Source organism: Pseudonaja textilis, chromosome 2 (genome assembly GCF_049901715.1).
Source record: "Pseudonaja textilis isolate UNSWEBS1 chromosome 2, rPseTex1.2, whole genome shotgun sequence".
NCBI classification, from domain to species: Eukaryota; Metazoa; Chordata; class Lepidosauria; order Squamata; family Elapidae; genus Pseudonaja; species Pseudonaja textilis.
In genome coordinates, this window is record NC_141991.1 from 201,386,324 (window position 1) to 201,458,412 (window position 72,089).

Consider the following 72,089-nt stretch of genomic DNA (forward strand, 5'->3'; position numbering starts at 1 on the left):
CTATACAAAAATTAGAGGAACAAGGTATAAAGATGAATTGGTTTTCATATGTGCAAATACATTCAAGGTATGATAAAGACTCTAAAACAGAAGGTTTCTATGATAAACTGACTGATTTAGATAAGATTTTGACAGGTACTGATGAAAAGGTGATTAAAAAATTGTATGGATATTTATTAGAAATTAAACTAGAAGAAGAACAAGTTAAAGAAACAATGATTGCTTGGGGGAAGAATTTTAGTTATGGGATTGATCTAGAGAAATGGCAAAAACTGTGGTTTCAAAAGTATAAAATGGCAATGTCAACAGCATATAAAGAAAGTTTGTATAAGATGTTTTACAGGTGGCATTTTCCCCGACAAGAATAGCAAGTATGTTCAAAAACAAATCGGAAAAATGTTTGAAATGTCATCAGACACCTGGCTCATTACCATATGTGGTGGACTTGTGTGGATGCTAAAAAATATTGGGCTAAAATCCACACATGGTTGGAAAAAATGACAAAAAAGCATATAGATTTGAAACCAGAGATATTTTTATTGGGAATTTTACCTGAAATATATAGTAAAGAATTGAAATACCTGATTGTAAATGTATTAACAGAAGCTAGGATTGTATTTGCTAAAAATTGGAAAAATGAGAAAATACCATCACAGGAGGAAATCATTAAGAAAATATTGGAATGTGCTGAAATGAGTAGATTGACATTTGAAATCAGAGAACAAGATGATAAACAATTTTATAAAATCTGGGATCTATTCTATCAATGGTTAGAAAATAAAACATGGTAATGAAATATGTAGATTCTTAGAAAATAATAAATATATAAAGATGTATTCTTTTCTTATTACATCTACAAAATGATTGTAGGATAGATTTGAGATGATAATATGAACTGTCACAAAACAATTTGATTATTATTAAATATGATTATTTCCTAAAACATGAATGAATAAAAGTATAGTCAAATGATTAACAATGATATTAATGTATTTAATACTTGATTGAAAATATGAGTATACAATGTAATTGTAATTGATGACTACGAAATGGAAGCACAAAACAATTTGTAAACCAACCGGCACACTGTATGTATATATATATGGAAGATGGCTTGATGTTTTTATGTTTTGTTTGTCTATGTTCGTCTTAAAAATCAATAAAAATTAAAAAAAGGCAGTTTTCTTAGTTGAAGCCACCACTTTCATTTTAGACAATGCCCCCATCTTATTTGGGCACAGGGGGAGAAATATTCTCTCCCCTTGGTCACTGCTCTCCACAGCCATGCTCCCATGGACGGTTGAGTTACTGCCTGCTTCTGAAGGGACATTGACTAAGACTTTTTTACCCCTTTGTCAAATTCACTGATAGAACAGTGAAAGTTTGGGGGTGGGGGGGGTTTCTTTTCTTTTTTTTAAAAAAAATACCCACCCTCCAGATACACTAAGTAGGACAAAGTCAAGTATGAAGAAGGGGCTCACACAAAAACCCTATCAATGGAAACCACATGTTGAAACATGTTGAAACTCCACCCCCATGAAAAAAAAGTGATAGGTGCTTGCTTTTCCATTGCAGATGGGATAAGTAAATCAGCAGCAGAATCCCCCCTCAGGGCCTGTGGTAACCATGTTTAAACAAGCCATTGTACTGAAGACTGGGAAAAGTGGGGGGGGGGGGAATTTCCGTATGTGCACACACATGCTGTTCTTCTCTAAATTAAAGGTATATTTACTGTTACAGTGTTTGAGGTAAATAATCTCTTATTTCCAATGTAAATAAGAGTGGTCTTATCTTAGCAAACTATTCTTTTATATATAAAGCTCTTTAACTGTCCCTTCACTATCTTGCTCCTTCCATTCCTGACCTCTAATCACAAGCTGAAAATGCTCATTTTGTTAGCTACTTTTGTATTTATACTTCTCCACTTACTTTTAGCACAACAAGTAGAAAGAGAAGAAAATAATTCTTTCCCAAATGGTTAGGAATTCCATTATTATCTAGCCTCAATGACATCTGATTTGTCCAGCTGTAGATTTTTTTTTTTTTTTGTTATGCAGACCTCTCCTTCTGATTCCTCTTGCTGGTTGCTCTTCTGCAGATTCCTTCTCCATTTTTGTTCATGCATCACCTCCAGATCCCACATCACAAATATATATCTTCTGTGGCCTGTGAAGTCTGTCCTTTATATCTTTTCATTAAAAGGCAGAGAGCCTGTTCATACAAGATTAGTTTCTTATTAGTTTCTATGTGACCCTTTGCATGTCTTTGGCAGGTAGAAATTATTCTTGCGACCATTTTACAACATTGTCCTGATCCAGACACCTCCCCTGCCTTCTATCACCATGGCCAAAGAGAAGAAAAGAGTTAGAACCAGAAAGAATGTCCTAAACCAGCTTTATTTCCAGCCAGTTTACAAATGGAAGAACAAGCAGTTTAAGGCTGCAGTGCAGAAAAGTCTGAAGTGTTGTTCAACTGAGCCTTGGCACAGAAGTGATAGTTAAAGCTGCAAACAGAAAATGAGGAAGTGAGTGTTCTACTCATTCTTAACTGATTTTCATACAGGGGGGAGAGGGAGGGAGAGCTTTTGGAGCCAAAAAAAATGCAAATTTTAGACTGGACACAAATCCGTTTGAATGATCAGGGTTACCTTCATAACATGCCCTTCTAACAAATACTGGGACCTGCAAGGAAAGGCTTCCTAGGGATTTTCTAATTTTTTTTCTCTCCCTCAGGGAACTAATATCCTGGACTGGAGGAGAGAGCAGGCCGACAGAACTAAGGGAAGAAATGTCCACTTCAATTTATGTCTCAAATGATTTAAAGCTTTGGGAGAGGGAGTCATTAATATTAATCTGGAAATGCAGGAATAGCAAAGGCTAATTTTGGAAAGAGGAGGAAACAAGACATCTAAGAAGGAAGATGAAGAGTTTGAGGAAATAAATATATATTAAGCATAGAACAGATGAAAAAGCAGCTTCATCTTTGTGGCAGGAAGGGGTGCCACTTTTAAAAGAAGACTTTAAAGAATTGCCATTGTGTTTGATTTACTGCTACAATCATTTTTCACCAAGATGTTTGTAGTTACAGGCCAACACAACTAGGGGTCACTAGGCTGGAAGGCTGATAAGTGTTTTTCTCTGTCTGTGAATATTGGGAAAATTGGTGTCTTCCAATTCCATTAATAGGTTGCCCTCTTGAGAACTGAGTGAGATTAAAATTAAACTATTCCTAATTAAAACAAGCAGAAGTATAGGAAACCAAAAAATAACCAAGAAGCAAAAAACTTGCATCTTACATACTCATCTCTGATTAGTCATTACAAGATTTAAAGGCATCTTTACTACTAGAATAGCTCTCTCTCCCAAGTTACAAGATGAGCCACATATTTGACAAAGACATTGTAGAATCCACCTGTCAGAATTCCTTGTTACAGAAAATTGGCAAAATCTGCTGGAGAAGACCCAATTGATCTGTTTTTAGTACTGTGACTATTGAATAGGCAAGAAAAAACAAAAGTACACATATAAACTGGGTGAAACCAGGTTCAATAGCAGTTAACTGTGAGAGGGATCTTGGAGTCTTAGTAGACAACCAGCTAAATATAAGCCAGCAGTGTGCAGCAGCAGCCAAAAAGTTAATGCAATCCTAAATTGTATTAACAGAGGGATACAATCAAGATCAAGGGAAGTACTAATACCACTCTATAAAGCCTTAGTAAGACCACACCTAGAGTACTGCATCCAGTTTTGGTCACCACATTATAAAAAAAGATGTTTAGACTCTAGAAAAAGTGCAGAGAAGAGCAACCAGGATGATTAGGGTACTAGAGACTAAGGCATATGAAGAACAGTTGCAGGAACTGGGCTTGGCTAATCTAGTGAAGAAAAGGACCAGGGGAGACATGATAGCAGTCTTCCAATATTTGAGGGGCTGCCACAGAGAGGAACTGGTCAATCTATTTTCTAAAGTGCCTGTAGGCCAGACAAGGAATAATGGATGGAAGCTGAACAAGGAGAGATTTAACCTGGAAATAAAGAGAAACTTTCTGACAGTGAGAACAATCAACCAATGGATAATCAACCAACCTTTGTAGCATTCCCTTGATCACGTGATCAAAATTCAGATCAGTGGTGCTCTTCAGCAGATTCTGACCAGTTCTGGAGAACTGGTATGGGAAATTTTGAGTAGTTTGGAGAACTGGTAAATACCTGACTGGCCCCACCCCTATCTATTCTCTTTCTCCTGAGTCGCAGCTGATTGGCTGGGTCTTCTTTTGTTGCCCTGCACAGGAGAACGGTGGGATGGGGAGGGAATGGGCATTTTGCAGTATCCTTCCCCTGCCATGCCCACCAAGCCACGGCCACAGAACTGGTAGTAAAAAAATTTGAAGCCCACCACTGATTCAGATGCTCAGCAACTGGTTCTTACTTATTGTGTCTCCTCAAAAATACGACCTACCCTGAAAACAAACCCTAACCTGATTTTCATGCCTGTGCCTAATATAAGCCCTATCCCCAAAACAAGCCCCAGTTAAGCCACACTGCTGCCTCTCTTGCATACAACACAACACACAGTGCCTGTTAATACTATTAATACTACATAATATCTGGAAGAAACTGACTTAACCCGCTGGTTGGGAATCTTGCATAACTTTTTCCCCATTCACATCTTTGCATAGGAGTGGCTGCGAATGTCTTGGCGTTCTAGGAATTCCCTTCAGGCAAAATAAAATAAAAAATGTTCCTATACACAATTTCAAAAGAAGTACAGTAGAAAGCTTTCAATGTATTATATGATACTGCTGTATTTGTTAACTGGAATATATGGAATTGAGTGTCAAATATAGACAATACATGTAGTCCTTGACGTACGACCACAATTAAACCCAACATTTCCATTGCTAACCAGGACAGTTGTTAAGTGAGTTTTGTCCCATTTTACGAACTTTCTTGCACAGGCGTTAAGTGATTCAATGCGGTTGTTAAATTAGTAACACAATTGTTAAGTGAAGCTGGCTTCTGCATTATCTTTGCTTGTCAGAAAAGATATCACATGACCCCGGGACACTGCAACCATCAGATACAGACCAGTTGCCAAGCATCCAAACATTTTGATCATGTGACCATGGGGAGATCCTGCAATGTTTATAAGAGTGAAAAACAGCCATAAGTCATTTTTTTCCAATGCTGTTGTAAATTTGAACAGTCACTAAACGAATAGTTGTAAGTGGAAGATTATATGTAAAGGCTAAGGACTTTCTTTTTCTTTTCTTTTTTTGAAAGCCTTGGTATTTCCTGCTCCCTTCCCTGGACTCATTTAACCCAAACCTAAGCAATTTGATATAGATAATTCAGGTACCTTTTCAAGGTAACAGCTAAATACGTCTAAAAATGTATTGCAGTGTCTAAATAAATGCATAACTCCACTGAATCAGGATCTCCTCTACCCAACACTGAAGTTTAACAGACAGATTGTACCCATTGCCTGGTTTTTGGAGAGGATCAACAAAAGCAAGGAAACAGAAGATATTTCTCTTGGTCCTTCCGTTTTTCTGAATGGCACAGCAGACAACCTTTGGCATACCAATGTATTGCCTGGAGGAAAAATCCAGGTCTGCAGATGAGAAGGCTGTTTCCATGCTGAATGTGCGTGTTGAATAATCAAAGGAAAAACTGAGTAGCAAAAGACTCATTATTATATTCTTTCTTAGGCCTTGGAACAGTGTAAAAGTTCAGTAAGAACGAAGGATGACAATTGGTCTCTCTTCTTTAGCACCCTTATCTACTCCATCCACACTCCCAAAAACAGTGAAAGGAAGCAGTAGCTACTTCTTGCCTCTGTGTTGTACTTTTCCTTCCCTCCAAGGAGTAATGGTTTCCTTTACAAAGGGCTATATTCTTGCACTTCTTGTTTCAATTCTCTCATTGGTTGATATGTAAATATGGGCTATTTTGGCTCAGTTCTCATTAGGAAGCCATGGAGAAGGGGAGAGCACCAGCAAGTGAGCGAATGAAGTGGTTTCTCATCTGTTCACCAATTTTCTAACCCCCATGGAGTAAGATGAACTGTTTGTGCTCATGTCCGAGGTTACCAATATGATCTGACAATCTTCTCTGAGAGAATAAGCAAGAAGGTGCCTTTTCTTGCATCCTACAAATTGGGGCAGAAGCATAAGGGACCCTAGCAGCTGGGCAGCTTCCCCTGGAGACCTTCTTCCATGTACCCTAAAGTTATGCTGAAGAAGTAAAAGAACAATGGAGAGCTAGTTTTCTTCTTCGATCACTTCTCATGTCAGATTTTTTTTTCTTCATAGCAGGCAATCTGAGGAACAAAATCAAGCCAATCTTATTAAATCAAGTATCCCCTATTTGTGGTTTTAGGCATTTTGTTTTCAGTTTAAGGGTCTATTGAAGGGAACGCTCTAATAAAACAAGTGGAAGTAATCCACAAAGTCCATGCCAAGCCACACAGATGATAACAAAGATACCTACAGTCAGTCTGCTGGTTTTGTAGCCGCAGACTAACGAAGTTATCCCTCTGGAAAGTTTTAAACATAAACCAAGGTCCTGCGGGTCACAAGTCTTAGAAGCAGGCGGTGGACTGTGACCGCCAATGTTAATTGCCCAAACTTTTCTGCCAGACTTGCAGGCGAAAGCTCGACGTCTGCAGGTGCCACGTTCCCGCGGAAGTCCTGGATTGCCCGATTTGAACAGCCGTTGCCCGATTTGAACAGGTTACTTGCCCAAAGCTGTCTCTTTTTGCTCCTTCCCTAATCGGCTCTTAAGCAAATGAAGACAGCTGCGTCCTTCGTCCGACGAGGAAGTGTTGCTCAGCTGAGCCTCAGCGCTGAGGAAATAGTTGGGGCTGCAAGGGAGAAAATGAGGAAGCGAGCGCTCCACTCATCCTGAACCGACCCGGGGCTACAGCCGAAGTGCCCAGCAGGCGTGGGCAGTAAAGAGCCGAGGCGGCGGGAAAGAAGCGCGCCGATCTGGGAACTGGAGCTGAGGGAGGGCGGGGGCGAAGTCTCGCCGCCGAGATCCTGAAGGTGCAAACCGACGAAGATTCTACTTGCGAGCGCATTTTTCCGCAAATTCCCTCCCGCCGCTGCAGGGGCTGGTGAGGAGAGGCCCCTGTCGGAGATTCCCACCACCCGTCGGTTTCTCAAGTAAGAGGCGTTCCTTCCCAAATTTCGAAAGAGGGAAGGGGGTGACAGAAAAGGGCTTCAGGATTCCCCTCTTCTAGATTAATGTCAGCCAGGATTTGGAGTTGGATAACTGCGCGAGACGGACGGAGGAGGAGGAGGAGGAAATTCGAGGTTCGACTTAAGGTTTCCCTACTGCTTTCAAGTTTGGGGAAACGAGAGTGACCTGAGGAAGCAAAAAAAAAAAAAAAAGTACCAAAAAAGGCCGTTTGGAAGGCGGGACGTGGGGATGCGAGGTCGGGTTCAGCAGAAGCAAGGCAAGGAATGAGTCATTTCGGGGAAAGAGGCGTGTCCAGTGTGAAAGAGGATGAAAAGGAAGCAGGTTAGTCTGGGCGAACTCTTTGAAAAACTCCTGGAAAAATCGTGGCTGCGTTAGGTTACAGTTCTCGGCTGTTCTCTCGAAATGGTTGGTCGAATGCAACTGGACGAAACTGGTCGAAATGGTTGGTGATTAGGTCCAACGAAACTGGAGTTTCAGAAGGCTGTGACAGGCTGGTGTAGATCTATGGGTAGTTATGGATGTTAGTTACGTGGATATACAGCTAAATATAGGGTTTTTTTGAATATATATTTTTTGTTATTTGACATTAGTTGCCCTTACAGGCGTGATGTTTGGCAGATGAATCTTAAGACAGTGAGTTGTGCTTCAAAAAAAAAGTAAAAATGTGTTTTGGGCTACACAAGATAGGGAAGTAAAAGAAGCTGCTTGACAATAAGTGCAGAAATAAGGTGGCTTGGTGCAGATGGCAGGAGGGGAAACCAAGAATCAGAATAACATGTTCAGAACTATTGATAATAAACCATCTGCCTACAGGAGGAGAGAATGAAATGGGATTGGAAGTTGAGATCCTTCATGAACAACTTTAACAGGTTTCATTTGCTTTTGTCTCATACTTGATTGGTAGGTGTTGTTTTTTTAAGGTTGTAATTTTTAACTTCTTAGGATTTGTTTTGGATGTTTTGTGCCTTTGAGTCAGTGTTGATTCCTGATATCAGTCCCTGCAATTTTCTTGGCCACTGCCTCCTTCCCAGAATCCAAGGCAGGACTAGAATTCCCAGTTTCTGGCCCGATATCTTAACTACTGACACCTGACTGGCTCTCGTATCAACCTTCAATTTCTATTGCAGTCTGTATGTCACTGTTATTTAAGAACAGTCCCTTGGGATCTTTGTCTTTCCTTGTTTTATCCCCTTAGAATTATTCTGCAGAGAAACATCAAGACTTTGAAAGGGTACTGTTGACAAATTCTGAAGATGTGAAACTGATAGGCTAAATTACAGGTTAATTTCCCTTTTGATAACTGAGAAATCTGTAGGCCCTTATCAGAGTAAGATTCAAGATAGAGTTGCCATCTTTACAGATGGGGTAGTACTTTCCTGCTGCTGCCATCAGGGCAGCAAGTAAAGAGAGATTCTCTTTCTGTCTGGCCCCACCCCTGCCCAACAAGTCCAAATCTTCTTCCTTTTCTGTAAGCTTTCCCCTTTCCCTCTGCAATTGGTGGGCAGCATGTTACCACTGGACCTAAACAAAGATTGTGAATTTTTCAATTTAGCTGCAGTTGAGAGCAGTGATGGTCCTTTCCAAAAGTCAATAAGAGAAGAGGCAGAAAATGCAAAGGGTCTGTATTTGGTCAGGATGGGAGAAGGTTAGGCAGGTAGGAAAAGAATGAAACAGATATAGTAAGGTAGGCCAGGTAGAAAGAATATTAGGGTGGGATGTAGTGACAGTTTTTGTGGATGTTACTAATGAAAATAGTGGCCTTGTGCAATGCATTCCAAGTCAATACAGTATTCTTCTGTCCATGGGAGAAAAAAAGAACTAAGGTTTTGGTCTCTTGGGCAGATGGATAGGAAATAGAAATACAGAGTCCCATGACTGGATGGAGGTCCTAGCCATGGGGTGATGGGCCATTTATCAATTCATTTACAATATTTGCCCATCTCAAATATATAACTCTGGGGAGCTCACAACAATGAAAAAAACAGAACTAAAAACAATAAAAATACAGTGTAAAACCATATAATTTTATGCATAAAATCAACATCAGTGTTCCAGAAACACTTCAGCAAAATTCAGTGTAGCCATTGGCAGGTTCTACCACACATCTGTATCCCCAAGTCCAGAGACAAAGCTGCATCTTCAAAACTTTGCAATCCAAAGGCCAGGCACCACAATAAAGAAGTTCTCTTCCTAGGCCTGAACAGATGACACACCTTAGTAGATGAGACCTTGAACATGCCTCTCCTACTGGGCAAAATGGAATAGTTAGGTACTGTACAACTAGGGAGAGGTGGTTCATCCATTAATCTGATCTAATTGTAACACCACAGATTGCTGACCTTTCTTAGTGTAATGGATTGTAGAATTTATCTTGGGGAAAGACTGATTGAATCATTAAGGGAGAAAAAATTACAACAGTCCTGAGAAAGTATGAGAAAGAAATTCAGAATAACCCTGCCTTACCATAGGTAACCAGGCAACATGAATGCAGACCATAAATAACCAGGACTGTTGATGACATGCAAAGGTTTAGATTACTTCAGTCTGCATAATGAACATGGTGCTGGTAATTCTTTTCCATGCCTAATATAATCCTTTAAACCTTATGTATTTCAATTCATTTAACAACCTTGTAACACATGAAATTTTGCCGCAAAACTACAAATGTGTACATTTTTTCCTCAAAGTAATTTTACTGAATTTCATAAGACTACCTAAACTTAGTGTATGAAAATATTGGGTGTGTGTGCACCTGCATGTTTTTCAGTCAGTCATGGCTCGTGGCAATTGCCTGGACAAGTCTCTGCAGTTTTCTTGCTACCGTTTTTTTGCAAGTGGTTTGCCATTGCTTCCTTGTTAAGGCTGAGAGAGAGAGTGTGTGAGTGGCCCAAAATTAACCAGCTGGCTTTGTGCTTGACAATACTGTATGCAAGTATATTGGGTATATTGAGACCCAATAAAGTGTCTCAAAAAGGTATCTAAAACTTTTTCAGTAAATTATGAGAAGAGGGAAGGGATTTAGACCTAATTCCTAATTTTACCAATGGGATATAAACCTCACCTTTCATTTTTCTGTGAGGCCTGAGTTTCAGACCCCAATCAATGTTTTTCAGGGTACCAGTAATGGTCATGTGGCAAATCTCCTTATCTCCCTGTAAATATTTACTCATTATGTGTTTGGCTGTTTTCCAGACCAGTACAAGAATACATAGGGATGAAAGAACATTTTGTCTAGTTAAGATCTTTCAGTAAAAAGCAAAAATTACAGATTTATTTACATATGGGAGGGACCAAATCTGAGATAAAAGACTAGTGAAGAAAAAGTCAAAACAAACAGGCCTCTATTTTTGCTGAGGGATACCAATCTTATTTATTGGTTTTATTTTATTTTATTTTTATTTTATGAATCAGTGTGGATTGCATTTTATCAGTCATTACTTATATAAGCATAATTTTAAATTTAAAAAGTTGCTGCTCATTTTTTCCTGAAATTTGTAATTAAGTATCTGATGCCACTGTTTTGAAGGCTAATAGGTTATCAGGCAAGACAAAAAGACATTTGTGTCCTTTACTAGACTAAGCCAGCAGCATAGGCCTGAATTGCATACAGTACTTCGGCTCCATTGTGGCTGAATTTTAAATAGAAGTACTGTATCATGTAACTGGATCTGCAAGACAATATTGTAAGTTGAATTTTAGACTGTGCTGCCTTTACCTCAAGGTTTTCAACATCATAGTTATGTTTAGTTCTGTTACATTTAGTTATGTTTAATAAGGTTTAATAAGATTTATGTTAAAACCATCTCAGGATGTCACAGAAGCAGACACATTTTGCCAGATTTTTGCCTTCAGGAATGGAAAGAGAGTACTGATTACAAAGACATTCAATCTTGGAAACTCCCCTGTCAGACCATATGAAGCTTGCTGGGACCAATAGGAAGAGGCATTGGACATTATGTTGAAAGAGGCCTAAGATGCACTGAAGGACCTTCCCCAAAGTAGTTTCTAATCTAATCCAGTCAAGGTATTAACCTAAAATGAAACCAGCTGAAAGGGAAGTATTCAGAAGATATTTGTTTAGGAAGAATTTAAAAAGAAATAAACATTGCTCCTTCCTCAATTTACCCTGCCATCTAGAGGCTCTATAAAGCATTTAAATTCAGTAATTTTAATTTTCAACCACACAGATAGTTAAAAATACTGTGCTTGAGAATTATTTACGTGCGCAATTTATGCATAGCCTCTGTGCTAGGGGTATAGAAGATTCTTGTCCTCAGTTCATGGGTCAGCAAAAATAAATACCCAAGTTGTTAAACTGATGGAGAGCTTTTAATTTGAAATTGCAAAGTATTTCTGGGTACTTGTTATCATAATTTTGCATCTGCATACATGTACTGTATATACTGTATAGTAATTCTGTTATAAAACCTCTATTTTTTTAACACTGTATTTCAATTTGATTAGTTTGCTTAACTTTTTTTAAATAGATGTAGTAATCTTTTGGTGACATTTATATTGGGTAGAAATGCCAGAGTTTTGTAAGTAATTAGGGGGCAGTAGTATTTGTTAATGTAGCTCATCTCTTATTGTAGGTTTCTGCTTGTGTCCGCTTTGATTTTTTTTATGTTTGATTAATCCCATGGGAATATTTCTGAAGGAAACATTTCAGACCAAGAAATGTGGGAGATTTCAGAATGATAGAGTGATACGTAACAAGAATAAATCAAATCCTCTGTAACTTTGCACCATTAAAGTAAGCTCAAAATTCATCATGTGTTATTGCTATATATAATCCATGATTATGAAGGTTGAAGTGGGTGGACTTTAGCTGTTGTGTTATACTGACATGCTTAATAGGAATATTTTCATTTAAATTGAGGAACATTTAGATCATTACATATATAATTTTAAGATCACTTTATTCCACTTGATTTTCTTGATTTTCTTGAGTAATTTTTTTTTTTTGCTTATTGCTGTATTAGCTCTGACATTAGGTATACCTTTTAATGGTCATGTATTGATTTCCTGAGATGCTGGCTCTATATTTTCATATATATGCAAATTATTACAGTTTTCTTTCCTTATGGTATGCTTGATGAAAGTTGTTGTTTTTTGTCAGTTTATTCACAGAATTGGCAGGTAATTGATGCTTGTATTTATAGTAAAATAAAAAGTCCAGGTTTTAAAGTTAAGATATAGAATATTGCTTTTACATAAAATAAGCTCAGTCAGGATCCACCACCCATAATCCGATTTAATAATTTATATGTCTATATATATTCATTCTGGTTATAATCTGTTGTGTGAATATGACAGATCTGTCATTTGATTACCTTTGAGATCATTATATGAAAACCAGTTAAGGCACCTAGCTAGAAACCAAGAAACCATGAGTTCTTGTATACCTTAGACTCAAAGTCAGCTGATTTTCACAGGATGCATTCAAGCAGAGCCTGGACAACCATTTGTTTTGGAATGAATCTCCCCCCCCTTTTCACTTTCTGCATTCTGCTTTACACATTTAGATGTTTGGTAGACAGAGCCATTGCTTGTTCTTGTCTGTACTATAAACTTCATAAATAGAATCTTATTTTCAATATTATATATTATTTTCAGGAGAATGAAATCTAGCTAACACATTTGGGAAAGTGTTGGCTTTTTCATGTAGTGTTGGATTGCTAGCATTAACAAATTACTTATAAAAATAGATGAAAGCAGATGGGCTATTAAAATTATCAGGGGATTTTTGTCTTATTTTACTGGTGGACATATTTTGCTAACTAACTACAATCCTGACTCTTCGGTTACTAAAATACTTCTGGTTTTTGACAGAAAACACTTTTTCCTTTCAAAGTTTTTGTTTTAAAAAAATATTTGAAAAATAGAGTTTTCTTCAAAAAAAATCTAACTGGCTTTCTTAATTTGGTATTTGAAATTTGGGCTATCTTATTGATATCAACTTCTATTAAATATGCATAAGACTCCCAATAAGTAGAAAAAACCCTATTATTTATTATTAACAATTATTTATTATTTTAGCTTGTGCAAGACAGGATATTATGTCTATGCAAGAATTTTAATTTAATCAGATTTATTTTCAATTGAAATGCAATTATTGTCATGCTGCATATTTTCTTTCTCTATATATATATACCTGGAAACACTTCCAAAATCTGCAGGTAAATTTTTTGAGGATGATTGCACATAACATTTTATTAAAAAGGCATACCATATTTTTGTTGTATTCAACTAAGGATTGATGTGTTGTATTAGTTTTTTTTGGGGGGGGTTGAAAATTGCAATGAGAACAGTGGAAAAAAAATTGTACTAATTGCCTAATTTAGGACAAATCTGTTCTCTGATGTTCACATTTATAAAAGACATCCTCATTCTGTCCCATTTCAACTTCAGTTTGTAAGAGGTCTTGCCTGTTCCTATTTTTTTGCCTTTTTATACAGTAAATACATTTATAAAATACTTGTATATTAATGTGTACATATGTGTATAATTCCTCTCACTCCATCCTTAGATTTCTTGCTTTCTAGCTAATCTAAAAGCAGAGCCAAACCTTTCTTAGGACTGAAGCTTTTCAGTGCAGACTCAGGTAGCCATTTGTAGATAAATAGAACTCTAAGTTAATCTGTGATTCTGTGACCAACTCAATCTGCCTGCCTGCTTTGGGGTAAAAGTTTCTCTTTTTTTAAATAAAAAAATCAATATTTACACACATGGTTTGTTGTGAGTTAATTTTGTGAATTTACTTGCAAGCAAATTTTATGTGACAGATTCAGATAGTCGATTGCAGATAGATAGATCTCTAAGTGAATCTGTGATTCTGTGAGCAACTCAATCTGCCTGCTTTGCTGCTTTTGGGTAAAAGTTGCTCTTTTTTATAAAAAAAATCAATATTTACATAAATATTTATAATATCTATATACAAACCGTGCCCACCCAGTCACATGACCACCAAGCCATGCCCAGTCAGCAAGCCATGCCCACCCAGTCACATGGCCACCAAGCCACACCCACAAATTAGGTCACATCCACAGAACCACATGTTAAGAAATTTGAATCCCACCCTGATGCTCATCAGTTATTATTAATATTGTCAGTTCACAAGTTAATTTAAAAACTATGAATTTTTAATTTAAAATGAAATTAAACTGAGCAAGGCTAAAATAATTTTAGAAGAATAATCCAAGAGCCCTCAGCCCATCTTAGCAAGACGGGTGGCACACTTGATTTTATATATATATATATATATATATATATATACACATACATACATGTGTGTGTATAATAATACACACACACACACACACACACACACACACATATATATATATATATATATATATATATATATATATATATATTCTAAGGAATAGTCCAAAGTACAGTCATAACTGAAGAATACTAAGCAAACACATTTTTTATATGATTCCGCAACTCTTAGAATAAAAGAGCAATTGGGTTTTTAGAAGGCTTAGTACATCAATGGTATATATGTTTGAGTTATGTGCACCAGTACAAACTTTTTGCTTGGATTCATATGCAAACAATTCACACTTTGGTGAATAAAGCTAAGCTAGGAAGTTCTTGATTCAGAACTGATGTGCAGTTTTGTACATGTACCTATAAACTTTTAAGGAAGGTGCACTATTTCAGCCTGTAGGCAATAGAACGATGAAGTAATATCTAAATTATTGGCATAATTCTATATGGATAGTCATTTTAGTTGAAATGCTTCTTTTACCTGAGTTAACCTAGGGTAAGACCAAAGTTATTAAAGCAACATTATTTTTGGATTTTCACTCTATAGGGAATTAATTTGATGATCCAAAACATGTCAACAATTTTTAAAAATGATTTCCAGTTCAATGGAATGCTAAAAAGAAAAAATAAAGGACTTTGGGAAACTTTCACCTAAATAAATATTGTTAAAAAACTGAAGCAATGTGGGCAAAGAAGTTTGCAAAGAAGCATTGAGAGAAGAAGTGGGACAGAGATAGCCAGTAGTTTCAGTTAAAAAGAGAAATTTAGTAATATTTTCCCGAATGCTTTTTCTGAGGAGATAGAAGAGCTGAAGGAAACTTCATGTTATGTATTTGAACATATAGTCTATGTTAGGAATAACATAGGTTACCTAATGTAGTTTGGGTAAAATAATATATATAAACTATGATTGTATGTTTAAGTGTGTGTCACTTTTAAACTGCAAAGCATGTAATTTTGGGTGTGGTGTGAAACCACCATAAGAGGGAGCAAGAGAACCTGATTGATTGCTGGCAATTACTGACAATTACTGGATTGCATGGTTTGTTAGCTGCGTTTTTCCCTCTACTGCTGAGTTGCTGAAGGAAGAGAGGAGTTTTTGAGTTCTTCATATCTCTCTACTGCGAGGAGATATATTACCGGACTGACATTTGTAAGTTTACTGACCTCTCTTTTTCGACACTGGAATTTGCAACTGAATAATCCCTGGACGGACTGACTAGTGAATGATATATGGACTGTTTTTGACTATGATATAAATCTTACTGGAATAAACTATTTAATTAGCACTGTGTATCTGTTTTACTGAGTGTAAGCTACAAAAACGTTTATCTCACATATTTTGCCTGACTGCCCTGCAGATCCTGCTAGGGTGTATCCCTAACAGTCTAGATATAGCCATTTGAATGATAAGCAGATGATGGAAAAAATGCACAAATGTTGCAATGTTTAATATTTTTAATTGACTTGACAAAAACAGAATTCAGCTGGACACCTAAGAATGGAAAGGATTCTCCTATCTCCTAACCTCCTGACAGGTTACACTTAAGCTGCTGGCATCTGTTTTTGCTCATATGTGGATACTTGCTCTACTCTAAATCCCTTCCCACTTTTGACCAAGAGTGAAGATATTATTAAAGGGTTAGAAGGCATTTCAGAAGCCACAGAATGCTTTCTCTTTCATGTTTATTTTCTGGCACTACATTGCTTACTCCTATAGGAGAGCGTTATGTGAATATTGTTGGCAGTGAAAATATTGTTTCCCTTTGATTTTTTATTATTAGGATTCGTTGATTATCTCTCAGCTCATGATTGCATTGTGTATATTTCCATTGCTGGTTTCAATAAGATCATTAAGGTAGCATACAAAATAACATACATTCATACAAAAGTGTCACTAACTGGGTGTTTTTTAAAAATTCTTTCTAGGTGTAATACAACTTCTAAAGCAGACAAGTAAAGAGAAATAGTTGGAGAAAAATGGCAAGTTCTGATCCTGTTAGCCACCTATCCTATTTTTTTGGCAACATCACACGTGAAGAAGCTGAAGATTATTTGCTGCAAGGAGGATTAAACAATGGACTGTATTTACTGCGACAGAGCCGAAACTATCTGGGTGGTTTTGCGTTGTCTCTGGCACACAATGGAAAGGTTTATCATTATACCATTGAGAGGGAAATTAATGGTACTTATGCTATTACTGGAGGGAAATCCCACCGGAGTCCTCTAGAACTTATTGACTACCACTCAGATGAAGTCGATGGTCTCGTGTGTTTACTCAGGAAACCATGTAATCGACCACCAGGAGTGGAACCAAAAACAAGTCAATTTGAGGACTTAAAGGAAAATCTAATCAAAGAATATGTTAAACAAACCTGGAATTTATATGTAAGATTATATTTTTGTCCTTTTCTGTATGTCTATGGAGATTCTCAGTGATCCAGATCATGGTTATCCCAAAGGTGCTTTTTCTGTTTTTTCTTTGAAGATGTTTCACTTCTCATCCAAGAAGCTTCCTCAGCTCCGGAAGTTTCTTCTTCCTCAGAGCTGAAGAAGCTTCTTGAATGAGAAGGGAAACATCTTCAAAGAAAAACCAGAATGTCCAATTGCCTCCCGAAAAAGCACCTTTGAGATTCCTTTTCTGTAGTTTTTCCTCTTTTGGTTTTGGGACAGTAGTGACTATGGCTGGCCAAGTAGCCAAGACCATGTCATATATGGGGACAAAGCCAGAATGTCCAAATTTTCTTCAGTTTTGGAATGGAAATTGAAGTTAGTTCTTATAGTATACGATGTTTGTTCAGTATAGACATCCACAGCTTAAAACCATCCATTTAGCAACCTTTCGAAGTTACAACAACACTGAAAAAAGTACTTATAACCAGTCCTCACATCAATGACTGTCACAGCATCCCACAATCATATGATCAAAATTTGGGTGCTTGACAACCAGCATATATTTATGACAAATTGCAGTATTCTGGGTCATGTGATCATCATTTATGACATTTCTACCCAGCATCTGACAAGTCAATGATGGAAACTGGATTCTTAATGACTGCATGATTCACTTAACAACTGCATCAATTCACTTAACAACATGGCAAAAGGTCATAAAATCAGCCATGTCTCACATAACAACCATCTTGCTTATCAGTGGAAATTCCAGTCTCAGTGTGGGTTTAAGTGGAGGACTACCTTTACTCGAACCAATTTTAGGTCTTAAACTACATTTGATGTATTTTTCCACTATTTTAACTACATAGCATTTTAATTTCCACCATAAACTACACGCCATAGTTCTCTACTATTTTAAAGTGGTACATGTATTTATTCCTTTAAAATGGTGGGGAAGTCTGGCATGTATTTAATCCATTTTGTTCTGAGCATTTTCTGTGAACTGCAAAACTACCCTCCTCCTGCCATGTTGCTGTCCTTGTTTAACAAATAAATACAGTGATGCTTAAAAGTTTGTGAACAACTTTGGATTTTCAGTATTTTTTGTATAAGTATGACCTAAAATGTTATCTGATTTTCACGCAAGTACTAAAAATAGATAAAGGGAACCCAATTAAATGAGTTGAAAACACTTTATTTAATTGTTTGTTTCTTTATTAAAATGATCCAAAGCTACATGTTTAAGTGTGGCAAAAGTAGGTAAACCTAATTTTGGAATGCGTGCAGAACATACTATATTTTAGACCATACTTGTGGAGAAATATTAAAAATTCAAAAGGTTTACAAACTTTAAAGCACCATTGAATGTAAAAGAATAAGAAAAAAAGAGGTGAACCAAAACCACAACTTGTAATAGCATACTTGTTGTACTCCATAATTAACATGCTATTATTGCTGGGTGCAACATTTTTTCTCTTAATTTGAGAATGTATTTCAGAATACCTGGGATTTTCCAGTTATACATACATGTAACTAGGCAACATTTATTCTCATACATATATATAAATGAATGAATGAATAAATGAATGAATATATATGAATACATACATACATAAATACATACATACATATGTGTGTTTTCTTAAGTTTTCGCGGATACTTACATGTATGGTATTCAGCTTTGTTCCCACGTCATTATAGTTGTGTTTTTAAAGTTGTAGCAACGTTTCGGCAGAATCTCATCTGCCATCTGCCCTGAAGCCTGATGATGGCAGATGAGATTCTGCCGAAACGTTGCTACAACTTTAAAAACACAACTATAATGACGTGGGAAAATACCCAAACAAAGCTGAATACCACATATATATATATGCAGCTGCAATCTCACATCACTCTGAGAAGCACAGAGCCGAAGACAGAAGCCTGAAGATGATGAATGAGACTTCATCGAAACGTTGCCTAGATACTTCGAATCTTACGCGGGAGAAAACCTGAACAACCAAAGATCCATACATACATACATACATATATATATATGTTTGTTTTCTGAGGTTCTCGCGGGTATTTGTATGTGGATCTTTGGTTGTTCGGGTTTTCTCCCGCGTAAGATTCGAAGTATCTAGGCAACGTTTCGATGAAGTCTCATTCATCATCTTCAGGCTTCTGTCTTCAGCTCTGTGCTTCTCAGAGTGAATCCAAACAACCAAAGATCCATATACAAATATGGATCTAAGTGTTGTGGCTCCGGGCTTGGATTCAGCTTCTGTGATTGATATGAGTTCAAGTGAAGAGGTCATGGCAGAACGATATGAGCCAGCCTGGCTTACTGATTCGACTGATGACCAGGATGAGGAGATGGACGTGACAAAGGACGACAGACCTGATGTATTAGAATTGTCAGGACCTTTGACCTCCTCTGGTTCCTTATCTGATCAACAGCCGGGAATGGCTGACAGGGAAGTTTTGAGAGAGTCTTCTAGTGGAGATGAGAACTTGGAAAATTTGTGGTTAAATGTAAAAAATAGAAGACGGTTGAAAAGGCAAAATCAGCTGGAGCGAATGAGAAGAGCAAGTCAGTAAATTAGCACGTTGCCTTAATGAGTATAAAAGGACACAGCTGGGCTGGTACATTTCGCCAGGAACAAAATAACTATTTGAGTGAGGACGTTACAGCAAAGAGCTCTGAGGCTGAGGATTTATTGCCAGGACTGGTTTGCCGGACAGAGTAAAGATTTATGCTGTGGTTTCTGCCAGCCGTTATCTTGTAAGACTTCTTTCCGTTTGATTTAATTGTGAAACGGCTGTTTTCTGTTTTGTTCGTTTGAATTTTGAAGGGGAGTCATAACATATATATATATATATACACACACACACACATACATACATACATACACACACACACACACACACATACATACATACATACTTTCAGATATATTATATTATTTTCCATGTTTCAAATTTGTTCTCATAAAAACATTCCTGTTGGAGCTGACTAAGATCTATCTTAGTCCAGCATTTCCTTTTTTACTTTGTTCAACCAGATGCCTCTGGGCTTCTCACAAGATGGAGCCATTCTCCTGTGTTACTGGTGTTTCTGTGCAGCTGCTATTTGGGACATGATAAAATTCGTAACCCTTGGTAGACTCTAATCTTCAGGATGTGCTAGAACATCTTCTGATAATACAATGTGCTGGGAAGTCAGTACAGGTTCAGGTATTTGTCCAACAAATAGTAGTTAATAGATAGTAGAAAATAAGTAGTTCTCAACTTATGACCACAATTGGGACCAGAACTTCCATTACTAAGTGATGTAATTGTTAAGTAAGTCATACCCAACTGTACAATTTTTTTTTTGCTGCAGTCATTAACTGTATCACCACAGTTGTTAAATGAATCCAAATTCCCCCATTGATTTTGCTTGTTGGAGGCCCCCTATGAAGGTTGCAAATGGTGATCATATGACAATGGGAAATTCCAACTTTCATAAATATATGTCAGTTGCCAAGTGCCCAAATTTTGATCATGCAATCACAGAGATGCTGCAATGTCATAAATATGAGGACTGGCTGTAAGTCAATTTTTTCAGCCCATCATAACTTTCAGTTGATCAATAAATGACTTACAAATTGTTGTAAGTCAAAGATTACCTCTATATCTTCTCCAGGAAAGGCAGGTACAAAGTATTAATTCAGCTTTTTTTGCAAACTCCATATTCTCTAGTATTCATTTCACTGCTTTATCATCTAATCACCTAAACTGGTGAAGTTGGCTAATGCCAACTTTAAATATGAATTTCAAAATTGTTATTTAATGATTTTTGTATTTCATTTGTCACTTATTTTAAATTTTATTTGTATTGTTTATTATGACTTTACACCTTCTCTTCCAGGGTTTATTTCACAATCATTTCACAGTTGTGAAGGCGAAAACACCACTTTTGATAAGGGACAAGAAAAAAAATGGTCAGACTGCTCTTGCAGTGAGCCCATGATAGTTGAGAGTAATATCATATTTTCAGAAAAGGATTAGTGAAATAAATTTCTCTCAGGGCAATCTAGACATTCAGATGAACTCTACAAGTTATGCTAAAAGTTCTACACTCAGAATGTTTATACTTTAAAATCTTAGTAAACGGCTCTGTTTAGATCAAAGCCACTCATACATCAACTTTCATAGTTAACTATATTCTTACCTTTTGCCCTCCTGTCAATTATACAGGGACATGCCCTTGAGCAAGCAATTATTAGTCAAAAACCACAACTGGAGAAACTGATTGCTACAACTGCACACTTGAAAATGCCCTGGTTTCATGGGATGATATCTCGGGAGGATTCAGAGCGACGCCTACTTCTGGGTACAAAGACTAATGGGAAATTTTTGTAAGTATACATGTTTTTTTCCTACAGGTCCCATAATTTATTGCTAAAAAAAGCCAGAAGAATAGGAAAAATATTCAAAACAATATTTTTAACCATTCCAAAGTTTCTTTTTAATGTCAGTCATTGCAGTTCCATTTACTTAAAACAGCATTCATGATTTCTTTACAGTGGCATGATCAGTTCTTTATAGTATAAAGCAGGGGTGTCAAACTGGATCCAGCCCATGGAGTGTTTAGATTTGGCCCGCGGGGAAGGAAACAGCAAAGGACCAACCCATGGCACCTCTGCCAGCAAAAATGGAGCTTGGGGGGTCAACGTGGCCTTCCCCAGCTCTGTTTTCGTGACAAAGAGTTGCAGGAGGCCGTCGCAGCTGAAAATGGAGCTCGGGAGCCCATTTTTGCTGGCAGAGTGCTGAGGCAACCGCAGGTTTCCCCAACACTAATGATGTCATGTTAGCCATGCCCACCCTAGTCATGGCCATTCCAGCCCCCAAGATCAAACACAACCCTCAATTCAGCCTTCAATGAAATTGAGTTTGATACCCTGGTATAAAGAATGTCCACTGATTGTGGAGCTGAAAAAAAACTTTTCATACACTATCACCTTCTATAAAAATAAAATGGACAAATCAATGTAGGGTGGTGGTTATAATCTCTGTAGCTAAATAGAAGGCCCATAGTTCAGTTAGTTCATAGTTCATTTGGTCATTGAATGTCAGAATCTGGATGAACAACTAAAAAACAATATTGCCTTCATGCTCTCCTTTTGTGCATCCAGAGGATTGGTTTGAAAAAGTAGACCCTGAAAAAGTAGACTATGGCCTGGCTTAATTTTTGCATGAAAATGATACATTCTTCATTCTGCTCAATGGAAGGAACTATTGTGAGATCAAAACTCGAACAACACTAATACTATTTCTCCCTCTGTCACTCATTTTACATTGAAAGATACTGAATTTGAAAGATATTTCCAGATTCTTTTCTCTAAAACTATAGTTTGCTATGATTTCTGACCATGTTTATACTATTTATACAATTTTTCAAAGTAGGTATTGTCCCATACATTATCATGTACTCTTTAAATTTTTTTCATTCTGCAGTATTACTTTTATATTAGTATTACATACTTTAAACTCAGATCTAAAAGCATTTTCTTTCTTTTCTCTGTTTTTTTATAAAGTTACTCTAAGCTTGACCTAAGAAAGGTCCTTTTGTGCCTAGAATTCTATAGCTAGCCTGACTGTTGCTGAAAACTCTTGAAGTCTACAGACATAGAAGCTATGCAGGTTGAAAAAAACAAAAATAGAGCAGTCTTCAGGAAAAGAAGAAAGAAGACTTAACTCAAAATGCTACACCACGATCTCCCTTATCAATTATTACCAGTATTCTGGCTTGAAAGGAAAAATAATAAATTACCTAATAACCCTGAAGAAAATCTTACTTGTTGAGGATAATCAAGTGAAAAGTTACAGCTCATAGGTTTCATCTACCATTTAGAAAGCAGATTGTAGTAGCCCCAAGAGATAGGCAACTATACCTACTGTGATCTTAATAATAGATCTCTAATAATTTACTAAACAAATAATAGACCAAGATAATAAATCAGATGAGCTACATAATAAGTAATTTTATTATAAAACTCCTTTCTAGTATCCTGAAAACTAGAACTAGATTATGTGGAAGTATAAATTCTTAAATACAGAAAAATGCTGTAATTTGCAGATAAAAATATTCTGATCTATTTGTAATTCCTGCCTTTTTTATTAGAACTAAACTATAGGTCAATCAAAAATATACAGAATGATCATAAATCAGGAACTGGAATATACTAATCATTCATGGAAGCTTGGAAATAATGTATTAAGATTGCATCAGTTATATTTTTTTAACAGATTGTGGTCACAGAATGAACATAAAACAGTAGGTTTTTTTTTTTACTGGCCTTCATGTTTTTTTTACAACTTTGAAAATATAACCTTCTCAGAACGTGACTTAGGGGAAGAGGATAAGTAAAAATGAAACCAACTTGTATGATAGTCATCCTTATCACATGTCATTCGGGTATATTAAGCTGCAATTTTGCCCAAAGCATTTGGAAGGCATCAGATTGAGATACAGTAGATTGCTATAAAATATCATGGTGTTACAGTCAGGATAAGACGCTTTGTAGATATTAATATCTTTTCTTAGGGATATTGTAAAGCTAAACATATTCTTGATAGAGATATTCCCTACTGTGTGTCACTTACTCTCTTGTAATCCCTTCCTTTCCAGTCTCTCTGTTCTACAAGAGGGGGAGGGAGAAACAGATCAGACATGGGAGAGATTGCCTAGAGAAATAATTTGTTTTGTTCCTATTTCTCCCCCTACCTCCAAAATAAAACTTTTCATGGTTTCATTATCTACAAATGAGCAGTACAATCCAGTCATGGAAGGCAAACATCAAATTTATTATAACTCGAATAGAATAGAATAGAATAGAATAGAATAGAATAGAATAGAATAGAATAGAATAGAATACTTTATTGGCCAAGTGTGATTGGACGCACAAGGAATTTGTCTTGCTGTAAATACTCTCAGAATACATAAAGAAAAGATACATTAGTTAAGAATCAAGAATCATAATGAACAACACTTAATGATAGTCATAGGGTACAATCAACAATCAAATCATACTAGGAAGCAGTCAATATAAATAGTAAGGATACAAGCGACAAAGTTACAGTCCTACAATCACAAGTGGGAGGGGATGGGTGATAAGGAGCAGGGGTGGGATTCTACCAGTTCGCGCCTATTTGCTAGAACCGGTTGTTAACATTCTAAGCAGTTCGGAGAACTGCTTGTTAGAAGTAATTACTGGCCTAATCCTGTAAGGAAGGCAGGAAGGAAATATTCTGGTGTTGCTTACAGAAACTGCCTCTCTGTTAACCCTTATTACATTCTGGGCAGGACTAAACTTCCTGTCTCAGGAACATCTCTGGATTTTTTTTCCCTCCTTTGCTAGTACTTTGCTCATGTGAAGTGACCATTCAAAGTTACAATGGCACTGAAAAAAGTGACTTATGACCATTTTTCACACTTACGACTGTTGCAGCATCCCCACAGTCATGAGGAGATGCATGCCTCGATGTGAGTGATATTGAGTTGGCCACACCCAGCCAATAACATGACCACCAAGCCATGTCCACCCAGTCATATGACCACCAAGCCATGCCCACCACCTAAGCCACGCCCACAGAACTGGTTGTTAAAAAATTTGAATCCCACACCTGATAAGGAGTGATGAGAAGATTAACAGTAATAGTAGTGCACACTTTGTAAATAGTTGAACCGTGTTGAGGGAATTATTTGTTTAGCAGAGTGATGGCTTTTGGGAAAAAACTGTCCTTGTGTCTAGTTGTTCTGGTGTGCAGTGCTCTATAGCATCATTTTGAGGGAAGGAGTTGAAACAGTTTATGTCTGGGATATGAGGGGTCTGTAAATATTTTCACAGCCCTCTTTTTGACTCGTACAGTATACAGTCCTCGATTGAAGGCAGGTGGGTAGTAATTGTTTTTTCTGCAGTCCTAATTATCCTGTGAAGTCTGTGCCTGTCCTGTTGGGTTGAAGAACCAAACCAGACAGTTATAGAGGTGCAGATGATAGACTCAATAAAATGACCATTAAAATGGTATGTTTTTCTCCTGGTATATTAGCCTAATGATGATTTTTAAAATAGGCATATATATTCAGAAATTTTTTGAAAATGTAAGAATCAAGTTGGAATGTTTTATCATATCTGGTGGTCAATTTGGGGGGCAAATGATCAACTGCAGGATGAACCAAATTATAAATACTGACTTTTGTTTGCTACCAGTTATTTTCCTGTTAGGTATTGCTAATTTTATATAAACATACAAAATAGATTGAACTGTCTTTATATATAATATTTGATGCCAGGATATTTTGTAAATCAAATTTCATTCTGTAAAATATCTTGCTGGCAAAGCTGAGATTGGGGTTGACTCAAAATAAGCGTTCTTTAAACTAAGATGGTTTATTTGTGATAGATCTATGAAATTTATTTTAAAATTATTTTAATAATAATTAAATATAGCAGTATTGAAATGGCTAAAGTATTAAAATGTCATGAAACTATCTTTAAAATTATTTTGATCCCATTATAAATAGTTATATAATGATAATGTTTGAGGTGCTTCTTTCAGTGGAATAAGTTCTGCTTTCATTTTAATTTTATCTTAACATTATTCTGCAAATTTTTACATGTAATTTGCAATTTCTGTTTCTTTTCCTTCTAAAACAAAATGTTCATTCTTCAAAAAAAAAATCTCAGTCTGAACTACATAATAATCATCTTTGTTAACCTACTGGTAGCAGGAGCAGTTAATGATTCTAGTTTGGGCAATGTGTCCCAGCATGTTTTACCATGAATATTAAGTTAGATTTTCATAGCCCTTCTCTTTATATAGACTATAATTTACATTATTATTATTTATTATTATTATTATTATTATGTTACTTTTTAGGATTAGAGAAAGAGATAACAGTGGATCCTATGCTCTTTGTTTACTCAATGAAGGCAAGGTAGCACATTATCGCATTGATAAAGACAAGAAAGGAAAACTTTCAATACCAGCTGGAAAGAAATTTGATACTTTATGTCAGGTTTGTTGAATGATATTCACTTAACTATTTAACTTGCATGCTGGTTGTATACATATTTATGTTGCTATAAGTGTCCACAGTTTTTAACAATTTTTATAATTATTTTCATTTATTGAAGGCTTATGTATGTGTGTTATGTATGGTTGTGTATAAAATCTGACATATTTAATATTAATTAAATTAACCTACCCAATTAGGATAACCTAACAAGTTTTTTGGCAGAACAGATTCAGAAAGATATTTGTAATAATAGATATATTACAGATCTGTTATATTTAGCTTTATTACATATCTATTATATTTAGGTAAATAAATAAATATCTATAATATTTAGATAAATAAAAATCCTTATGGCGTAAAAACAAAACTAGATATGTAGCTAACTTTAAAAACTGATACAAAACCTTATGCCTACAGATAAAGGCAGAATGCACCAATTAGCACTGTGAGCAAGAGGAAAATCTTATACACCCACGCCTTCTATAACTTTGTAAACACAAACTTAAAAACTCAAAAACCATCCCACTCCTAAGAGGACCTAATGGGAAAGACTATAGCAATGAAGCCATTAAGGCAAACCTCTTCAACACGTTCTTCAGTTCAGTCTTTGTAAATAGTAATGGCTCATGCTCCACATTTCCTAATCATACCACAACTATCTGCAATGATCTACTACATACTGACTTTTCTGAAGATAACATAGAAAATGCGCTCCGTTACCTAAAATCATTCTTATCTATTGGCCCTGGTGGCTTATGTGCAAACTTCTTAAAAAAGCTCTCCACTGCCATAGCAGAACCCCTAAGCATAATATATGAGATATCATTCAGAACCAGCTTCTTACCGAATCTTACCTTGTCTTTAGCAATGGTCATCCCTATTTTCAAAAAAGGTGATCCCACCTGGTTGAAAACTACAGACCAATCTCATTGTGTTGTGTCACGTGCAAAGTTATGGAATCAATCAGTAACCAATGCACTACCTTCCATCTAGAGTCAAACAACCGACTTTTCAATAAATAATTTGGTTTCAGAAAAAAATTGTCCTGCAATTTGCAACTTCTACACTGAAAAAATATGTGGACTACACTACTTGACCAGAGTAAAGCAATAGATGTACTTTACATAGATTTCTGCAAAACCTTTGACTCAGTGGTACATGACAAACTACTATTAAAATTAAACTCTTATGGCATTTCCGGATCCCTTCAGAAGTGGATCACTACCTTCCTCTCAAACAGGCAACAAGTAGGTAAAATAGGAAACGCCCTATCAAACCCTGCACCAGTTAACAGCAGTGTCCCCCAAGGGAGTGTTCTAGAACCCACACTCTTTACACTCTATATAAATGACCTTTGTGATCATTTATAAGCAACTGTGTCCTCTTTGCTGACATAAAACTATTTAATACCACCAACAATGCTACTGTCCTTCAAAGCAACCTTGATTATGTGTCTGAATGGTCAAACAGTTGGCAATTCCAAGTCTTGACCAACAAATGCTCTGTTTTACACATTGTAAAAAAAATCAACATATCAAATACAAGCTAGGTGGATATGACCTCATTGACAACCCTCACTCTGTCAAGGACCTTGGAGTACACATATCGAATGACCTAAGTGCCAGAGCTCACTGCAACAGTATTGCAAAAAAGGCTTTAAGAGTTGTAAATCTAATCTTATGAAGTTTCTTCTCTGGTAATACTAATTTGTAAACTAGAGCATACAAAACCTTTGCTAGACCAATACTTGAATACAGCTCTGCTGTCTGGAATCCGCACTGTATATCAGACATTAATACAATTGAGTGAGTCCAGAAGTATTTTACAAGAGGAGTACTACGCTCCTCTATTCACAACAGAATACCCTATACCACCACACTTGAGATTCTAGGCTTAGACATCCTTGAACTACACCGGCTAAGATTGAACTTAAGCATAGTACATAAAATTATACATTACAATGTCTTACCAGTTAATGAATATTTCAGCTTTAACCACAACAACACAAGAGCGCACAATAGATATAAACTTAATGTATACCACTCCAAACTTGATTGCAGGAAGTATGATTTCAGCAACAGAGTGGTCAATGTCTGGAACTCACTACCTGATTCTGTTGTCACGTGCTCAAATTCCCACTCCTTTACCCTCAAACTAACCTCCATTGACTCACCCCATTCCTAAGAGATCTGTAGGGGGCATGCATAAGTGCACAATCGTGCCTACCATACCTGTCCTGTTGTCCCCAATTATTGATACCTATTTCATATATTTATACATATGTTTATTCTTATTTCTATTATATTGTAAGCATTTGACAAATAAAATAAATAAATAAATAGATCTAAATGAAAATAGCTGTTGAAAAAAAAAATAGGATTCCATTTCAGAATATTTCAAATATTTTCTGTATCTTGAGTGTGTTTCAATTATAAAATGTCTCAAAAGAGAGACTACCTTAGAAAATTGTAATATTGGAACAAATCGCAATAAACAAACATTTTTTTCTGAAAAAAAATATTTGAAACATTAGACAAGACTACACACAAAAAGATGCATAAATAACAACAACATATATTTAAATCCCTAATTGAATACTGATAAATATATTTGAAATATAATAATTCTTGCCTTTATCTATTTTTAAGTGTTTTAATGATTGTGACATTATTTAATTGTTTATTAACTGAACTTCACCCAGATTCACATTCACAATTAATTGAACTTCACCCAGATTCACATTCAGTGAGATGGACAACCCTACCTCATACCACCTATATAACATATAACATGTACAGTGAATTCTTTTTAATTTGTATACTAAAACTTTACTCATATTTCTTGTTGATGGAAAAGGACAGTTAAAATTGTTAAAATAAATACATTGTGCATTATGACATCACAACACAAGCTATGTAACTTACATACCTGTGCCCAACTTCAGGAAACAAGTTTGAAAAGTGATTATTTGTATTCTGACATCATGATGGACTGTTAATCAGTTTGTATCATCATAAGTTGTACTGGATTTTTATGGATACTTTTAGAAGTGAGATGAACTGTTAATTTTACTGTATTTTTACTGTATGAAAATGAGAATCCTTAATATGGATTTCTCAAATTTTATTTATGACTTAATGTCATTCATATACTGATAAAAAAAATCTCTCATACCACCTGTATAACATTGTAGTGTGAATTCCTTTTAGTTTGTATACTAAAACTTTACTCATATTTCTTGTTGATGGAAAAGGACAGTTAAAAAGAGAGAGACAATTACTTCTCATTGTGGCATAAATGTACTAGTATTCTGTCTACAGAAAACTGGGTTAAAAGAGTGGAAAACAAGCCAAATTTTCACTTTCTCGGGGTGCTTTGTTTTTAAATACACAATTCTTCAATGAAATTAGAAGTTTATTTTGATCAAACATGCAAAATTTACAACAATTTGGCCCATACAATCTAATTTTCTAATGCTTATATATTTATATACTTTTCCTACATGAGATAGTTTGCATATTAGCAAATAAATATGATGTTGCCTCATCATATTTCTAATCCTGGGGTGTACATGTTTAATGTCTGCAGAAATCTAAGTCCATGGTTGTGAAAAAGAGAAACTTATACAGTACATAGCTCAGCAAGGCTATTTAAATTTTATTGTGAGTGTTAAATCACACATTCTTTAGAAAAAAACAGTCTGATATCACACAGTTATCAAAACAAGCTTGGTGGAAATTGGACTTCCTGCTCCAAGAAGAAGCCAAGTAGCCCATTAAAAAGAGCGAACAATATAACATAATACAAAAGGTTTGAATAGTTATTCTATAAATGGCCCTTGTACTTGAAATTCTGCAATTTCTTTCATGATAGCTTTCTAAACTTAATAAAATTACTTATTAGAAGTTCTTACCTTCTTATGAAATTGCCAAGATATTTCCAGTCCTGCTTGTCCACCGAAACCTGATATTTATGTGCAATAGTAAGTAGAAATTATAATCCAAAATTTTAGTTGTGGGCTGGAACTAAGCATTTAATAGCTTGCATTTGTTTTGGTTTAATTGCTGCTACTGGTATTTTATTTTATCCAAATGACAGCTAGTGGAACATTATTCCTACAAAGCAGATGGACTTCTAAGAATAATCACAGAGCCAGTTAAAGATCCAGATTTTCACTTAAGAAATAGTAAGTGGCTTATATTTTTAAAATATGGAAGTCAAATCCATACACTGTGTACATTACTAATGCCTGATTGTGTCAAGAAGATGAAGCAAATTCCTAATAATGAAATTAAAAGTACGCTAACAGTGTCATTATTGGCATAATTAACTTAATTCTTTCTTAAATACAGTTTCTTAAAAAAGATAATAAGTATCTATTTCAGGGATGTCGAACTACTGCAGGATTTCATTGAGTGCCATATCAGGGCAGGGGCGGGCGGGCATGGCCAACTGTGTGGGTGTAGCTGACTGTGTGGGTATGGCCAGCTTGTCCCCATTCACTGCGTATGGCCAATTGGAGTGCATGGTTAACTGGGTGGGTGTGACCAGCTTGACACCGCTCACTGGGCATGGCGAGTTCGGCATGGCTGGGTCAGGACAGAACAAGTCATACCAGCTAACTTGATGTGGGGACAGTTTGGTGCCCCTCAAGCTCCTTGCCTCCCCAAATTGCTGGCAGCCAAGTGCATGCATGCACACACATATATCATTCCAGGTCTGGGGACTTTCATCTACATAGAAAGGAGAGGACCTTCTCCCTAAGCCCAGACATGATTGGCAGTTTGTAAGCTCAGATGTGGATAAAAGTCTCCAAGCTTAGAATGGTGTGTGTGTGTGTGTGTGTGTGTGTGTGTGTGTACGCACAGCATGCCAAAGGAGATGTTTTTCTCCCAATCCCAGATATTGTTGGCATTTCCCTGTCTGGTGCACCTTCCCAGCAAAGGAGGAGGTGGAGGACACCCCCACTGCTGTGTGTGGAAACATGAAGGAGAAAGTTTTCAAGAAGCAGTTTTCTCTGAGTCCAACTTCTGCCTTGACAGATCTCTGGAGAGCAAGAGGAGGTGGCAGGGTAGCAGTGCTCCCTGATCCTGCATGAGGGAGGCTGGCCCTTCTCAAAATCCCTGTTTCCAATTATGAGTGGCAAGGATGCTAGCTTGTAGGGACAGCCTTTCCCCATGCTGCTCCCCCACCATCCCCTCCTCCTCTGCAGAGATGTTTTAAGGCAGACATTGGTCTCAGAGGAAACTGCTTCCTGCAAAATTTCACTGTATCAGCATTATGGTTGCCATCAAAGGGCCAGTTGGATGTAAGACTATGGTATCATATGAGTTCATGTGTGTATTAATGTGGGCCAAACAGGATTAACATTTCAAATATGAACAAAGATTTCAATTAAATCTGCAAAAACAAATTTAAAACAAAGAACAAACATAAGTTTTTAATATGCAAAAACAAATTTAAAACAAAAAACAAACATAAGCTTTTTAGTTCTCTCTCTCATGCTGTTTTGTCTGAGCCGGATGCTTGGCATCTTTTGTTAGTTAAAAGTTCATCCATGTTTGGAGTTAGGTTCTGAGCTGTGGAAACTCTCAGGATAGAATGGAGGTGTGCATCAGTGAGAACACTTCTGTGTGTGCTTTTGTTCACCCTCATCATGGAGGGCCTTGAATGTGACACCCCTGATCTATTGCATCAATTAGAGAGACATAATTTTCTCTCAGTTTGGAGTGGTGAGATATGGTGGAGGGATATATAAGGGTGGAGGGACATCACGTTTATGTACCAATATGTGATCCATTCCATCTCCAAAATGAAATGGGATCAGATATGAATGACGTATTCTTGTAAATGAGGAGCATGCAATTATTTGGAAGAACTTTTTACCTAGTACATTGCACAATGAAATGTGACTCCCATAAATATTGATGTTAAAGTGACCTTTAGATAACTTGGCTGCTTTCAGATTGTAGATCCATGTCACTGAAACCGAACTTCCACTGGGAGTGCTGGTAAAACAAAGCTTCACTATCATACAAGACTATATTTTTCTTGATTTATAATAAGCTGTAGTTAGTTTACACATCAGGGAAACCTGATGTGATAAGATTTCTATCCACCTAGAGCCAATTTTAGGGAAAGTTACATTTTGCTCCCAATTTGATCTTTTGCTGATGATGAACTAGTAATGAGGCTCTTCTACTTTTCAGCCTGTTGAAAAACCTTCCAGTAAATTACAAAAGTACAAGATCCTCTTGAGCAGCAGACAAAAGTTTACACATAATCTTTTCTATTCCAGAAAAATCTGTTCCAGGATCAATTCACATGTGCTAATTTGTTTATTTCCATTTTTTTAATGGGAACTGAATTTGTCTTTGAATGGAGATAAAGTCTGTCTTTGCTTCTTGACGCTGATCTAAATAATAAGTCACAACTGATATTTTTAGAGTAATTGATATATCTTTTTACCTTAGATACATTACCCCCAAAAGTTTCTAAGCCTCGCAATTCTACGGTAAGAAAATGTACTGGTAAAAAACAGTAATATTTTAAATAATATAAAGTCAGGCAATATTTAAGTGTTTTGAATGGTTTATGTATGCATTCTTGCTGAATAGTGAATTAAAATAAGTTTCAAAAATAGGTTACAAATTATCTTTATGCATTTTCATAAACACGTTTTGCTGGGGGTTTTTATACATAAGATTAATTTGTTAAAAGGCAACTATAGAACCAGTAATTACTGAATATTCATATATGGGTATTTATCTGATACAAATAACATATTGGCTATCATTTTTCAAATTTTGAAACACCAATTCTGTTTTCAGAATAACTAATGAAGTAAGTAGTTTTAGATATATTTGTTTGCCTTGTAAGCAAGTGCATATAAGATTTGAATACATCAGAAGCAGTAGTATAAATTGGAGAACATGGAATAAAATAATGGGGACTATGGTTAAAATAAATACTGTATGTGACAAAGCTACAGAGATTCATATAACATATTTGAAGAAGTAGAGAAAATAATAACCACAATCCAGTAAGGCCTTTAGTCCCAAGCATTAAACATTATTGGAAATTCCTGTCCTGGTTTGTAAGACTGGATTTTTATCCTTCGTGCTAGAGCAAGCATGTATGTGAAAGTGATAGTTTTAAGCTTGTTTGTACTAGTTAAAATACTCTTATCTCTTCTTATCTTAGACATAATCTATTAATTGTGATAAGTCATTTGATAAATCTGATCATTGTACCTTATAAATTGGTGCTTTATAACATATAGCATGATACCAACCAATTATGCTTATCTGCAAACATGTTTAAACAAACCAGATCTTAAATTTGTGCATAGATGGCTATTTGTGATAGATTTGTGAAGCAGTTATCCAAGTATATATACCTGGAAGAGAATTAACATATATCATAAATTCCTCTAGGAAGAATTTCCAAAAAAGTTGGTTTCACAGAAGCCATATATATGTATATTTCCATAAATATATTAATTAGACCAAAATGATCAAACTTTTTCTTAATGGATTGCATGAGGATGGTGAATGTTATGAATAAATTAAATTCCATTTCCAATATTCTAATATACATAAAACAAATTATACTGTTGTGGAAAAGAAATAAAAACATGAAGTTTTACAACCAACAAAATTTCTTAATATCTCCCATATTATTGCTAAATATATAATTATAAGGCTGTATGTCCCAGTTATGACCTTTAAAACTAGCAACATAGCAAGCTGACTACAAAGCCAAAAATTCTAATTAAAAATTCAACCATTGTCATGAAATCCAGAATTATTTCTCCTCATAATAGACCATTGTAATCAATAAACCTGCAGATGAATAATTTAAGATCTAGTGGATCTTTTTAAAAATAAGTCAGAGTTTGCATTTAGCCAGTGTTTTGATGGAAGCAAATATCCACTTAACTTTAAAAACCACTGATTATAATGTATATCACAAAATATGCTATACTTAGAACAAACCTATTGTAAATGACTAAAAGAAATAGATATTGATTTTTTTTCATATTTTCTTCATACATTTATTTATTCTTTTGATATCCTTTATGGTTTCCAGACTTGGTCAACAGGTGGAATTATCACCAGAATCAAATCATACACTTTCCCAAAGCCAGGAAGCCAAAAGGTGCAATTAAACACAATTTTGTTAAGTCCTACTATACATTTAAAGATTACCTTCATTTTGCTGACTTACAAACCTTTTTGTAGTTTATTCTGCTTTTTGTTGCTAATCTCTTCTGAGCATCTAGCATCTTTCTTCAGCTTTTACTTCTTAATTTATATAATTAACCCATGCTATTTTATACTTGGGCTTGCATTTTATTTATTTGAAATACAACAATGATTTGTTATATAATAATTATGTTGGATAGAAAGAAAATAAATATTTTACAAGCAGCTCGAAATGTCAGGCAGCCTAAGTTTACTGGGCTCCCATTGCAATGCATTGTCCTACTCTGAGAAGTAATTTTAGCTTTCCTGGAGTGAGTGTGAGTGTAGAGCTTAATAGACCAACTCCCATCTCAACCCCTTAGAGATGCTAATAAGAAAACAAAGAGGAGATTAGATAAGAGCACTGTGATCTTGGCTAGGTTGCTTGGGTGGCAAGCAACAGGGAATACAAACAGTTGCAGAAAAGGGTATTGAATAAGTGCTCAATCCTAAACTAGCATTCAGATAGGCTGCATCCTCCAGATTCAGCAGGAGAAATGCAGTTTCCTTCAAAGCTACTTGTGACTGGACCCCTTATCTACATAAATCAAAACTTCACACTAATTTCTGCTACTTACCTCTCAAGCAATAATAACTGTGCTGGTGCTATTGGGTGTTTTGATTGCCATTTTGTAATCTCTTTCAAGGCCTTCCATCTTCCTAATCCAATGCAAATTCCCATATGTTATACAATAAACAAAATGGATCATGGATCTAATTGTGCTATGGAAACTCTTCTAAAAGCAACGTTTTAAAAAACTTTATTACAGGTAGAATATTAACAATATTGGTTAGTCTAAAACAAACATAATTATTGTTTTTATTCACAACCTATTATGAAAAGATGAGTCTTAGGCATTTTATATAAACGTTAGATATAAAGGAGAAGCCTGATTTATATAATAGACATTTACAAATGCTTGTTTCTTTTCCCATCAGATGGGTCATGCTCACCTCTCATAACTAAATAGGGAAAAGTTAATTAATTTTGCCTCTCTCCTTAATTGTGTTAAAGTCTCATACAAATGAGTTTTCATGTTTAAAAATAATTATCCAATCTTATCAATCAATTTAGTTTTGTCTTTAGCAATGGGGAACTGAGAGTGTTGAAACTGACAGAACTAAATTGATTAATAACATTGGAGAATTACTTTGTGCTTTGGAGAAGACAGGAACATTATGTGATCAGTCATCCTACCCATCTCTGTTTTTCTCTGTTTCATTCAGAGTAGGGCTCTTACATCTTTCTAGTAGATATAGATACTTACATAGTGTATATACTGTGAAATTCATAGGCATATATTAATTACCACTGATTCCCTTTGAAAGGTTCAGTACCAGTAACAATTATTTTCCTTCTCTATGGCATATATAACAAGTAAAACTACTGTATTTATAAGTGATTTAGTAGCAGCAGATTTTAAAAGTATTTGTAACTGATTTCCATTCTTTCCTTGAAAAGTGATGCCCAAATAGTACTCAGGATTCCAATGGCCATCATAGAGGCAGCTCTAAATATGTTAGTTTGTAAATATTTATGAAATAATACATTTTATTTATAAACAAACGTATCAGGTTGCTAGTTGTCTTTTTGAAAAAAGATACTTAAATTGTTTTGCTAGCAATGTTATTTCTTTGTAGCTTGGCTTTTTAAATCAAATTTATCTCTAAACCTTCCACTGATATCCCCATTGGGATATCAGGTTTTGTGAAACTTCTACAATTTAACTGGAAACATGTTAAAATTTATTTTTAAAACAATGACATATATTAGCAAAATGCTGTAATTGCTGTAATGTAAAGTTACAACTCGTATATTTCACTCTGTGTGTTATCTATGTAGACATTGTTTTGATTCAAATAGCTATTGGTCTGCAAAAATATGGAAAGGAAGGAAGGAAGGATGGATTGGTTGATTGATTTTATGGCCACCACAACTATCTATTGCATCATATTTATCATCGTATGTCTATATTTGTAGTTTTCTAGTGTTCCAAGCAAGCTTAATATGTTATTCAAATTTCCATTTTTATTCACTTGCATTAAAAAAGCATTGATCAATGATTGGGAAAAGCAATAAGAGTTATTTAGAGAGAAGTTCATCCAATTGGCCTAAGTAATCCATGTTAGTTGCAAATAAAACTAGAGCAGTAGATTACATTTATTTCCCAAATTACTACTTCAAAGTCCAGGCACCTTTGAAGAATGGTTTATAAAATGAAAAATAGCAGTGAAAATATAAAATATATTAGAAGAAAAACAGTGAGCAGTTCTTGTTTCAGTGGACATGAGATTCCAAAATAGGATCTATAGTTGTCTAATTGAAGTATAAAACTGTTATTTAATTCCTTCTTTAGAAAATTAGTTAAAATAATTGAAGAAATCTTTATGCTTTTGCATTGCTAAGTCTTACTTTACTGCCAAATATAAGCAGCAAATAACTTTTCAAAAATTTAGGTAAGATCTGCTCTCTTTCTTTAACTCCGCTTGCACACTGTTTTTGCTTAATGTTCATCATGTAATTTTTTTCTTAATGTTGTCCCTCTCTTTGACCCCAAATGATTGAAATTTTTTAAAAAATCTCTTTTTATCATAGTCCTCTTTGTCTGTTCGGGGCCAGAGAGATGATTCTGCACTACTCGCAATGTTTAACAATTATGCGCCCTCGTGGGCAAAACGAGGTACGTAATGATATTGTATCATTTCTGATAATGTCTAAAATACAGCAGTGAAGAAAGTTAACTATTCATAAGTTCGAAGTGCTTATTTATTTCACTACAAGCAAAATTGCTTGATCAGATCTCACATTGGCCTAAGACTTCTATGCACTGATTGAGATATATTGGTGCTTTGTAAAACTGTGGACCATATTTCTCCAATATTTCTCTAACCTGGTGCCCAGAAAAATGCTGGACTTCAGTTTATTTATTTATCCAGTTTATATGGCCATCCAGCTATCCAATAAATTCTGAGAAGTGGACCAGATAAAAGCAAAGAATTCCATTATAGTCCAAAAACATATAAAACTGTACTGAGGTCTAGCAAAGCTGTAAACTCACTAACTGCATATATCCATGACATAGCTCTAATGCTGACAACTGTGCTATCCTGCGCATGTGCACACACACACACACACACACACACACACACAAAACTGTGGTTTAGTGGATTTATTAATATCCCCCAGCAACTCTGTTCATCGAAACCCAGAACTGTCCTAATCACAAGCAGACCAATGCTAGTCCACAGAACAATGGCCAGTGAGTCCACAAGGCACTGGAAAGTTTCACAATCAAAATAAACCCACCAGGAAAAAATTAATCCACAATACAAGAGGGTTCATGAGGCAAGAAACGTCCAGAATTCATAAGGCACGATCCAGGTCAAGGTATGGTATCAATCCAAAGCAAAGCAAGAATCACAGTGACAAGAAAATGCACAACTAGGAAATGAACATGATGTTCCCAGCATCACTTCCATCTGTCTGCTGTGCTAAAATGCTAACATCTGGTGCAACCCATCAAGAAGGTCAAGCTTCCATCTCACGAGTAATCTGGCTGACCTCCGCTCCTGCCTTTTCTCTACCCTATGTGTTCTTGGATCAAGTGCATGTTTTCTCCACCTGAAGCCTCAAGGCTGTCCTCCTGCAGGTGTCCTTGAACTAAATCCCTCTCAGAGGGCTGCTTGGAGCCATTAACCAACTCATCTCTAGATATGCCTGGAACTGGTTCATCTTCTTCCGAACTGACATCTGGAGAGATATCTGGGGAAGCATCCAGGGAATCATCACAACAACCCAACCCCAGAGCCTTCAGAAAGAAACAGGTTTACATGGCCTTTTGAAAGGACAATAATTAGGGGCCATCATAGTCAGCACAGTTAGCTTATTGGTCTTCTGTTCTTACTTTTTGCCAACTGGTATAAAAGCTTCCTTACATTTTGTATCTAACTTTTCCCTTCCCAGTAGAGTCTAAAAAAAAAGCCTCTAGCCTCAATATATGACCCAAATAATTTTATATGTTTATAAATGTATTTGGGCAACATCAAAAAAATACACTTGCTCTTTAACTTGGAATTTGAGGAAGAGACGTTGTTTTGCCTATCTTTCTTTCCTTTCCAAATTATTTTGCAACACTGGTTGGAAACCACATCCACACTCTTGTAGTTGTCTTTAATTCATGTTCAACTCAGTGAATATCTTTTTCTCTCTCTCTTGAATTAAATAATTTGTATATGGAAATAAAGTCAGAGACATAGCAACAGAAAGACCGAGTAATTGGGATAATTTATAACACAAATGTGTTTTCAGAAAATTTATCCATGAAATCTTTGGCTTGTTTGTCTGAAAACAGATAAGTCCAGAGTTTGGTTTTTCTTGATGAAAATATATTTTCTTTCCTTCTAAGGATTAATGTTGCCTGATTTAATAAACTTTGAAACTGTATGTCGGGGTGTCAAACTCAAGGCCCATGGGTCAAATCCGGCCCATGAGGTGGTCGGATTCAGCCTCTGGGGCCATCCTGGAAACTGTAAGAGGCTGTCCCGCATCACTTTGGTCCAGCCCAGCCCAGCCCTGGAGACACACATGCACACAGGAGGCGGTGGGCTCATGCATGCATGCACAGGCCTGGTGCAACCCATTCCGGCAGGTACATGTGCACACAGGAAGTGCTGGGTGCATACACACACAGGCCTGTCCCACCCCATTCTGGCATGTGCACACGCACACAGGAGGCATTGGGCCAGCGTCACTTCAGCCCACTTCAGCCTCACTTCAGCCCAGCCACCTCATCCTGACATGCATGTGTGTGCGTGGTGGAAAGTGCATGCTCATACAGGCCCAGCTCATACCATCCCGGTGCATGCACAGGCGCACAGGAGACATCAGGCCAGTGTTGCCCTGAAAATATCAGAATCTGATCAGAAATGGAAGATAGCTTAACTGGAGAGGTTGTGTAGCTCTTGTGGATGCTAGACCAGCTTCGGAGTGATAGTGGATTGCTGGTTTTTTCCTCCATCCATCCAGGAGCTCTCTTGTATAAAATATATAATTTCAATTGTATCAAAGGGGGCGGCAATCACTTGCTTTCTCTCCATAGATGTTGTGATGTTGCTAAATCTGCTCAAACCATCTGGATTCACAGCATTCCACTGAGCCTCAGAACTGCTCGCCTCAAACAGCACATGGGACTTGGAGGTTTAAGTTTTTTCTTGAGGAAATAAATTTTGAACTTGGTAATCTGCCCTGTCAAACAGAGGTGTAATAGCTAAGTCAAGAAAAAGTGCTCAATAGATTTTTCGAGTTGCGAATGGAAATCTGTGAGTTCCTTGAAAGCAAAGGAAAAGACTCCACAATATTCATATTGATGAAAAGTGGCAGTGTGAATTAGCTTTTATGTGCGACATTACTGAGCATCTTACTACACTAAACCTTCAGCTTCAGGGATGGGACCGTGTGGTCATGGACATGTATGATGCAGTGAAAGCCTTTCAAATAAATCTGTGACTGTGGAAGACTCAGATGTGGCAAGGAAACTTGGGTCACTTTCCCTGTTGCCAAACACTCATCAGCCAAGTCACTACCACTGTGTTCTCAGATGCTCATTTTGTTGATAAACTGAGCACACTTCAAATTGTGTTTACACGTCGTTTTGTTGGTTTTGAAACACAGACATTCAATTTTGGACTGCTCAGCAATCCATATGCAGTTGATGTGGAGAAAGCACCTGTAAGCATGCAGATGGAGCGGATAGAACTCCAATGTAACAGCACACTTATGGCAAAATATGATTCTGTAGAGCCCGCACAAATCCCCAGGTTCATCCCTGAAATTATTCCTCAACTCCACCTACAAGCTGCTTGAGTGCTGTGCATGTTTGGGAGTATAATACTGGTGTGAGCAACTTTTCTTCATGATGAGGGGGAACAAAAGCACACACAGAAGAGTTCTCACTGATGCACACCTCCACTCTATTCTGAGCGTTACCATAACTCAGAATCTAACTACAAACATGGATGAACTTGTAGCCAATAAAAGATGCCAAACATCCAGCTCAGACAAAACAGCATGAGAGAGAGAGAGAACTAAAAAGTTTATGGTTTTTTTTTTGTTTTTGCAGATTTATTTGAAATCTTTGTTCATATTTGAAATGCTAATCCTGTTAGGCCCACATTAATCCATTCCTGAACTAATATGATACAATAGTCTTACATGGAAGTCTTACATGGCCTTTTGAGGGTAACCATCATGTTGATGCAGTGAAAGTTTTCAGGAAGCAGTTTCCTCTGAGTCCAATTTCTGCCTTAAAAGATCTCTGCAGAGGAGGAGGGGATGGTGGGGGAGCAGCATGGGGAAAGGCTGTCCCTACAAGCTAGCATCCTTGCCACTCATAATTGGAAACAGGGATTTTGAGAAGAGACAGCCTCCCTCGTGCAGGACCAGGGAGCACTACTCTTCTTGCTCTCCAGAGATCTGTCAAGGTAGAAGTTGGCCTCGGAGGAAACTGCTTCCTACAAACTTTTTCCTTCATGTTTCCATACGCAGCAGCAGCATCCTTCATCTCCTCTTTTGCTGGGAGGGTGCACCAGGCAGGGAAATGCCAACAATATCTGGGATTGGAAGAAGAACGTTTCCTTTGACGTTCTGTGCAAACTGTCCCCCCTCACACATACCATTCCTAGCTTGGAGACTTTATCCATATCTGAGCTTACAAACTGCCAATCATGCCTGCGCTTGGGGAGAATGCCTCTCCTTCCTATGTGGGTAAAAGTCAACAAACTTGGAATGCATATTTGTGTATGTGCACATGCACTTGGCTGCCAGCAGTTTTGGGAGGTGAGGAGCTTCTGGGGCACCAAATTGTCCCCACATCAAGTTAGCTGGTATGACTTGTTCCGTCCTGACCCAGCCATACTGAGTCAGCCATGCCGAGTAAGTGGAGTCAAGATGGCCATGCCCATCCAGCTGGCCACGCCCAGGGACACACTCAAGCTAGCTACACCCACTCAGTCAGCCACGCCTGCCCAGCCCCCCAAACTCAGCAAAAGCTCTAATGCAGCTCTCAATGAAATTGAGTTTGACAGCCCTGATATATGCAATTCATTAAGATGTACAAAAACAAATGAGAACCATATGCATAAAACAGCATAGTAATAAAAGCATTAGAGTTCAATACCGAAGTTCAAACTAAAATGTAATTATGATTGTTTGAAAAGATGTGACTTATTTTGAGCTAATATTTCAAATATTTTCAATGTAATCAATAAGAACAGACTATAAACAGTGTTGTAAATAAAATAAGTGCTGCTGTTTATTTAACAGATGAACAAAGGGAGCCTTTGCCTATGGATACAGAAGTTTATGAAAGTCCATATGCAGATCCAGAAGAAGTAAAAGCTAAAAATGTCACCCTTGACCGAAACTTACTGATTTTGGAAGATAAAGAACTTGGTTCTGGTAATTTTGGTACAGTAAAAAAAGGCACTTATGAAATGAAAAAGTAGGTTATTGTTCCCCAATTTTATGTTTTTAGTATCCTCTTCTTCATTAGATTTTGATACTGTTATTACAGTAGTTATTAGGAAAAAATGTATGAGACCCTTTATCTAACATAGAATTAAAAATTAGCTATGTTTAAATGAATATTGTTCATTTGTGATAGCCTTCCAAAACACTTGATAATTTAAAGTGAATGTAGAGTTGTTGCCATAAAACAATAGTACGTTGCTTTAACTACATTAACTCTCAAGTCACAGATATTTGCATTGGATTCCAGCTGTATAACAAAAATCTAGCATGTTACTTTTAAACCCAAGGCCCTGGCAGTTTTATTATCTCCTAGCTCAGGCAGAAGTCCCCTGAAGTTTAATAATGACGTATTGAATTTCAGCCTGAATCTTCCTTATGAATATAGCTATAATTATATCTTTAAAATTCAGTTTTGTGTACATTTACATAGAAATGACATTTAATTAATCTAGAAAGAGTAGTTTGTAGCAAAGGTGGGCTGCTACCGGTTTGCCCCGGTTCAGGCGAACCAGTAGCTAATTTTATCATTTTTAATGACTGGTTCGGTGAACGGGCAATTCCCAGCCTTGGCTGGCTCCACCCACTCCACCTGCCCCTCCCAGGAGTCTCCACATGGCGTGTTTTGGATGCCAGATAAGTGCAGGGCCCACATGGAGGCTCAGGGAGAACAAAAAACGGCCTCTTGGAAGCTCTGGAAGACTGAAAACTGGTCCATTTCCAGCCTTCAGGGGCCTCCAGATCCTGGGGAAGCCATTTTTGCCCTCCCGAAAACTCGAGGAAAACCTCTGGAGCCCAGGGAGGGTGAAAACGGCTCCCCCAGAATGGTGCAAGAGGCTGACTAGGCTATGCCCACCATGCCAATGCCCATCCAGCAACCGGGCAGAGAATCAGTTGCTAAAATGTTTGAAGCCCACCCCCATATTGCAGTCTAGCATAACAGTATTTTTTTTTTTGAAATTATTTGTTATAATTTGTTCACATGAAAATTGGCATTTTGGTTTTTATCTGGTGCCTTGGCAGTAAACTATATAATTAACATTTTTTTCTATATATCTTTGCTGTTTCTGTTGGGGAAAATTATTTATGTGTGCAATTTATATTTTATTTTATTATTTATGATTATTTATTTTTGGTAACAAAACAATCGAATTTGAAAAAAAAAGAACAAACTAAGAAAGAAAAAAAAATCTAGTGTTTTATACTTATCAGTGGTCACTGATTTACCAATAATTCACTACTATAGCAGAATCTGTGCTATATTGTTCCATCCTTTGATTGGTAGAAAATAATGTTTTGCATTTTTCAAAAGAGATTGGTCACACATTTCTGACAACCAATCCTTGAAAGTTTCCAATTTCTTAACAATTGTTTTGCAACCCATCACCATCCCTATGCTCAATACAACCACAATTCTTGATAAACAGCCAAATTCCAGAGTTTCAACATTATATTAACATATTTTAACATTTAAAGATGTTCTCCTAAATCTATTATTTTAACATTTAAAGATGTTCTCCTAAATCTATTAGTATACAATAATTCACTACCCCGCCCCCCAAAAGATATGAAATGATTACATTACCATATGAGTCAATATAGGTCAACTACTATATCATATGGGTCAAAAATAGTATTGGACCAAGATTTTTATTAGCCACCTCTTGGTAAAATGAAAATATCATCAAATATGATTTCTTATTGGCTAAATTTGGCAATTATTATCTATTTGTGCTATTTTCGATGGCAAATTCTTGAAACAACATGTTGGTAGGAAAGATTTCTCGGAGAAATGGTGAGAAATCTATTAGCCATTTTAGGATGGCTTTAAATTGTGATAGGGACTCAAGAATATAACTCTTTGGGAAAATTCTATTCGGTAAATTATTTAATTGGAAAGCTAAGATACAAGCTGGGTTGTGATTTTAAATCAGCTATGATATAATGACTAGTTTAAGGATTTTCTCCAACTTCAAATTGAATTTTGGCTTCCCAGTTTGTAATAGTGGAAGTGTCTTCAGCTTAAGTATGTGTTAAGGCATTGATGTCAAACTTGTGGCCTGTGGGCCGGATTCATCATGTGCTGGCCACCCTTACCCCCATTTTAGTTAATGGGGGAAAAGTCTCAATACATCACATGATGACTTGATGCCACAAGTTTGACACCCCTGTTTTAAGGGATCAATATAGACCAGATGCTTTGGTTGCCTCAAAGGCACCTGAGCTGCTTTCTTGTTTGATGGAATCCATTACACTATAACATACTGTATCTCTATCTCAAGAAAAATTTGAAAGTGGACTCTTCTGTGATATTTCAAACATGGACTAAAGAATTGGAACTTCTGATAAAGCCAGGGTAATGGCTTCATGATCTTAAATTTTTTAAATATTATCTACAGAATTGAAATGAAGGCTGGTTCTGTTTGAAAGATTTCAGCAGAGCAATGCAAGCAAACTACTACTGGCCAGCAAAATTTATTTTAGGACAGAAATAGGCCACCTCATTTCCAGCCATCTAACTTCTTCAAAGCTTCTCTGAAACTTAATATAATTATATTTCCTGTTACAGAGGAAAGAAAACTGTGGCTGTGAAAATTCTCAAAAATGAAAGTAATGATCCAGCAATAAAAGATGAGCTCCTAAGAGAAGCAAACGTAATGCAACAACTTGATAACCCATATATTGTCCGAATGATTGGCATATGTGAAGCTGAATCTTGGATGCTGGTAATGGAAATGGCTGAGCTTGGCCCCTTGAATAAATATCTGCTAAAACATGGGTGAGTTGACAGTAAGTTGACAAGTTTTGACCAATAATGGATGGAATCTAAACTGATAATTAAAATGTCCACTGCTCATTAGAAAATGCAGGTAATATGAAAATAACCGCTTTTGTTATATCCAACGAATTGCTGAAATTGGTGTTTCTTTGAATACTTCAACAGCAAATATTTTCATAACAGTGACATTTTCAAAATTAACATTTTCTTTTTCAATTTACTTTGAAGGCATATATGCAGCTTTGTGATATACCACTTATTTTCACTACAAGTGAACTTACTGAATACAAATATCCATGACTATGCCTTATTCATATAAAGAATGATATACTTTGACTTGCCATCCCTGCTTACTTGAATGCATGGCTAAGATTTTGCTGGATTTAGTATTCCATAGGTACATTTACAGAGCATGGAAGTCATTGCAATATAGAAAAGTCACAAATATAAATGATTGAGTCTGTTTAGGCCAGAGGTGGGGAATGACAGGCCATTTATGACTTGTGGACTTTCAATTCCCAGAATTCCTGAGCCAGCCAGTTGAAGTCCACAAGTCATAAATGGCCATAGTTCCCACTCCTGATCTAGACCATCATCATGCTTCTTAATTATCTCATATTCATTGTACATTGATCCACTATATATATTCTACACAAGCAGTGTAGTTCTGCGAGTTGAAGTCCACAAGTCACAAAAGGGCCTTCATTCCCCACCTTTGGTTTAGGCAAACCTTTGATTTCTGCAAGGTCTACTTTCCAGAAAATTTCTATTTAGTGGTTGGCATTTGCTTGTAAATCAACCTAAGTCAAGCTTTTCAGGGCACATTCCAAACATTTGTTAGGATCAGGACAAAGAAATAAGCAAAGAGCAGAACATATTAATTTTATTTTAATTGAAATGTAGTTTAAAAGATTAATTCAACTAGTACATTTATTTTCAGTGTACTTAACAATAATAATCACCAGTCAAATTATAATTATGTCACATTAAAATCTACAATCCATTGACAATTTCTGAAGGTTTCTGAGATTGCATAAGACTGGGAATAAAGTACTCCACCTCTGTTCTAGACTATTTGGATGCCACATAGTTATAATAAAAAAATTAACAATAACGTATGAAAAAAATGAATACATAAGGACTGTGTTCTCTAAGCAATAAAGTTGGACTATTTATTCAATGTATCATTAGTATCTACTGGGTGGGAGTGAGGAATGAAGAATGTAAAAAGAAATTAGTTTCTAAAAGTCTGCTTTGATTTTGCAGAGATGTCACAGAAAAGAACCTAATAGAGCTGGTGCATCAAGTTTCCATGGGAATGAAATATTTGGAAGAAAATAATTTTGTACATAGAGATTTAGCTGCAAGAAATGTGCTTCTGGTTACACAACATTATGCCAAAATCAGTGACTTTGGACTTTCAAAGGCGCTTGGGTCTAATGATTATTACAAGGTAATTTTTCCATCCTTTAACATGCTTTAAGATTTTTATCACCAAATGTAAATGTGAATTGTGTCACTATAATTCAGCTTTTGCTCAACCTTATACCTTGCACAGATTTGCAACAAATTATGGTTCATTGGACAATTACAATGGAACATGTTTTCTGATTCTTTTATGGATTGTGGTTCATAGATATAATGCACCAATATTTTTTATTGTTTTCTTTAATTTTGGGTGTCATTACAGGCAGAACAACATGGCAAATGGCCAGTTAAATGGTATGCTCCAGAATGCATGAACTTCTTTAAATTTTCTAGCAAGAGTGATGTTTGGAGTTTTGGTGTGTTAATGTGGGAGACATTTTCCTATGGGCAGAAGCCATATAAGGTAAATAAACTTTATGTGCCATTATTAAACTTTCCTTTTTAATTCCAAATTATAGATTTAAAAATAAACCAAGATAGAGATGCTATTCAAATGTCCATTACGACACACCTTTGTGAGAAAAATATTTCAGAAATTGTGATATTCTTATTTCAGTTGAAGCCAGCATTGTCTCAGTTTTCTGTGTCACTCGGTTGTAGGGTATGAAAGGAATTGACGTTGCTCAGATGATTGAAAGAGGAGAACGAATGGAATGTCCAGTGGGTTGTTCATCTGATATCTATACATTAATGAAATTGTGTTGGACATATAAGTAAGTATTCTCATATTGATAGTTTCTTTAACCTTATCAGGCTCATCATAGTTAAATGTTCCATCAAAACCAACATATACGGGCACTCTTTGCCATCTCAGTTTGGAATTCTTTAGCAAAGTGATACATCTCATTTTTCATGCATCCCAACATAAATACCTTGATTTGATCTCTTGGTTGTGACTGCCATCCTGACTTTTTGATCCATTCTCTGTTTCAACCTGCACCCTGCAGATATCCTTTTGGAACTATCTGATAGTATTGATAGGTAAGAAGATGAAAGAAACAGACAGATCATGACTTTGCTTAGATTTGTAATCTTTTCCAGTGTTTCCAAAATATCATTTCACAATGCAGTATTTTGTTGACTGCTGCTTGATAAGTCCTAAGAAGCCACTATTAATCTGATAAGCACAGCAGTTAACACAATAAGCTGTTCTGAAGAAAGAAAAAGTGCTGGTAAATGTTGTTAAAGAGATAATATATTTACTGGAAATTGCCAGAGAAATAATAAAAGATTCTATTTGGCTACAAAAATATTTTCCATTTTTCTTCCAGTGTTGATGATCGGCCATCATTTTTTACTGTTGAATTAAAGCTACGCAACTACTACTATGACATTGCTCAATAAGTATACTGTGGAATTGCAACAAAGACGGTCCAAGAGGCTGATACAAAGTTGACTTTTCAAATAAGTTGCAGAAGTATCAAAATGTACTCCAGAAGAAACATCCTGAAAAGACCTTGCTACTTTAAAAACTTGCTAGTAGCTACAATAATATTTTAAAGTGAGCTTATTAGTTATGCTTGCTTAGTCTATTTTAAAAATGGGTTTTGTTAGGTTGCTTTCTGTCTTGCTTTTTTCAAATGAGCCATCTTTTATGATATCAAAAGAACATTTGTATTTTCATCATTATTGCTGTTAAAAGAATTGGATACTTTCACTTTTGAAAGCTCAAAGCAAAGACTGCTTTTAAACTAGAAATGAGCCAATAAGAAATAAACAGATCATAGTTTTTAAAACATATGGCATAAAAAACCTATATCCCTACTTCTCTCTTGGTATTTATTATTTGGAAAAATATAAATGTCTATAAACAAAATTGGTAAATTGTTTCATATAGTAACGATAGAAACCTATTATTATTTTCATCTTTAAATTAAATAATAAAAGTAAAAAATAAGAAGTATAGATGAACTAACAACACTTAACCTACACTGATAGGCTGTAGGAGCCCCATTTATTTAGGTCTACTCTATATAAAAACCTTAATTGTTTAGTTAGGTATCATTGAGTCAGGCTTATTTCTTGGGGTACTGCTCAGTATTTCAATTTATTTCCAACAATAACCCATAACTCTTCCTAAGACAATCATGCAAATTTTTCTTTAATCCTCTCCTACTACCTTAACCTTTATCCACCCTTTCTTCTATTTCTCCATCTTGACAAACAACATTTGTATGTTTTATTCTATGATCAACTCACATTACATGTTCAAAGTGTGTGAATTTCACCTTACTGTAGTAATTGTTGCCTCAACAGACAGTCAGCCTTTATTCAGCTCAGGACTGAATAATCATTTTTGCCTAGTATTCTTACTGTCTTTAGATCCATCATCTGAACTTGATTCTCATTCTTTCTCAGTATCGATATACAGTGTATTATTATTAGAAATACCATTGCTTCAACTATTTTGATCATTGTTGTCATCAGATAGTCTCTTGTAAAATATCCTTCAACGAGTGTGTTTATCCAATTGCATCTAACAATAATACAAACATATTCTAGCAACTCCTTTATACTATGTGTTTCCATAATGTCTTCAACTTGCTCCCAGCCTACTCCCAGGCTCAAGTTGTTCTCATCCATTATCAAAGCAATGCTTTCTCTTTTACAGGGAGAGGAACCCCCTAGTTATCCAAAGTGTGTAAAATCTTAGGTGCTTCATTCTGCCAGCAACACAGCCAGGTGACTTCTACAGGGTAGGATCAGCTTCAAGTTACACATTTCCCTTCAGTACCTAGTGATCTGTCACCATTCTCTTTTCTTAGCCTTTGGCAGAAAGCACTGGACATAGTTGCTCCAGTTCCAGCAATTTCATCAAGAATTTAACAAATTATGTGGGTTCTCCAGATCCAGGAATGGGATTGGTGATGGGACAACACATTTTATGCCAATGCCGATTTCTGCTGACTCAAACATAGATAGTCACTTGAATTAGGCAGTAGGGAAGGGCCATCTTTGACACAGCATTTATCCCTAAGATGAATATCTTCTTTACTCATTATTTTTAGTTTGTGAGCCCAAAAGCTGAAATAAATAACCATCTACCATCTTCATGATCAACTGTAACCTCATGATATTTGCTTGTGATCATGAGGTGATGTTATTATGAGGTGGCTATAAATCCTTCCATGGCTGCTGACCAAGATGCTTTGATAACAAACATCTGCAAGTAACCAAATTTTTCTCAGCTCAGGCATGGAGAAACTATTACTCAACTGATTCATATAACAAGAGTTTCTAATACTGCATCTACTCTCCAATAGTAGTAGTATTTGTGCTTTTTGTATTTTCTGTAATATATGGCTATCAGAAAAAGAACTTGAATGTTCATGCCTTAGCATCTGAATTTAAGTTTCTTGAAATGTTTCTACTAAACAGCCATCTTGCCTTATTGTCAGAACAATAGCAAGTATTCAGACAGTAGGGTATATCCAACTATGCATGCTTTTCCTGTTAGTTTAACATCTGCCAGTGAAATATATTCTTCTACCAGTGTTCTATCCAAGGATGCTGTAGAAGATTGCAGTCACTTGTGGGTATTACAAGATGAATAAAGGCAAATTCTTTTGCATGTGCTTACAGACTAAGTGTAATTTTAGATGCCCCTTATTATATTTATTTAGAGAGCCAGTTTAATGTAAGAGAGCCATGCTAGAAAACAGGAGACAATGTGCATGAAGCCAGATGGCTTACCTTGGGCCAATCACTCTCAACCTTAGGAAGGATGGAAGAGCAAACTACTTCTGAAAAAACCTTGCCAAGGAAACTGCAAGGACTTTTCCAGGTAGTGAGAATCAGACAGGATTGAATGGAAGAAAAAAAAATACATACCTTAGTCTGTAACTATTTTACATTTCTGTAATCCTGCATTTTTTCCTTACCACAGAAAGTCTACTAAAAATGGAGAATTGGACTAACACCACAAAACATTTGATTGAGAATATTAGCAGCTTTTTTTTGAAAAATTATTGGCTGAGAATTAAATGATTTCTGTAATGCTTATGATGAATTATTCCCTAAACAATTCCTGATCAATTGTATTTTCTGTATGTTTTTTTAAATGTTATTAGTTTTTAATTTTAATTTCATCCCTGAAGACATCTGTAAATGTAGCCATATATCCTATCATGAAGAGTTAAGAACTAATATAAACTACATTATGTAATAGAAATGTATATTATTTTAAATAACCGGACATAAAACATTTTCACTTTAATTTATTTTTAAATCTCTTTAGGCATATAGAAAAACATTCTGTAATAATAGCATAGATAATACTTAATTATCATTTGTTAATTTTATATACATTCACAAGGTCTTATTTTATCTGTTTCTATGGCAAATATATTTGTAATGAGGCAGATTAATTCAAACCCACCTGCATATAACAAATATTGTCATAGTAATAAGACAAATGTATCTATTTAAAAATCCTGATTCATTTCCTGAATGAGAAATAGTACATGTAGCTTAAAGATTTCCCATCTCTGATTAGATCTCCAGTATCACTATCTGACAACAACAGATTGTCACAACAGTCAACTATAGACTTTTTAAAATCTGATGTACCTATCAAAAATGAAGGAGAGGCCTTTGAATATCTTTCCTGCCTATTTTAAACACCTTAAAAGATTGTTTCTCTTGTTTGTAATAAACCATTGGAAATAAATGTATGGCTGACAAGGGTGACTGAAACCCTGAAAAGACAATTTACTGACTACATAGTTTATACAAAACGAAACTCATTTTCATTTAAGCCAGAAACCTATAAACCTTGAATTCCATGGAGCTTCCAAGCATACAAGGGTTGCTTTCTAATTGTCTCTTTAGACCTCTTTGTGGACTGAAAGAAAAATGAGATTCCATTTCTAGAAATGGTTCAATAGGGAAACAATACAACTCTCTTTATTTTGATTTTATTGCCAGAGTGGGGGAAAAAAACATAGCAAATAAACATTCAAAATCTCATCTCTAACTACTTACTGGAATGCTTTCTGAGAGGCTTTAAAGTGTAAATGTGTACAAAAGAGAGAGCTGCTATAATCTTTTCCTCATCTCTCTTGAATGTAAAGAATTATTTCTTTTGACACTTAAAACTTTTGTATAAAGAATGTCTGTGAAATGTGAGAAAATAAAAAACAGGATACTTCAAAATGCAATTTAATACATTCAGATATTTAAACCTTGATATTCCCAAGCATGCCATTGTATGCATTTTTAAAATATGTATTTTTAAAATATGTTCTGTTTTTATCATCTCCAAATGAATAGAATATGTTTTTGTCATTTTATTTCCACCATCTGCAGTTCTGAAAATTAAATTTGTGTTTGCCTAGTTTTTTTTCCTAAATAGCTGCCTTCCTCTATCTACAATTTCAGTTACTGTTTGAAGTGCATTGTATATTAAAAGATATTTTACAGATGGCGATGTACCGCTTTTACAAACGTTCAACATTTGTATGGTGGTTACAACTCAACCTTAGTAGCTTGTGCTTGTTACTCTCTAGGCTAGCATGGCCAAGCACTATTTCAGTGTTATAAATATTGATTGGCAGGGATCTCCAAAGATTTCAAGAGGTGTTTGTTTTTTTATACCAATCTTACTGCAGATTTCAGGGAAATTGGGGGATTTCTACAACCAAGAGATATACTAAGGTATACTTGAATTAAAGGGTCCTTGGTGCTCTTTTTTTCTTGCAGAAGTTTAATTACCCTAACTAGATAACATCATCAGTGCTAGTAAGGAGTACTGTTTTCTGTCAGTTTATATACTGGTGTCGTGCCTGTCTGTCCAGACATCAACAACATCTATAGACTATGGAAAAGAGACAATCATCCAGCCCAAAAGAGAAAAAGACTCCAGCACCTCTCCACCAGTAATCAGCACTCAGATCAGCATAGATTAACTCCAAGATTAACTTCATATCAACAATCAAGTAAAGAATACCTTAATCAAGAAACTACCAAAGAGGCATCAGTAAACGGTATAACCAAAGAATCTCTATGACTGCCCCACCAACACAGACAGACAATGCAGACAGAATCTAAACTGACAGCAAACAGTACTCCTTACTACCAGTAGCGCTGATGATGTTACCTAGTCAGGGTAATGAAACGTCTGCAAGAAAACAAGCAATCTCAGAGAGCACAAACTTCATTTCAATCCTGAGCTACAAATATTCTCCTTTATAGGTACATTTCAATCTCAATACCAATGACTGACAACAGTGTTTCAAGATTCTGATGAAATATTTGTCTCTCTTGTAGCTCATGCAGTTCTCTCAAATAGCTCATTGGGTGATCTGCAGACCCCGTCCCTTTCAACTCGCTTATTTTTGGAAGGAATAAGAAAACTTCAGCCATGCATGCCTCTTAACCTTCAGGAGAAAACCTTGCATATACTATACAGCCAATGTAATGTTTACCATGTCCTTCTCATACCAGCCAAAGAAAGTAAGGCTTGCCTTTGACCAGCAGATGTCAGTATTTGAACAGATTTTGCTCATATTTGGGGTTCTAGTTTTCATTTTAGTGAGTAGCATGCAGTCCCTTCAACAGCATCATTATTCTGAAATCATGAAAAGTAAATTTTATGCCTGTAGTGCATAGGAAAAGTATGCACGTCTCAGTGAAAAGTATATCCTGCCTAAACTGAAATATTTTTAAATTTAGCCTGGCTCAGTTTTTGATAGGCAGATGACCTTTATTGCCTTTTTTTCTTACTGTGAGCACACTGGCATATATTAAAAATACATTTCTGTTGCCTATACACATGCTATATATGTACATACATACACATGCATAAATATATAAATTACTGTCCACCCTGAATGCATATTGTAAAGAGGAAGCTTGAGAGTTCACAAGGTTGATACTGTATGGAACAAAACAACATAAAATCTTGGATGTTCTGCTTCAGATATCATGAAGCCTCCTTCCAGAAGATTATAAGGAAAACAGGATATGAAGGGGATGCTTAGTATCCCCAGTGGTGCAATTCAACAGGTGTAACAACCGGTTCGGTGAGCATGCACACACGCCAAACGCATGCTCTGCGTGTGCGCACAGCATTTTAAAAGAGTCCATTTTCAGCTCTTAATACTTACCTTCTACTGCAGCCGCTGTGAATGAGGCGCGGCAAACTGCTTTACCGCAGGAATCAGCTGTGCTCTAAAAAATCGAAATAAAGCACAGGAAAAAGCAGGGGCAGGTGGGCAGGGCCAAATGCTCACTGGAACTACCGGTTTGCCTGAACCTGTCCAAACCAGTAGAATCCCACCTCTGAGTATCCTAGACAATCCTGCGGACCCTGGTCAAGCATCATTTATATGCTATGTCCTGGCTAGATGGAAGTGAACAGCCAATAATCTTCTCTGCCATTCAGTCAGTTTAAGTAACTATACATTGCCTTACAGGTAAACCGAGAAAATAAATCTCAAGAAATCTACAGATAGTTTTAACATTAAGCCACAAGGTATTTTCATTTGGTTTTAACTTATGTTCTATGAATTCAACCATTATGTTTTTAATGTTTTACTACGATTGGGTTTTATTTAATATCCAACCATTGGGTTTTATTTAATTCATAGCATTAATTTAATGGAAAATTCAAAGCCAAATTCAAAAAAATACATACACTTCCCAAAGAGTTTCAGCCAGGTAAGCCAGGTTAGTGGGGAAGAGACAGACTGGCATTAGAAAAAATGTGCTTCACTTAAGCTCTTTATACTTTTCTAGACTATTAGAATAATAGGATTCACTATTAACTCATCACTTAGCCTGCTCCTCTTATCCTTATATTGCTGTTTATATTGCTTGGTGCTTTATTTTTTTTAACAATTTTTATGAGTTTGAGATTAATTTATATGCCACTCATCTCACAATCCAAAGTGACTCTGGGCAGGTAACCATACAATAAAACACAATTATATAAAAACAATTCAAATTAGAAAAGTTAAACAAACACTAAAATCACCACCTCTAGCATAAAATGCCTCATCAGAGCCAAGTTTTGAGACTGTTCTGGAAGGCCAGAAGAGTGGGGATGGATCTCATTCTCTCAACAAGATGTTACAAAAGACAGGAGCCATGGCAGAAAAGACTCTTTTCTAGACCCGGCCTGCTGAGAAATGGGGTCCATAGCAAGCCGCTTCTGCCCGAACCAATGGAGCAGACCAATCCCATCGGGGCTGATCATTTATTACATATCAACAGGGAGAGCAGGAATACCCAAATGCCTGGCAGGCATAAGAGAAGCCTTGTCAATGTATTAATTTATTAAAATAAGATATTTGCTTTTCCATATAAAAGATCTTTAAAGAAGCAATGAGATAGTTATATAGCATAGCATAGAATAAAAAAGTTGGAAGGGACCTTAGAGGTCTTTTAGTCCAAACCCCTGCCTAGGCAGGAAACCCTAAACCACTTCAGACGAATGGTTATCCAACCATATGATGGGAAATATGCCCTGAAAGAAGTATGAAAAAGGGTCCAGAAGATCAGTTTCCTGCCAAGTTCAACTTATCTCAAGAATCTTTCCCCAAAAGAGAATGGGAAATAGCTGTCCAAAATTGCAAGGAAGAATAATGATTTCTTCAGGAGCAAATGTACCACTGCCTCTTTCAAGGCAGGTAATATCTGCACTCCTAAGAATAACTATCCCAATTGCCCTGATCCAACCTCCTGTTACCTCTCTAGAGTCTTCACCAACTAAGAAGACCAGAGATCCAGGCTGCTGGGGGCAGGACTGATATTGAAGATAATGTTTTTCTTCTCTTTGGACATTCTCAGTTATCCAAGTCTTGGTTGTCCCAAAGGTGCTTTTTCAAAAGGCAAGTGGACTTGCCATAAGACTTGTCCAGCTTCAGCCAACTCAAAATGAACCTGAGCAATGTTATCCTTAACTACCAAGCAATTGCTTTCAGAGAGTTTTATGCATTTATGCACATATTTTTCAATTCACTGTACTACCTCTTCAATTGCTTCCATTCACATATGGATACACCGAGTGTATGGCTCAGGATTAGCCACTATTAACCATTATCCATTAACTATAGAACTCAAAAATCTTAGGCAAGAAACACAAGAAGACCAGGGCTTCCACTTAGGAATGTACTTTAAGATCTTCGAAGAATTTCAACAATGGAATGCAGACATCAGTTTTAATGCTGTAAGTACATGATAGGAAAATACATTTTTTAAGAAACAAAAGGGAAAATCCATAGCCACTAGCAAATGTCAAACATTATATTTGTTCAATGCTGACTCAATAAACAAAATATTCATTTGTTACTTAAAACAGAATTATTCCATTGTCTCACTTGCTTTGATAAACCCTTCCTTCCTTCTTCTCTCCCTTCTTCCCTTCTGTTATGTCTTTGGGACTGGCTAAAGTCCCCAACCAAGTCCGTTCCTGTTGCGGGGGCGTTTACAGCTCCCATTGGCTGGCTCCCTCCCACCCGGGTATCCATGCTGTTTGTATATAACTATGGGGGAGCTGATGTTTTTATGTTTTGTCTGTTTGTTTGTATGTCAAAAAACAATAAAAAAATTAAAAAAAAAATTTCACGAATTCCTTTTTGGTCACAAATTCGAGCTCGTCACAGACCATAAGCCACTTCTGGGACTTCTGTCCGGGGACAAACAAACCCCCCAAGTATTGTCACCCAGGATGACGAGATGGACTTTGTTCCTGGCGGCCTATTCCTACAAACTCGTCCACCGCCCGGGAAAAATCTAAGCCATGCCGATGCCCTCAGCCGCTGCCCTCTGCCAGCCCCTGTTGAGGATACGGATCCGGTCCATGCCATCTTCGATGTCAGCGAGCCCAACCTACCTGTCACCGCTGGCGACATCGCCTCTCACTCCAGAAAGGACAGAACAATCGCCCAGGTCCTGGACTGGGTAAGGAGGGGGTGGCCGGTCACTAACTTCACAACCGAATTCACACCTTTTAAAACTCGCCAACAGGAGCTTTCTAGTTTACAGGGTTGCCTGCTGTGGGGTTCCAGAGTCGTCATTCCAACCTCACTGCACACATCTGTCCTAAAGGCGCTGCACCACGAGGCCACCCGGTATCGTCCGGATGAAAGCGTTGGCTCAGAAGTTACGCCTGGTGGCTCCGGTATGGACGACGAGATCGTCAAGTGGGTAAGCTCTTGCCAGCCCTGTCAGGAATCTAGGCCATCACCGCCAATCACCACACCAACTAAATGGGAGAGTGCCAACGCACCTTGGTCACGGCTGCATATTGACTTGGCCGGACCAATGCACGGCAAGACCTTCTTGGTGGTCGTGGATTCATATTCTAAATGGATCGATGTGACCCTACTACCCACGACCACCACTCAAGCGGTTGCCAAAGCTCTGACCCGTTTGTTCGTGACACACGGTCTACCGGACACCTTGGTGTCTGACAACGGCCCCCAATTTGCATCAGCAGAGTTCAGCCGGTATGTCACCAACCTGGGCATCCGACACATCCTCACGGCCCCCTTTCACCCTGCCAGCAACGGGTTAGCGGAGAGAGCTGTTAGGTCAACGAAAGAGGCATTGGCCAGGTTCAACCAAGAGGACTGGCATTCGAGACTCTCCTGTTTCCTCTTGAGCCAACACACGACCCCCTGTACAGTTACAAACAAATCACCGGCCGAACTCCTGATGGGTAGATGCCTCAGAACTGTGTTGGACAGACTACACCCCCACTATTGTCCTGACACCCCTCTAGGTTCTGACAGTTTGGTTAGAGATTTTGTTTTGCAGGACACTGTGTTCATCAGGAACTACGCCAGGGATCCTTTGTGGGTACCAGGAAAGATCGTGGCCATCACCGGTCCGAGGTCTTATCGGGTTCAGTTGGAAGACGGAGGCGTTTGGCGGAGGCACCTGGACCAGATAAGGAGGCGACGGAGCGGTCACGCCAATGCTGAATCGTGGACTCCGGTCAACCTCCAATCACCTCCCCAGAGCCCAATCGGGGGCCATCCGAGAGACCTGTCGCAACCGTCCGAACTAAGAGAGCGGGCAGTAGACCGGGACTGCCTGCCAGAGTCTCCAACGTTGCTGACCAGCGAAGCCACCGGGTTGAGGGACAGAGACTATGTAGCTATCCAACCCGAAGGCAGAGACTGTCCACTGGTGCCAGATCAGTTTCCAGGACTAAACCGCTCTCCAACACCGACCAGTCCGGTTTCCCCGAACCCTGTGCCACACAGTGACTCACCTGAGCTACGCCGCTCCGGGCGCCAGCACAGACCACCGGCGTATCTAAAAGACTATACATGTTCGCATCTGGGGGGAAGGGGTGTTATGTCTTTGGGACTGGCTAAAGTCCCCAACCAAGTCCGTTCCTGTTGCGGGGGCATTTACAGCTCCCATTGGCTGGCTCCCTTTGACAGCCGGCTATAAAAGCCGGCTGCTGGGTTGAGCCAGCTGCTGTTCGCTGGGCATGTCTGCTAGTTAGCCAGCAGACGCGACAGCCCTTTATTCGTTTGAATAAAGCAGTTCTTGTTAATGCTCTGGTCTAGCCTCTCATTGCTCAAACTTAACACTGGCGACGGGGATGGGATGACGGCTAACCAGGAGCAACTAATAAATTGAGTTGGAAGTCACACTTGGCGCTGAGCCGCAGCCGCGCTGTTGAGAGCTCGGTCAGTTCGCTGAGTTCAGCTAGTGAAAGCTGAAGCGTCTGTAGCCGCTCGGTTAGAAAGCTACAGGAAGTGAAAGTCGGGCGCTGAGAGCTACAGCCGCCCTGCTCGTAAAAGAGCGCGGAATTCAAACCGCTGCCGTTTGAATTCTAAACCTTGAGTGAAGCTCGGCACTGTATCCGCAGTTGCCAACGCTCCCTAGAGAGCGCGCAATTTGAATCTCCATCAATTGCAACCAAACGGCTGTAACTGCCTACGCTCTCCAGGAGCGCGAAATTCAAATTGCTGTTAGTCACGGCGCTATAGCAATAGCTGCCAATCACTCGCAGGGAGCGTTAATTACAATAGCTCTCGAGAACTGAAGTCACTGAGCTAGGTGGGACGCTGTAGCCACAGCCGCCTACGCTCACGGTAGAGCATTTTGGGCCACGTACACCTAGAGAGATAGATCAGTCCACCCACGGACTGAAACCCCATAATGAACACCAACCCAGCATTTCCGCCATTTAAGCCGGATGAAGAAAAGTGGGACTCTTACAGAAACCGCTTCAATCACTACATTGATGCCATCGGTCTGGCTGATGCTGCAGAGCACCGAATAAAATCCTATTTCCTCAGCTACTGTGGGGCTGCAGTCTTCGATACCGCAACAGCACTTTTTGCGCCACGAGAAATCAAGAGCGTCCCATGGGCAGAGCTGCTGGAAACACTTTCTAATCATTACTCCCCTAAACCATCGCAGATCGCGAGACGTTTTGCCTTTCGAATGAGGAAGCAAGCCGAGGGGGAATCTATTAATCAATACATGGCCGCCCTAAGGACTGCAGCTCTCCACTGTGAGTTCAAAAATTACTTAGATGACATGTTACTTGACCAACTCGTCTGCGGGGTCAAAGATTTGAGGCTCCAGAGGCGTTGCTGGCTAGAAAAGATCTCAACCTCTCCCAAGCCATTGAGGAAGCCTTGGCGACAGAGCTAGCAACCCAGTCAGCCGCTGAGATCCACGGCACCATACCCAAACCCAGCTCTACCACTGTACACTCCGAGGAGGTGGTGAGTGAGGACGACCCTACCGAACACTCGGATGTTCATCGTCTCAAGCCATCGAGGCAGCCACAGGTAGGGGTGAGGCATGAAAGCAGCAATGCACCCAAGCACATTCTTTTGTGCCTATCCTGCGGAGGACCCCATTCACGGTCAGCGTGCAGGTTCAGGAACGCTACCTGCAACAACTGCCACAAGAAAGGCCACATCACCAGGGTCTGCCAGGCAACGCACAGTGTCCCCCAAAAGCCATCTTTTTATTCTCCTCCTGGGACCCAAAGGCAAGTAGAAAACTGTTACACATGCTATCACGCTAATCACACTTGTCATACCTCTAATAAAATCACACTTTCTATCCATTTAGAAGGTAAACCTTGCCGCATGGAGGTAGACACGGGGTCAGCGCTCTCAATTATCTCGTGGAACACACTCAAGAAAATCCAACCCAGTCTGTCGAAGAACCAACTTCAAAAGTGCCGTCTCACCTTGAGGGACTATCAAGGGAAGAGCATCCCAGTACTTGGCAAAGGCAAGTTCCTCGTTAAATTTAAAACCTTCAAAGGCCATTTGCCTTTAGTGGTTGTTGACGGTACCCTCCCTAGTCTTTTGGGGTTGGATTGGTTCCCCTATCTCAGTCTTAGTATAATGGGTATCCATGCTGTCTCAGCTTCTGATATTGACTCCCTATTTTCTGACTACTCTGATGTATTCAGTAGTGAATTAGGCTGTTACAATGGCACACCCATTTCCTTCTCTGTAGACCCCCAAGCAGTTCCCGTCCGCTTAAAACCACGTAGAGTGCCTTTTGCCATACGACCAAAACTGGACGCGGAGCTAGACAAACTACTCAAGCAAGGGGTATTAGAACCTACGGATTTTGCTAAATGGGAGACCCCTATTGTCACGCCTCTTAAGAAAGATGGCAGTTTAAGAATTTGTTCTGACTACAAGACCACAATTAACCGCTATCTACAGGTTAGCGCTTACCCAGTTCCTGTCATTCAGCACTTATTACACACATTCGAGCCTGGCACCATTTTTGCCAAATTGGACATGTCGCAAGCATATCAACAGTTCCCTGTTGACAGTCAAACAGCCGACTTACAAACTATTGTTACTCACAGGGGGGCATTCAGGTGCAAACGTCTCCAATTTGGCGTTAGTGTTGCCCCAGGTATTTTCCAGTCATTAATGGAACGAATACTTCAGGGCCTCCCTGGTGTCGTACCTTATTTCGATGACATATTGGTCTCAGCCAGGGATAGACCCCAGCTATTCCAAAGAGTCAGAGCGGTATTAGACAAGTTCAGGCAGCATGGCCTCAAACTAAAAAGGGAGAAGTGTGCCATCGCCACTAAGCAGGTGGACTTTCTGGGGTATAGAATAGACACCTCTGGCATCCACCCACTGGAATCTAAAGTCAAGGCAATCCACGACGCTCCCACCCCATCTACAAAATCTGAATTACAAGCCTTCTTGGGCTTATTAAATTTCTACGCATCATTCCTACCCCACAAAGCGTCAGTAGCTGAACCCTTGCACAGACTTCTAGACAATAATGCACCATGGCACTGGGGACCCAAAGAAGATTACGCTTTTAAAGCTGTCAAGTCTCTGCTCACCTCAGACGCTGTCTTAATACAATTTGACCAACACCTTCTGTTAGTCTTAGCCGCAGATGCATCCCCTTTTGGGATAGGAGCTGTCTTAAGCCACCGACTACCCAATGGCTCCGAGGCACCAATCGCTTTCTTTTCCAGAACCTTTTCAACAACCGAGCGTAATTACAGTCAAATTGATAAGGAGGCCCTAGCCGCAGTTGCTGCGGTAAAAAAATTTCACGAATTCCTTTTTGGTCACAAATTCGAGCTCGTCACAGACCATAAGCCACTTCTGGGACTTCTGTCCGGGGACAAACAAACCCCCCAAGTATTGTCACCCAGGATGACGAGATGGACTTTGTTCCTGGCGGCCTATTCCTACAAACTCGTCCACCGCCCGGGAAAAAATCTAAGCCATGCCGATGCCCTCAGCCGCTGCCCTCTGCCAGCCCCTGTTGAGGATCCGGATCCGGTCCATGCCATCTTCGATGTCAGCGAGCCCAACCTACCTGTCACCGCTGGCGACATCGCCTCTCACTCCAGAAAGGACAGAACAATCGCCCAGGTCCTGGACTGGGTAAGGAGGGGGTGGCCGGTCACTAACTTCACAACCGAATTCACACCTTTTAAAACTCGCCAACAGGAGCTTTCTAGTTTACAGGGTTGCCTGCTGTGGGGTTCCAGAGTCGTCATTCCAACCTCACTGCACACATCTGTCCTAAAGGCGCTGCACGAGGGCCACCCGGGTATCGTCCGGATGAAAGCGTTGGCTCGTAGTTACGTCTGGTGGCCCGGTATGGACGACGAGATCGTCAAGTGGGTAAGCTCTTGCCAGCCCTGTCAGGAATCTAGGCCATCACCGCCAATCACCACACCAACTAAATGGGAGAGTGCCAACGCACCTTGGTCACGGCTGCATATTGACTTGGCCAGACCAATGCACGGCAAGACCTTCTTGGTGGTCGTGGATTCATATTCTAAATGGATCGATGTGACCCTACTACCCACGACCACCACTCAAGCGGTTGCCAAAGCTCTGACCCGTTTGTTCGTGACACACGGTCTACCGGACACCTTGGTGTCTGACAACGGCCCCCAATTTGCATCAGCAGAGTTCAGCCGGTATGTCACCAACCTGGGCATCCGACACATCCTCACGGCCCCCTTTCACCCTGCCAGCAACGGGTTAGCGGAGAGAGCTGTTAGGTCAACGAAAGAGGCGTTGGCCAGGTTCAACCAAGAGGACTGGCATTCGAGACTCTCCCGTTTCCTCTTGAGCCAACACACGACCCCCTGTACAGTTACAAACAAATCACCGGCCGAACTCCTGATGGGTAGACGCCTCAGAACTGTGTTGGACAGACTACACCCCCACTATTGTCCTGACACCCCTCTAGGTTCTGACAGTTTGGTTAGAGATTTTGTTTTGCAGGACAATGTGTTCATCAGGAACTATGCCGGGGATCCTTTGTGGGTACCAGGAAAGATCGTGGCCATCACCGGTCCGAGGTCTTATCGGGTTCAGTTGGAAGACGGACGCGTTTGGCGGAGGCACCTGGACCAGATAAGGAGGCGACAGAGCGGTCACGCCAATGCTGAATCGTGGACTCCGGTCAACCTTCAATCACCTCCCCAGAGCCCAATCGGGGGCCATCCAAGAGACCTGTCGCAACCGTCCGAACTAAGAGAGCGGGCAGTAGACCGGGACTGCCCGCCAGAGTCTCCAACATTGCTGACCAGCGAAGCCACCGGGTTGAGGGACAGAGACTATGTAGCTATCCAACCCGAAGGCAGAGACTGTCCACTGGTGCCAGATCAGTTTCCAGGACTAAACCGCTCTCCAACACCGACCAGTCCGGTTTCCCCGAACCCTGTGCCACACAGTGACTCACCTGAGCTACGCCGCTCCGGGCGCCAGCACAGACTGCCGGCATATCTAAAAGACTATACATGTTCGCATCTGGGGGGAAGGGGTGTTATGTCTTTGGGACTGGCTAAAGTCCCCAACCAAGTCCGTTCCTGTTGCGGGGGCATTTACAGCTCCCATTGGCTGGCTCCCTTCGACAGCCGGCTATAAAAGCCGGCTGCTGGGTTGAGCCATCTGCTGTTCGCTGGGCATGTCTGCTAGTTAGCCAGCAGATGCGACAGCCCTTTATTCGTTTGAATAAAGCAGTTCTTGTTAATGCTCTGGTCTAGCCTCTCATTGCTCGAACTTAACACCTTCTTTCCTCATAACTTCCATGTTCTTTAGTTGAAGGATTGAACAAATAGGACACAATGCAGAAAATCAAGCAGCTATGAGAATGACTATCCTGCATTCCTTAGTCATGGAGCTCACACTAACCAAATATCTTTCTCTAAATGCTCTTAAATGTCCTGTATTCTTGTTTTCTCTTCTTCTTTTCTGCTAATCTTCAGCATTTAAATTTGCCCTGTTATATATTTCCCAGTAAAAATAATCAGAGACTTTCACAGCCCAATCAAATGAATGGGAATGAAAAATGGAAAGGATATGTGAAAATGACCATTGTTTCCAGAACTGTAAGTTGATTGATCATTAGCTTAATCAGACAAGAGAGAAGAACTACCAAGCTTCAACCAAAGAAGGAGAATCAAGTAGGTTTAGACAGCTGAAAGAAGCATTGTGACTTCATGATGCCAGTCCCACTACTTTTGTGCGTATATTGTGGCATCGAAAACATGCTCAAATGCTGTTGGATTCAACTACTACAACCTATATTGTCTGCAGCTCATTCCTGCCAGAAACCAATTAGGATTTGCCCAATAATAATGAATAATAGTCATTTACCAAAGAATTTAGGAGATCAAACTTGCTTTGTTTCTGCCAAGCAGTCCTTCAGTCCAGAACTAAGCCTACAAAATGGAGAATAGTTATGGAGATGGCACACAAACCACCCAAATCTTAAGGATGCATAAGAAAGATACATCCTAAGAAACATGCATCCTCACATTTTATTTTATTTTTCAAGCAGAAGTAATTTTGCCAAACCACAAAAAAATATCTATTGGACACCTACCCACCCCCCATCAATTGGACAGGTTCTATAAAAGCACAGCTAAGTTTAAATCAGTTCCATTGACAGGTTAGAACAAGCATATTTTACAGAACTGTTTTTTTGTGGTGGAATACCAGAAGTTCGCCTCTGGGACATCTGCCGGAAACAAGGCACCAGTTGTGGGAGTTAACACAACTCAAATGCCTTCCAAAAGCCGATAAAGCCACAACCAGGTATAGCTAATGAGGAAAAGACACCCATACCCAAGTCATATGAAGCTGATATAAATCAACTTGTCTATTTTCCTCGGATGTGCATTTAGTGATAAAGGGAGAATATGAGCCACCCATTCCCCTCAAGAAAAAAAAACCAAAGGAAGAACCAAAAGAAGAAGAAGAAATGTGAGAAATGTGAGTACAGCCTTATCCTGGCAGAACAAAATACCAGAACCACAAAATGTGCTTTGACTAATTATAGGAAAATTTTGATTTTATAAGTAGGCGTCCACGAGCCTTTATGACACAAATAGAGATACAAAGCCATAAAGAAGCAGAACATGAACACATTAATAAAAACACCTGCAGAATAGGAGGCCTCAGTGGTGCAACTGCCAAAATGTAACCGTTAGAATCCCTTTCTGTAACTGCAAGAGGCCTCTTTTAAATATTTAATTTGTTAGCTTGCCTCATAATTGCTATAAGAAAAAAATAGCCTGAAATCCAAGTCTGTTCTTAGTTTCAACTCAGTGCACTGATGTCTTCTTTATCTATCCTATCTCAGTCTGTACCCTCCAGATGCAACACTGATCATTCTCAGTCAATATAGTTGCAAAATATCTGGAAAGTTAGCTTGGCTTCAAGACATAGAAAGCAGGCAATGCAATGAATAGATTGGATTGGGTCCAGTTCTACTGAATTAATCTATTTCTCTGTGAAGCAGAGATTCAGATTGTTACAGACATGGAACTTCCTTGTGCCAGTGCAAGGAAAGAGTAGGTGCAAGGAAATCCTCCACCTGGAGGATTTTAGGGTAGTCCTTTGGTGACGTTAGTAAAATGAAAGAGAAAAGAAGGATCTCTTGGGAATGGAGGAGAAGAGTTTGAAAGAGAAATATAATTTGATTTGAGGAGGGTGAGCAGTTGAATTTTGCCTTTAAAGAGACGTTAGTAAAATGAAAGAGAAAAGAAGGATCTCTTGGGAATGGAGGAGAAGAATTTGAAAGAGAAATATAATTTGATTTGAGGAGAGTGAGCAGTTGAATTTTGCCCTTAAAGATCAAAGTATTTGACAAATCTTAGGAAACATTAAGAGAGGAAAAGTAATTCATCCCCAAGGAGTTTTTGAACAGGACTGCTCTAATTGATGAAGAAAACATTGAAGGGGAGGCCTGAATAACTTACAAATAACGGGAGAGGTTACAGCATTTGAAAGAAATGAAATGAAGGAAACTGAGCAATTCTAAAGGGCATCCTTATGAGCTCCCTGCTCCTTCCCACATTACTGTACTAAAGAAAGGAACTAAAGAATGGCAGTATCTAGCAGGAAACTGTACTATATAAACAAGATAGGCAGAAGAGCCTGAGCAATGATGCTGAGTGATGGTCGCATTTAAAGGAAAAGGGCTTATTTGAAAGGGCTGATGTTTTTCAAGGTTGACCCACTCTTTGATGGAGTCACTGTTTCATCCAGAACTTGCCTTTCTTTAAGTTGCCAGTTCTTTCTTATTGCTAACAAAAAATAACATACTTCATTCAATTTGGGGCAAAAAAAATGTAGATTTGGCTTCTAATATTCAATCCTCTGCAATAGACAAAGCCAGTACCCAAAGCAAAGTCATATTCTAGCACCATCTATAGTTTGGCTCATCTTCCAATTTTGTTAGGAATTTAAGAAAAGTGCCATCTCCTTCCTTCCTGCCCTCTTTGTGTTTTTGAGCTTTGCTCTTATGATTTTCTACCCCAGAGAATTTGTATTTGCTTTTGCAGACATATTCATCCTATTTATTGTAAATCATAATATTTTAATCACCCATTGTTGTCAAATGGCAACAATTCTGCAAAATTATATTAACTTTCAAACTGGAGCACTGGCACAAAAAAATGCACTGTTTTCCCTTTTCCAAATATAATTTAAATGAGCCCAATAGTCACAGGATTTGCCTGCTCAGTACCTTCTTATCAGAATATTGTATTGCTTTGGAAAAATTATCTGCTTCCTGAGAATCATAATTGTAATCATAATTTATTTTTCATTGCTTGCATCATGTGGTTAGTGTGTACTGTTCAATATCACTCCAATGACTTTTTGTTTGATCTTAAACAGAAATAAGTCATTCTAAAGCAATGAAGAAAGATGATTAAAATGTATAACCATATTGTATATTTTAAGAATCATTTCAATTTTGGCATCTCCTAAAATTTGGTACCCTAGAGGACCTAGACTTAGAACCAGCCCTGATCAGGAAAAGGAAATAAGATTTTTGGAAAATGCTTTTAAATTCAGCCTGCATCTTCTTCATTTTATCAAATAAACTGAGAAACAACTTGGCAAAAAAGGAAGTAACTGAAAAAGTTACAAGAAAACTCTACTACAAATTGTGATTATCAATTTAATGCATTTAAACAGAAGAAATAAAATAATTCAGTATAACCAAGAAGACTAAAATGTGATCCTCATTAAAAACTGGCCAAAATAAAATATTTTGAGCTGCTTGCCTGAAGTTTTTGCCTGCTCTGTATTACTTGATTATGCCTGGAAGGATAATAAATAAATAATATTTATATGACTTGAATCATAATGTCAGAAAAATAATTGAAAGTCTCTGAAGGAATATAAATAATATGTTTTCATTCCAAAATAATGAGAAAACAACTAAGTTTTTAAAGCTACAGCTGTCCTGAGAAAATTATAAGGAATCATTTACTGCCATAGCTATGCCTTTTTAACATATTAAAACCTTTACAAAAATGCCAGGGTGTGAGTGTAACATTTTCTACAGTTTACCTGCTAGCAACAGAATTAGGTGAATTATAATAGAATACTTATTCTAATTAGAATTAAAATAAGATGGTATCCAGGACTGAAGGGCTGCCCCTTTTTTTGTGCATGAGTGCAAAAATGGGGCAGGGCTTCAATTCCACAGTTGCCATGTTGACTTTTTGGTATCCCTGCCCCAGGGCTCTCTTGTGGGAGTCAGTTCTCTTGAATTTGTGGATTTATCACTGCAGATAGTCTTCAGGTTGCAATGGCAGTTAGGATTACTATTTCCATCACTAAGCAACGCAGCTGCAAAGTGCAATGTCACATGATGGCATTGTTTAGCAATGACACTCCTGGCAATCCTAGTTCCCATCGTAATGCCAGGTCTGCATAAGTATTTAAGCAGGAAGAGATCAGAGTCTCAAGCAAGCAGGCTGGCAGATGAGTGCATGGGATGCTGGGAAGAGGAGGTCCATGGTCAGTGCTAAAGAATATGGGCAGATGAAAAAGCAGCAGAACCAGGAGCAACTTCCACGTTCCTGCTGGCTTCCTGGTTGTCTTTACTTGTGAGAAGTTGGCAGGGAATGTTGGAAATCACAATCACATGACCGTAATCATTGCATCCTCATAATTGTGAGGTGGGCATTTGAGTGCCTAGAATGTGATCACATGACTAAGTGATCACGTGACAATCAGAACTCTGAGAATCAGCTATAGGTCTCCTTGTCCAGTGGTGTTTTAACTTTGAATGGTCACTGAATGGTCATATGGTCATAACCTAAGGCAGTAATGGCTAACCTTTTCCACATCGCGTGCTGAAAGTATGTGTGTGCGCATGCATGTGTGCTCGTGTGCCTGCACCCCCCCTGAGCATGCATGCGCAACCCCCTGCATATACACCATGCGTCTCTGCACATGGACAGGTGAACCCTCTTGCGCTGCACACCTCCAGGCATGAGACCCCATACACCCCATTCCCCCTGCACATGTGCACATATCTCCCCTGCACGCGTCTCCCCCGTGCATGTACGGCAGATACCTGACAATCAGCTGGCTGGCGGGGGGCACACGCACATGCACAGTGGGGCTCTTCCAGGCAACCTCTCACATGCCAGCAGAAATGACTCTGTGTGCCACTTCCGGCATGCATGCAATAGGTTCGCCATCACAGACCTAAGGATTATCTCTGAGCCAGAGGTGGTATTCAGCAGGTTCTGACCAGTTCTGGAGAACCGGTAGCGGAAATTTTGAGTAGTTCAGAGAATGGGCAAATACCACCTCTGACTGGAGATTTTACAGTATCCTTCCCCAGCCACGCCCACCAAGCCACGCCCACCGAACCAGTGGTAAAAAAATTTGAATCCCACTACTGCTCTGAGCATGTATGAAGCAAAGCAGCATAATTCTATAAAACAGTTTATGGGAAGCATATTAATTTGCACAGAGACACTTTAGCATGTTGTTATTTTTAACCTCCCCATTAGAGGTGAAAGATAAATCTGATTCTAGCAAGTGTAGACTAAATTCACAGATAAAAGGAATTTTGAATCTTGATTACATTTCGTTGTCATGCTATGCTGAAAAGAGCCTCACAGTTTCTCAGAACTTATTTCTCCCTGAAATAGAGGTCTCTGCTTTTATACCTATAGTATATTCTCAAGATGCTTTACAACCTCTCTTGCTGGTGATTTTGACTTTATTTGTAGATAATGGTAGCTAGACAACTGTTGGTGTTGCTTTATATTAAATATCCAAAGTTATTGTCATTTTAATGTGTACATAACTGTTTCTAATCAAAACACTTGCTTGCCAGCATTAGCAAAAGGTGATTTTCCAATTGAAAGTGGCCTTGGGATGAGTTACCTTTATTTAGCAGTCAAGATTATAATTGTTCCCAGAAATAATGAGCTTCTCTATTTAGAATCAGAAAAATTAATTAAGTTCACCATTTGTTTAATACGCTTTCTAATTAATTTCATACGGAAAACAGGAAAACATTTTCTAAATTTCACTCTGCTGCAGTTAGCCACAGAGCCTTTCGAGAGTTTTGCATCAGGGAAAAGAGGCAACGAAGTCTCCTCATAATTAGTTTGCTTGGAAGGTTTTAATGAAGGAAGCTTCGATAACAGTGTTAGTTGCAGCACTTTGTGTATCACAACAATAAAATTCCAAGGGAGGAAAGGCATGAAATTTGATAGGCTTTTCGTTTTACAAAATAGATGGCTATTATTACATGTTTTTACATTCTAATCCTAAATTCTTATGCCTGCAGACTAGTCTTTTCACATCAACTGAGGTAGCCACTCAAATATTTATCATTTCTATATATTATTTTTATTTCCATTTTAACCATTTCTGTTTATATATTATGTTTGTTCTCCTTAACTTTTCCTCCATATAACTTTTCTCTGATAGTGTACTTGGGCTCCCTCTACACAGCAATAGCACTTAGACTTATATACCGCTTTATAGTACTTTACAACCCTCTCTAAGCGGTTTACAGAGTCAGCATGTTGCCCCCAACAATTTGGGTCCTCATTTTACCCACCTTGGAAGGACGGAAGGCTGAGTCAACCTTGAGCCTGGTGGGATTTGATCTGCCAAATTGCAGTAGGAGTACTTGCAGTACTGCACTCTAACCACTATGCCACCAAGGCTCCTATATCAGAACATGATATCTTCTGATCAAAGCTTTGAGAAAGATTATGCTGAGAGGAAAGAAAGTCACCCAATCAGTGCATCCCCACAACATGAAGAATGATGATGCTAATTAATTCATTGTCCAATTTTGCCTTATTTATTTATTTACAAATTTATGTGGCCGGCCAACTCACACAGAGGTGAGTCCAGATGGCTTACAACATTAATAATAGACCAAACAATAAAGTGGTTCACATATGACTGAAAGTGGTTCTACAATTCTGTGTCCCTTACTCAGTAATAGGCAACAGAGTGGCCCAAAAGCAAAGGGCCAGACTCTAACATTAACTTCATTTACAGACATTTCTCTGTATCATTCACATAGTTCACATGCTTTTCTAGAAAATAAAAACGGGGATGGGGGAGTTTGCAGGTGTTCCCATGTGCTCAGTAAAGTAAGCAACCAGAAGTTAGTTAGAAAAGTCAATACTGAGCTATCTCACTGACCACTGTTCTAGCCACAGTCACTTTGCAATTTGTGAAAGTGCCCACAACAACTAAATGTGCACACCGCATGAGTAAGTTTGCCTATTCCTGACCTCATCACTGCCTTACATTGGCTCTTGTAATCCCTTGTGGCCATAAACTTGCATGTAAATAGGGAGAGTGGGACTTTAGTCAAAGCCTAAGCTCTTTTGAGCCAGATTTCTTTACAGCCTTTGACCGGTATGTTTTCATAATTAAAATTGGCAAAGCAGTTGGTGCATGTTCTGTCTTCTTCCTGAATGCATGAGACCCAGCTGGTGATGGAAAGTAAGAGAGGGCAAAATTGGCGACAATGAGATTGTTGCAGAAACTGAAAAAGAAATGAAAAGTGAAAAGAGACATTTCTTCTCCATAGCTCCTTAATGTCTAGGGCAACCCAGGGCAAGGAGAATTTTCCCTCCCATTATCTCCTATGGATCACACCTAACATTATTGTTACAGGGTGAATGTTATTAATATTTTAGAGGAGGTTCGTTTAGTAGTTAAGAACAATTGCTCCTGATAATTATTTTCCTTTTTAACATGCTGTTTGGGGATGCTAGTGTTCTCATTTCTTAAAATAGTTGAATGCCACCCTAGTCCAGGGTAACCTACTACACAGAGTTCCCTTGACTGGAAAAATTGGAAATGCATGTGCAATGTCTTGAGAGAAATATAAATCCACCAAATAAATCATTTACAAAAGTAAAGCCTCATATGTCATTATTTTAAAGTCCAATGTTTATTTTAAAACAATTGTTGTATTGTTCCTAGAAATAAAACTCTAACAATATGTTTTAGTTCTTTACTCGGAAGTGAATAAAACTGCAACCTAAACCTCATTAAATATAGATCCTGACAGATTTATTAAAATTGCACTGAGCTTTAACCTGAGGTGACCCTAACTTCTTTGAAACGTCTTCTACAAGAGATCAGTTCGAACATTTCATAAGCAATATTTCTCACTTCTATAAACTAATTTCTTTGACGGGGAAAAAAAGAAGTTTCAGGAAAAAAGAATGGCAAGAAGTAAATGGGCTATCAGAAAAACGTTCCCCATTAATTTTTGGCTTAGCCTTGTCTGTTAACAGCTCTCCAGCAGAATACCATTGCTCCTTAAGAAAAAAACTGTTTAGGGGGTTGTTTATTTTTGTGCCTTTGAGTCACTATTTACTAGTCCCTGTAGTTTTGTTGGGGAGATTTCAGAAGTGGCTTATCATTGCCTGTTTCCTAGGGCTGAGAGAAAGTGACCGGCCGAAGATCATCCTGCAGGCCTGGTACCTAAGCCAGAACTAGAATTCATGATTTCCAAACTATATCAAACTATATATATTTTACTTAGTTTGTTCCTCAGGAATATGGAGCCCTCTTTCTTTTCACTCAGCATTCATAGAACTCCCTGCACTATTTTGGCCTTTTTAGTTATTAGAAAAAAAGGGGGGGAGGAATTATTTTTTTTCAAGCATTGTACAGAAATGAAATAATCATATCCCTTAAAAGCAATTAAATGTACCATCAAGTAATTTGCAAATTTAAATAGCAAATGTACAAAAATAATTAGCATGGCTGAAAATCTGCTACTTCTCTGATAAGCTCATAAGCTCTTTTAATTAAAATCACAATATTTTTTTAATTGCCAAAGGGAATATTTTGTTTATAACAGAGGAACATTTCTAAGTTTTAATTTAAGTTTCACACTAATATTCTTGTAACTGAGAAACACTCTCTGGGGCCATGTGTATCCATCTAACCAAATAATGTGTTTCCCGTTAACACTAAGGAATTGCATACATAAAAATAAGGACAATCTTGAAAATACAAGTTACCACAAAGGGATTCTGGAGCCTTCTCACTTACACATTGTTTCTATATGGAAGTCATGTGAGACTTCCATATAGAAACAATGCCTATCTCAAGCTATATACCTTTCAGTATACTGGTTGTAATATATGCTATGGAATAATATAACTATAAGTCCACTTATTTATTTTTACATGAAATACTTAAACTAGCTAACAATATTTATTTGCAAATAATTTTTTTGCTATAAGCCCACGTTTGATTCTTTCGAATGTCTGCACTATTTATCAACATGAACATGATCATTAAAACTCTGTAGTTTTATTTATTTTGTCAGACAATGCAGTATAGAAGCATAGCATTTTTGTTCTAGTAATAAAAAACAAAACTGTGGTCTCTAATCTGAGAACTGTCTGTGCATACATACACATACCCACACATATGCACACAGAGAATGAGAGATGTACCAACACACACAACACAGAGGAACACACATAAACATACCAACACACACAAAGCCAAACACCTATTTATTTTTACATATATAGACTCTGCACACTCATGCACATACTTGCTCTATACATATATATGTACATACATTCTGCATCTACTTCTACATTATAGGAAAGGAATCAAGACTTGCCTCTTAAGCCAGTTTTTTAAATCTGAATTTGAATATAGCAACAGTTTTAATTGTTTGTACAACTTTTAAAAAGTGTTCATGGTTTTTATTATTAGCTACATTGAATGTCCTATGGGCAAAGAAGCTGAATTATAAAATGTACATATAAAGATATATGTAAATATCAAAACTTAGTTCTCTCTTCTCATGTCATAAAGATACCGCTGCTATATTTTACCATAGAAACATTACTTCTTTGGGAAGAGTGAATGAGTCCACAAAAAGTATATCAAGAAGGTCTGTTCTTGTCACATAGTCTTCT

At 37.9% G+C, this 72,089-nt stretch overlaps 1 protein-coding gene across 14 annotated transcripts; it reads left to right on the plus strand.

Moving 5' to 3' along the window:
• Positions 1 to 6,901: 6,901 nt before the first annotated feature.
• SYK (spleen associated tyrosine kinase) lies at positions 6,902 to 49,928 on the plus strand. Of its 14 annotated transcripts, none has more exons than XM_087926865.1 (14): positions 6,905 to 7,165; positions 16,407 to 16,865; positions 21,093 to 21,253; positions 25,779 to 25,917; positions 30,016 to 30,103; positions 32,391 to 32,431; positions 34,009 to 34,077; positions 36,760 to 36,844; positions 41,485 to 41,662; positions 44,258 to 44,467; positions 45,734 to 45,920; positions 46,158 to 46,298; positions 46,496 to 46,608; positions 47,167 to 49,928. In XM_087926865.1, exons 2-14 carry the CDS (start codon positions 16,458 to 16,460, stop codon positions 47,237 to 47,239), a joined length of 1,893 nt encoding a protein of 630 aa, XP_087782991.1. In that variant the 5' UTR covers positions 6,905 to 7,165; positions 16,407 to 16,457; the 3' UTR covers positions 47,240 to 49,928. The 14 variants fall into 14 exon arrangements, with proteins under 14 accessions (XP_087782997.1, XP_087783000.1, XP_087782991.1 ...); XM_026703940.2 differs by having other exon boundaries at positions 6,907 to 7,523; XM_087926863.1 differs by lacking the exon at positions 6,905 to 7,165 and adding an exon at positions 7,496 to 7,710.
• Positions 49,929 to 72,089: the final 22,161 nt, after the last annotated feature.

What these genes read in the sequence shown, in the direction of transcription:
- SYK (XM_087926865.1), top strand. Translation starts at nt 16,458, where the DNA reads ATGGCAAGTTCTGATCCTGTTAGCCACCTATCCTATTTTTTTGGCAAC. An exon ending in GCCCTCGTGGGCAAAACGAG is followed by an intron (nt 36,845 to 41,484) that starts GTACGTAATGAT and finishes TTTATTTAACAG; the next exon opens with ATGAACAAAGGGAGCCTTTG. An exon ending in GGTCTAATGATTATTACAAG is followed by an intron (nt 45,921 to 46,157) that starts GTAATTTTTCCA and finishes GTGTCATTACAG; the next exon opens with GCAGAACAACATGGCAAATG.